The following is a 70,614-nucleotide window of genomic DNA, read 5'->3' as shown; positions in this document are numbered from 1 at the left end:
TACTAATTGAGTGACAGAAAAATACTTTTATCAAATAATCCCAGAAATACATAATTTAAAAATGATGAGCCAGGCACGGTGGCCCAGGCCTGTAATCCCAGCAACTCAGGAGGGTGAGGCAGGATTGCAAGTTCAAAGTCAGCCTCAGCAATTTAGCAAGGCCCTAGGTAACTTAGTGAGACCCTGTCTTAAAATAAAAAATAAAAAGGATTGGGGATGTTGCTCTGTGGTTAAGAACCCCTGGGTTTAATCCTCAGTACCAGAAAAAAAATAAAAATAAAAAAAGAGTGCATAGAAGAAAATTACAGTTCTCTAAGGACAAATAGAGGTAGAACCTAATGTAATCTCAGGATCAGAAGAGACTTCCCTGAGGAAGTGAAATTTGAACTGAGATGTGAAGAATAGACAGGTATTAGTGAAGCAAAGAAAAGGGAAAAAATATTCCAAACAGTGGGGACAGCATGTGCAAAGACCTTGAGACAGGAAAAAAACCTGGAATTACAACTGCAGCATGGCCCAATCTTATAAATCACATCAAAGAATTAATATTTACCCTAAAAGTCATGGGAAACCACTGAGGATTTAACTAGGAGAGTAATGTGATCGAATCTGTGTCTTCAAAAGGTCCAACACTGATTTTTTTATGTGTAGAACAGCCTAAAGGGAACAAGTCTAGGTAGAAAGGAGGCTATTATGGTAACCCAGGTGAGTCATGGTGATGATTTAAGTTATGGTAGGGAGAGAGGGATCAAATGAGTTCAAGAGATAGGTAAGGAGGGATAGTAATGGAGTGGATGTGCATGGAGAGAATAAAGGAGAGGTATCAGGAACAACTCCCAAATTTCTAATCTGTGCCACTGTGTGGTAAAGAGTCATCTACTAAAACATGCATCTGTGGTAGAGGTCATGTTCCCATGAGAATGGAGGAAGAGTGAGAGAGATTATGAATTTACTTTTATTCTCAATTGTGTTCCCTTTGAAACACCCAGGCAGAGGTATCATGAATACCCATTGGTATATTTGTCCAGAGCCCAGAAATGAGGTTTGGACAGAAGAAATAAGCTTGCTAATAAAAATCACAGCCATGCAAAAGGCTTAAACAGGCACTTCACAAAATAGATTATCCCAATGGCCAATAAGTATGTAAGGGCTCAACATCATTAGCCACTAGAGAAATGCAAATTAAAACCACAATAAGATACCATTTCACACTAGAATGGTTAAAATTTGCAAAAACTGACAACCCTAAATGTTGGCCAGGATGCAGAACACCAGAAATTGCATGTGTAACTGACAGGTAGAGTTGTACAACCACTTTGGGAAAATGGGTAAATAGTTTCTTCAAAAGTTCACCATATAGTTACCATACAACCTAACAACTTCACTCCTAGATATTTACCCAAAGGAAATAAAAGCATTCATCACACAAAGACCTGAAAAATTATGTTCATTGCAGGTATATTTATAATAACTCCCAAATAAAAGCAATTCAAATGCACATCATTTATGAATAGATGAACAAAATGCGGTAGAGTCATACAATAGAATACAATAGGAAACAAACCACAGACACATGTAACAACGTGGTGAGTGAAAGAAGTCAGATTGCAGGGATCCAGCTTGACACAACTACAGCCATCTTAGTCATAACCACAATTTTTCCTGTTAGATGATTCTGGCACACATCCCTACAGGACAAATAAAGTTGTTAAGATAGTTGACCGAGCATGTTATGCCAGTCACTTATGCTGGAACTCTTTGGTAAGTGACATTGGACATGTTAATAGTTTTTGAGAAATGACAGGCACCTTCCTGTTAACCATGAAAAGAAAATAAGGCTCAGAGAAGTGAAGAGAAGTGAAAATTTCCCCCAAATCACACAGCAACTGAATATTAAAGCCAGAACCCAACATCATCTGGGCATAAGGCCCATTCTTTTCAGTCCCTTCCATCAATTAGGTCTGTGCCTATGGCTGAGCATAGTGGCCACGCAGGAAGAAAGGTTCCCAACTCCTGTTTTTGAGGAAGAAAGCCTTTTGGGCTGGGTCTGAATCTAAAAAACTATGTGATGTATGAAGATGATGCTCCTCTTCCATCCCAATTACATAGGCTCTTAGTAGGGCATAAGAATCGCTGTGATGATGACTTTGCCCTGAGCCAGCCACCTTCTCTCCACCGGTTCTTATTGCATCCAACAGGACCACCAGCATGAAAATCAGTCAAGATTAGAGATTCTGCCTGGGTCCGCCAGACACCCAGAAGAGACTCACAGCTAAATAGATCTGCTTCAGAGGAAATAATTTGCCCTGCTGCTCCTGTCTGACATTGACATAGCCCTTTATACTTACCGACCCTGGAAGTATTAACTGAGGACATTCAAAACCCTTTCCCAGCCCTGTGTTCATCCCAGTCCCAGTTCTCATGATCTGATCTCTCCCTAGGACTGGTTCAACAGCCTGGTGATGGCTCCTCTGCCTCCTAGCCCACCCCACTTCTAACATTACCCCACTGCCGCAAGAGGGGCTTCACTACTTTCTTCAAAACATCTTCAGTGATTTCCCCATTGCCTATGCAATGCTTTGCAATATTCAGGCAGTAGTGGATCACGCAATCAATGGAATGGGTCATTAAAAAATATGAAATAGAATAGAAAAGAAAATATCAGAGTTCATCACTGAGGTGAGGTTATATATCACCTCTTCAAACTTTTTGTTTGAAACTGAACTTGTTTCAGTTAAATCTGCTCACTTTTACGTGTATGTGCATGTTTCTGCACTCATCAGGGGTGTAACCTGCAGTGCCCATCGTAGATCACAGGCAAAAAAGTGTTTGAAAGCTTAAAGAACGTTGCTATGATGGGACATCAGTTACCTTTCTTGCTTCTGGCTCTACCTGTACATACCCACATCCTCATTCGGGCCACACATCCACAGAGCATCCCTCCAATCCCCTTTTGTGCTTATGTAACCTTGCTCAGGGTACTTCCTCCTGCTTTGTCATTCCAGTCCTTTCTTTGCCTATTGCAATTCTATTTGACAAAACACCTTTGAAAAACCTCAACCTTCTCCCCAATCAGAGCTCATCACAGATTTCTCTTTGTTCCCAGAGAGTATTTGCATACACCTCTCTTTAGCATATTTTATTCTGCTTGAATAAAGGTTAATTTAAATGTCAGTTTCTCCCAGCTGCCTTGGGTGTTGGGCGTATGTCTAATTCATCTTTGTTTTCCTCTGCAACTAACACAGTGCCTGGCACAGTGGAATCACTAAGGAAGTGCGTCTTCAGTTGAACTGATCCTCCAACAGCCCTGTGAAGTGGGTATTATTTCAGTTTGCACAAAAGGAAATTGAGGCTCAGAGAGGTTAGATGACTTTCCAAAGGTTGCACAATTAATGTAGGAGAAGAAGAGTGAAGCACAACACGTCAATTGATTTTCCTGCACTGCAGTCGAGATCTCTGGATATTCTGGGTTTAAGGGGTGTGGGCCTCAGTGCAGACTCTCTAGTCACCATGAGTGAGAGAGACATCTGAACAGAGGGTTCACTCATACCTCACATACTGCAGTCCATGAACAAATTTCCATAGTGTTGGTTGAAGCTCCCTACAGGTCCCAATAGGCTCTAGAATGTGGGGTGGAGATGAGTTTTCCTGACAGCTCCTGGGCTTGCAGGAGAGGTTAGGAAACACAGATAGAGACGAACAGCAGAGGTAACACCAGGGATATGAAAAATACAGAAACAGGCAGAAACAAATACTGAAAGTGGTTGAGCAACCCAGAAAAATAAAGACAAAGGAGTGAGGAGAGAAGAGGGGAAACAGTAAAGAAAGACAGAGAATAGAGGAGGAAGACAGGCAGAGGACGCTGCTCCTCTGTGGGCTGGGTCTTCCTCCCTCTCTCTATGTATCTGGCACCTGTCAGGTCACTCTATATCCCTGCCTGGTTGGAAAGTGACCTACACTCTGCTGGGCAGACAGTGCCAGCTCCTTTCCCAGGCAGAAAGGTCTTGCCAGAGGATAGCTGGTGCATTGATGGTAGGACAGTGGGGCAGGAATTGAAGCCTCAGCTCCTGTCTCCCATTCTAGAGAGTTGAATAATCTTGGGGAAGCTTTCCCAGCAAGTCACTTTTCCCAACTCTGGACCAGAGTAAGGAGACCTCCTTTTTGGCTCCCAGATCTGGAATGAAATAGCAAAAGTGATCTTGGTCAAGCCTCTTGACTTCTCAGAACCTGGACATCCTTGTGTACACAATGAAGATGAAATGAGAGGTATATCCATGACTACTGGCCAATTGCTAGGTATAGCACCATTAGTCACTTCCCATACCTCAAGTAATTAGATGGATATAGTCAGTGTTATTTTATAGGGTGTAGGAATAGACTTATAGGATTGTATTTTCTCTAGCAAAAAAAAAAAATGTGTTAAGGAAAAGTATATTAGAAGCTGGACTCCCTAGAAATCTGCCAATCTTCCAGTCTCTTCTTCATTATCATAACCACCCCCAATATCTACAAATCTCTGTGGTTCATTTATTTTTTCTGTTAGTACTTAATGAGCACCTCTCATGACCTAGAATACTGGAGTAATAAAAACAGGCAAAAATGATAACAGAAGTATTGGAGGGTGGGAAAACAAAGAAAAAAAGAGGACTAAGGGAGGACCGGGGATGGGGTTGGAGGTGAGTTGTGGTTTTTTAAAATAGTGGCCAGAGAAGGACTCACTGAGATGGCAAAATTTAAGGAAAAAACTGAAGGAACACAAGAATGAGTCATGAGTTGATGTGCAGGAAGAACAGTCCTGGAAGAGGAAACAGCAAGAGCATAGGCTGGAAGGCAGATGCTTGTTGATGGATTTGAAGACCAGTTAAGGGCCAGAAAGGAAGGAGATGAAGTCAAGGAGTTGGGGGTGAGGCTCAGACTGGGAAGGGTTTGTAGGCTGTATTATTGCTGTGTGGCTATGCCAACAAATGACCATAAACTGAGCAGCTTCAAACAACACCCACTATCTCACAGATTCTTGCAGGTCAGAAGTCTGGGCACAGCTCAGCTGGGTCCTCTGTAAAGCCGAATTCAAGGTGTTGGCCAGGACTGGGTCTCATCCTGGGTTCGATGGAGGGAGGATCTGCTTCCAAGATCATGTGGAGCATTCGGTTCTTTGTAGGCTATTGGTTAGAAGGCCCTAGTTGCTTTTTGGATCCAACTTGGGATATCTCTTGGCTCCTTGCTGCGTGGCCCTCTCCATATGGCAGCATGCAGCATATCAGCCTGCTTCTTTAAAACTAGAGAGGAAGAGAGGCCCTAGCAAGATAGGTGTTATGCACTTATATCCATAAACATGTACATGTAATTACATGTATATATCACCTTTGCTGTATTTTATTGATTAAAAGCATATCATAGGAGCTGGGGTTGTAGCTCAGTGGTAGAGCACTTGCCTAGCATGTGTGAGGCACTGGGTTCAATTCTCAGCACCATATAAGTAAATAAAATAAAGATCCATTGACAACTAAAAGAAAAGAAAAGAAAAGAAAAAAAAAATCATTGGCTCTGCCCACACCAAAGGGAAGAGAATTATGTAATGATGTGAATACTGGAAGATGAGGACCAATGGGGTCACCTTAGAGTCTGTCACTACAGTCTGCTCTATGTCCCATTGCACAAGCAAAATACCTCTGCTTCCTCTCAAGATTCCCTGAAGCTCAAAGTCCAGATCTAAATCTGATTGAGATGTGGATGAGGTTCCTTTGGGTGCTCCTTTGATCTGCAAATTTAGAGATGCAAGTTACCTCCCCCATGTGCACAACATACAGTGGTGGAATAACAGTCAATGACATTCCTGTTCAGAAAGCAGGGACAAGGGAAATACAAAAAAAAAAAAAATTGCTGGTCCATAGTGTCTGAAATCTAGCTGGGCAAATGACAGTGTTCCCCGATTAGGTTTTAAGACCTGGGAATAATTTAATGTCTCTGAGCTCTGTCTTCTAGGCTTCTGCCCTCAGGAGCATCCTTTCTGTTTCATGAAAGATGCCATGCGTCTGCAGACAAATAGTTTTTGTCAGGTTCCTCTTGCCAGCAGTTTGGGGATTGATCAGCCTTCTTTCATTTTGCACATTGCTGTCCATTATAGTCCAAGCTGGTGGTGCTCTTGCTGAATTAGTGTTCTCAAAGACATTGTGCATCTCTGGATTTCAGATGGGTTCATTCCATTAGGCAAATGCCACACACACAGAGACCTTTCTGAGATAACCCCTCCTCTACCTCTGGCTGCTATGGAGATGAACCAGGGGTAACTCACTTAAGCTTCCTGGAGACCCTATGGTTTGATTAAGAGGTTCTGTGAGGCATATTGTTAATCTCTTAAGAGATTAAGGCCTTTGTGTGACTCAGTACTACTCTGATCCTTTGATCTTTGCTTGGTTTTAACAAAAGATTCTACAATCACGCCCTCTGCTTTTTTTTCTAGACCAGGACTTATCTCTATGTCAAACTCTTAGAAGCCATTTCTTATTTTTAGCATCCTTTGCCATGTGAGGAGACTGAGAATTTTCAAAATCATTGTCCTGATTTTTTTTCACAGTTTTTTTTTTTTTGTTTGGTTTTGGTTTTGGTACTGGGGATTGAACCCAAGGGCACTTTACCATTGAGTTACCCCCAATCCTTTTTATTTTTTATTTTCAGACAGGGTCTCACTAAATTACTAAGGGTCTAAGTTGGCCTCAAACTTGTACTCCCACACCCCCAGTCATTAGATTACAGGTATGTACCACTGCACCTGGTAATAGATTTTTTTGGAAACAATTTGAAAATTCAGTTTTCCCCTCATTTTATTTCTCCACTCTCACATTATACTATAGGTCATAAGAAGCAACCAGGCAACATCTTCGACACTGCTTGGGGCTCTCCTTAGCTATATGACCAATATGTCACTGGAGACAATTTCTAAGATTTTCGCTTCTATTTAACAAGGATTCCCTTCCTCTCACTTCTATTAGTAAAATCCTTATTCCCTTTGAGCCCTTTCTGGCAAGACCTCCAACTCCAGATTTCTATCAACAGTGTACTCAAGGCAATGGAGGTTTTTTCCTCTATGTTTCTCAAAATTCTTCCAGCGTTTGCCCTCCACATGATTCCAAAGAAACTCCTACACTGTAATGGCAACACCCTACTTCCAGGACTAAAAGTTGTATCAGTTGTCTAGCACTATACAATAAGTTTACCACAAACATAAAGTCTTAACACACCACACGATTATTATGTCAGTTTCTGCAGGTAAAGGAATCTGGGCACAGCTTAACTTGGTCCTCTACATGGCTTGAATAAAGATGTCCACGGAGAGAGAAAGTAGAATAGTGACTGCCAAGAACTGGGGGAAGGGATGATGGGAATGACTACAATGGGTACAGGGCTTCCTTCTGGTATATTGAAAATGTTTTGGAATTACATACTGATGATGGCTGCCAATTTTGTAAATCTACCGAAAACCATTGAATTGTATGCTTCAAAAGGGCAAATATATAGTCTGCAAATTATATCTCAATTAAAAACAGAAAGGTGTCCGCCAGAGCTGGGTTCTCATCTGGGGCCTGACTGGGGAAGGATCTGCTTCCAAGCTAACATGGTGGTGTTCAATTCCTTGCAGGCTGATGAAAGGCCCCAGTTTCTTGTTGGATATTAATGGAAGATAGCTTGGCTCTTGACTGCATGGCTCTTTCCATATGGCAGCATGCACACATCAGCCTGCTTTCTCAAAGCAGCAAGGACTTGCCTCTAGCAAGATGATATTGTAATTTAAAAATCTTATGTAACGTAATCACATGCATATGTAATCACATATGTCCTGCTACCTTTGCTGGTTTTTTTTTTTTTTTTTTTTATTATAACAAGTTCATTGGTTCTTCCCACAGATTAGCAAGGGTGTGAATACCAGGAGGTGACGGTCATAGGAATCACTTTAGACTCTATCTCTCACCACCTAAGCCATTTAAGGGACTAGGGTTTTACTCTGAGATGAGAGTTTTGAACTGAGGAGTCACATGATCTGACATGTTTTAAAAGGATGCCTCTGACTACCATGTTGAGAATAGATAGAAGAGGCAAGAGTGGAGGCAGAATACAGTTAGTAGGCTCCTACAAAAAATACAGATGGAGGATGAACCCTGGAGCTATTACTGGGCTAGCACATGTTCCCTTCCACTTCTTAGGGCTCCCTGGAACCTGAAAATCCAGGGAAATAAGGAGACTCCTCTTCCAGTGGACTTTAACACCCTTTCCCTCCAACTTCTTTCAGGTCCTGGCCTCCTCTGTCCTTGAGATCTTTTTAGTCCAACATTTCAGCCCACTGCAGCAGATGGCTCTTTGACAAAATATTTTTTAAGACTCTTCTGTGAGTATAGCATGATGTTAATACTAGAATACAAGGAGAAATAAGGTATAGTGTCTGTGCTAGAGAAATTTATGGCCCAATGACAGTGCATCAGTCAGTTTTCCATTGCTGTGGCAAATACCTGAGATAAGCAATATAGAAGGAAGAAAGCTTTGTTTTGGCTCATGTTTGCATTCCATGGTAACTTAGGGCCCCATTGCTTTGGGTCTGGGACTGCACAGAACATCATGGTGGCAATATGTGGCAGAAGAGACCTGTTTACCTCATGGCAGTCAGGAAGCAAAGAGAGAGAAAGGTCCCAATATCTCTTCAAGGGCGCACCCCTCCAACAATCTAACTTCCATTAAGACCCACCCTCTGAAGTTGCCACCATCTCCCAGTAGTGCTACAGGCCTTCAACACGTGGGACTTTGGACAATATTTAAGATCCAAATCATAACAGATGGTTGTGCTGCTCTAGGTGAGGCACTCTGCCAGTGTATGAATAAAGATGAGAAGGTTGAGGGAGCAGGGCAATGTTCAGGGGTGCAGATTAGGGGCATCTGAAGGCACTTAATCCTTGTGACATATATTAATAGGTCCATGATTTATCTCCATGAAACACATTTTAACATTGCCAGGCAGAGTTGTCTCTACACACCCTCCTTATCACCTGGGAAGCTCTGGGGACCTCCAAGGAGTGGAGGAGGACTATGCCTCTGCTGTTTAGTAACTTTGTAGACCCCTTCCTCCATCTGGATTTTTTGCAGTAGCCTACTAACTGGTCTCCTGCTCCTATTCTTGCTTTCTGTATGCCTTCTTCATTCTTCTCTTCTACTTGTAGCCAGAATCTCTCCCCAGTCTTTATGTCTAGAGGGGAGTTGTTTAATAAAAATACAACATGAGCAACCTGTATAATTGAACAATTTCAAGTAGCTGCATTACAATTTTAAGTGAATTTAAATTAATAATTTAACCCGTTATATCCAAAATATTGACATTTCAATGTGTAATCATAAAAATGGTTGATGAGGTATTGAAAAAAATCTTTTTTTTTTTTCACACTAAGTCCTAGAAGACTTTGTCTATTTTAAATTACAGCCATCTTGATGGGATTGCTAAATTTTTCTTATTGGAAATATGTGTTCTGTATTTTAGGTTTTAAATATTTATATTGAAAAAGTAGATTCACAAACTCAAATAGTTTCATACATTCTTAAAAGTTTTCCAACAACTAAATGGAGTGTCAGTATTAAATTTTATTTTTAAATTAGTTAAAATTATAGTAACAATTGAGATTCTCAGTTGTGTACATACACACTCCACATTCTAAGCACTCAACACCCACATGTGACTGGTGGCCTTAGAGATAGGACTCTTGTCTGGGCCCCAACTCCACCACTCAGCTCTGACTTTCTCCAGTCACCCCAATGTCACCTAGACCCTGCAGTCCTCACCTCTAAATGACCATCACTCACAGCTCATACAACTCCCACTTCCTCCTATCTAATCATCTCTATGCATAACCTCAGTGTACCAGAAAGGCAATTTGCATATCGATTACAACTGCTCTATTCAGATTCAAACTTTCAGGATGAGGAGGAATTCCTCCTGCAATCCAATGAGGTCTAAGGAAATTGGGGCTTGTATTCCCATCAACCTCTGGAGAGATAGGGGGCTTCCAGGGGCTTGGTGTATAAAATAGGGAATTTAGGCCACTTAGAAAGAAAACAAAGAGGATGCCAAAACATGGGTGGTAGCGTGGGTAACAGGGAGACTTACACACACAGTTTTGTGTTGCAATGACTTGGTGGTTAAATAAACACCTTAAGGGATTGTTTCACATTTTATACTTTTAAATTTTTATAATTTAAATTCTTTTCCCGAGGCTGGGCTTTTTTCTAGCTTTAGATCTCTAGCTAGAATTGGTTTGATTTGCATAATCCCACCTCTGAGATGAAGCCCTCCCCAGTGGGGCCAGCTCCTTGCCACTGGTAGCCAGAAAGGCTGTGGGAACATCTGCCTTCCCAGCCTGCCCACTTGGGGCAGCAACCGAGCTCTGACCTTCCCTTCCTGGGAATGAGCCCAGCTGCTGCTGCTCAGAGGCTGGGATAATCCACCCTGAGCTATGTCAAGGATTAGTCCTACTGCCCTGTGCCCAGCTCCCACACAAGTGGGATTTCAGGGCTGTGGACTCAGTTAAGAAGTGAGGGGTGAGGCGCCTGTAATACAGATCCAGGCAGGGTGGTAGGCGACAGCAATAGGTTACAGATTCCATGGAGTGTGATATGGTGTTTAGAGTATGGCGAGATGGATGCTGTCAACCTGCAACCCCAGCAAGACCCTAAATCTAAAAGCTGGAGAGATGAGAGCCTGAAGTCTAGTCTCTGCCTGGAAACACACACATATGCACACACAAATACATGCATGCATGCACAACTTTTCCCTTTCCCCCTTTCTCACACACAAGATCATTATGGCTTATACATTCTGGACATTTTTGCTTTTGTGGGGCCCTTGCTTCATTAAAAAAGTATTAAATTGTATTTTATGACTGTGTTGGTTTAGAATGAATATATGAATATTATATATAGGATATCTTTCATCCAAAGTTCTTTTTTTTTTTCTGCTGAGATTAATTAAAATCTTTTTGCTGGCCCTAGGTACTATGCCTACTCCGCCTGGTGGGTAAGTCAGCATGGCCTGCGGCCCTGCTTAGCTCCTCAGCCCCCTGCAGAGGAGGGCAGGAATGGGGAAGTAGTAGAATTGTAAAGACCTCAGGTGGATCATACTGAGCTCAGAGAGAGAGGTGCTGAAGCTCCTGACCCTTCCTCTAAAAGTAGTGTCCCTTTCTACCTGGGAGAGCAAGGTGCTGCCAAGGAGGATGTATTCATAACTTCTTAAAGTCCTTCTTGACCTTCTGATGCCACTGATTATAGGTAAGTCTAAGCAATTCTGCAAGAGGCCAGTTTTGGCTTGGGAAAGGAATGATTTTGTTTAAAACCCATGACCCTAGGTTCCACCATACTCTGGTTCAAGTGCAAACTCCTTTCTAGGACTCTTTTTGAAAACAGTATAATACAGTGGATAAGAGTGCTTACTAAGAGGTAGTAGGTCTGAAGTTGTGTGCCCAGGCATGTACCTATACTCCCTGCTACTCGGGAGGCCAAAGCAGAAGGATCTCTTGAGTCCAGGAGCTTGAAGCAGCCTGGGCGATTTAGTAGTACACCATTAAAAAATAAATAAATAAAGGTGGGTCTGACTTTGGACAAGTTCTTAAACTTCACAAAACCTCATTTTCCCCAACTGAAAGAGAATGATGTTAACATTTTCCTCACCAAACTTTTACTTTTATAAGTATTAAATATTGTGTATATACATATATTCTGTACACAATGAAGCTCTATAGAACTGTTAATAAATAGCCTTTTTTTTTTTTTTTTTTTTTTTTTGTGCAAAGATCTCCCACTTCTTCCCCTATACGGCAGGTAACCTGATACCACAGCAAATCTATGAAGCATGCAGCGTGGCATAGTATAAGAGCTCCAAAAATTAAGTATAGTATCGTAATCTGGTTCTCGTCTACCTCTCTATTCTCATCCCTACCCCGCTCTGCCTTTCAGCACCACCAAAGTGCTTACAGTCTTGTCTCCTTTCCACTTAACACCCATTCGTATACACACCTTCTCACCTTCTGATGACTGTAGCAGAAACTGGCTAGCGCCTCCTCCTGGATACACAGACTACATTTCCCAGCTTCCCTTGCATTTGGAGGTGGCCATCCGAACAAGCTGTAGCCAATGGAATAAGAACTAGAGTGATAGATGCTGCTTCCCAGCCTATTCCAGAAACCTCCCATATCCTCTGCTTCCTGCTCTTTCTGCTCCCACGGAACATAGCAATGTTAGGGCCCCATGTTAAAAGGACAGAGCCATAGATGGAAAGAACCTGGGTCCCTGACTTAGAGCAACAGAGAGCACACTACATTGATTTGGATGTTCTATTAGCGAGAAATAAACTTTCCTTTTACTTGGGCCTTTATCACTTAGTTTATTTATAATAATAACATGCTCTCTTGAGAGCCTTAGGCTCCCTTCCTCTGCCTCCATCAAAACACACATCACATTCTGATTAAGTATCTGTTCCCCAACTCATTTGAAGGCACAGGGCAAGCACTCAATAAACATGTGCTGAGAGAATAGTGATGAGGGAAATTGTTGTTTTCCTCATTCTGCAGCTGAAGAAAGGAAAAGGTATGTCAGGAGAACACAGTAGAAGTCTGTGACCTCCTGTTTCCATCATCAGTGGGGCATGGCTCTGTAGTCTCTGAGGTCTTTTCCAAGCTCCCACATTCTCTTATTCCACCCCACATCCAGAACAATCTCTGCAGGAGGATGCGAAGATATAAGACACAGCTGCCATTGGTGAAACAAGGAATTCATGAGGCTAACACTGACTAGAGCTACAGGTTCTTCTTACGCCCTGGCATCTCTGTTTGTTTTTGTTTTGTTTTCAGATTGAGATGAAATCTCATAAAATTTACCATTTTAAAGTGAAATAATCAATAGTATTTAGAGCATTCACAATGTTGTGCAACCAATATTGCTATGTACTTCCAAACATTTTCATTATTCCCAAATAAAACCTTATACCCATTAAATAGCCACTTCCAATTCTCTCAGTCCCTGGAAATGACCAATCTGCTTTCTCTTTATAGATTTACCTATTTTGGATATTTAGTGTAAGTGGAATTGTATAATATGTAGCCTGTTGTGTGTGGCTTCTTTCACTTAGCATAAAGGTTTTGAGGTTTAACCATGTTGGTGACATGTATCATTATTGCCTTCCTTCTTATAGCCCAGTAATATTTCATTATATATTTATACCATGATTTGTTTATCCAATAATCTTCTGAGGAACTCAGGCATTTTTTTTTTTTCTATTTTGAGTGTTGGGGATCAGATACAGGGCTTCTCACACATGCTAGGCAAGTACTCTACCACTGAGCTACACCCTCCATCATCATTTTAAATGCTTGAGATATATTAACTCATTTAATCCTCACAACAAAGACAGATACTGGATTTTTGTTGATCCCACATTTATAGAAGAGGAAACTGACACACAAGTAACAAGCACAAATAACCTTCAGCTATTAAGCTGAATAATTGCAATAGTCTAGTTCCAGAGGTCTTGCTTGTAACCATTATGCCCTGCTGCCTCTCAGAGACCCCTCCCCCCAGATAGCATATTACGGGGGCTAACTATCAAGATGACAGTACTGTGGATTCATAGGAAGGGGAGATCCCTTGGGCTGAGTCCCCAAGGAGGTTTCTTGGAGGAGTAGGACTATGTAAGGTTTAACTCCCAGTATGAGGATGATGTAACTAACTCCCCCTGGACACAGGGTATTTAATGAAACTGGTTCTGGTGCTAGTGATGAGGTCAGCCCAAGGCACCTGAAGCAGAAATTTCTTGCCTTTGCCTGCACATTACAATGTTCTCTGGGCAGAGTTCTAGACTGAATTTTTTTCAAATGCATTAGAAACCTGAGCAAGAGAAGCTGGCTGTATCATCTGGCTGCATCCTTTTGTCTGTTTAGAGGGTGAGACATTTCCCTTCTTTCTCCAGGCATCTTTGGAAAACTTCCCAAGAAGTAAAGAATTTCAGTAGAATTTACTGTTGGAGAGGAAAGTGGTCTCCAGGAAAGGGGAGCCTGTTCCAAGAACGATGAAACAAGAGCTAGAAGATGGGGTAGTAAAGGACTTTTATTGTGTTTTTGTTCTTTCCAGTTTTATTTCTGTAGATGGGAGGCTCAGGACACTTTGCTCAACTCTATTCATGCCTCCTTGAGGAATTTCTGGAATCAACACTCATGGATCATAAGGAATCCAAGAGGCTGAAAAATAGTAGCAAGCCTCGGCAAGACTGCTAAGGAGCATCCCTGCAACCTGTCACCTCCAAGTCCAAGGATATGTGGAACCTCTATATCCACACATTACACTCAGCTTTTCTTTGTCTTGACTAAATTCAAAGATTCTCATTGCAGCTTGTGGGGTTAAATACCTTTGCAATGCAGCTCCTGGAAATGTTTAAGGTTACATCTGGGCTGAGTCTGTCAGTCAACTTTTGTGAAGTTGAGGGTAGGTGGTCTGGAGGATGAACTGGCATGACTGGTTTAGTTTCAGCACAGGGTGCTGTCTAGAGCACTTTTGTGAGAAGACACAGCCAAGCTTGACATATGATGCAAAGTGAGTGTGTGTGTGTGTGTGTGTGTGTGTGTTTAGACAGACATTCTGGAGCACATACACATTTCCTTTCATGTTCAAATAAACTTTATACATTATAAACACTTTGACATACTTTCTCTGAAGCAATCAAAAGGAGGCAGGGCAAACATTCTTAATCCCAGTTTACAATTGGGGTAACTGAGGCCCTATTAAGTGACCTACCCAAGGTCACATGAAGAATGAGTGACAGAGCATCCAAGCCTGTGTACTCTCCTCCATGACAGGTATGGCTTCTCTGTGGCATGGTTGGTCCCTGTGCACAGCACATTTCCCCTTCATTGATATGTCTTGAGAATCTTAAGCCACTCAGCTATTGCTCAGGTGGTTGAGGAGGAAACATGTTTGTAGTTTGTATTAGTCAAGGTAGCAGATGATTGGGCTCCTGATGAGGGCTCCCTTCCTAGTTTGCAGCCAGCTGTCTTCATTCTGTCCTCACATGGTGGGGTGGGGACAAAGGGAACGTGCTATTCTTACTAAATCCATCATGAAAGCCTGTAATGAGACAAGGAAATAATAGGAATTGCTATAGTTGTGTGTTATGTAGTAATAATAAGCTGTATTTGCCTGGACTTGTAAAACTAAAGTCATAAAAGGCACCTGGTGACAAACTTGCTGTGTGGCAGGATGACACTCCTGAACAATGCCAACATGAACCTTTATCTATGATTTGAGTGGTGGCTCCTAGTATAGTTGTGTTCTGGTCTTTATCAATGAAGACCAGAGCATGACTGGGCTGAAAATCACTACTTAAACCCCTGGACTTTTGGAGCAAACTGTCAGCAGCACCATGACCAGAGGACTCCACTTTGCCCTGTCTCTTGACTGTCCCGGCTGCTGTCCACACTATTGCTGATCAACCATTGTCACTGAGGCCAGACAACTGACCACCTCTCCCGTGGTGGCGACTGCCATCCAACTCTGACTTATTGGACACCCGAGGACCTCCAAAGACATCTGAGGAGCTGAGGGAGGCTACGGCTGAGAAGAATCCCCTTGGTCTTGCTGACTGACTTCTTGGCTAAGAGATGTTGCATTCAGTAAGTCCATGAGGATTGGACTCTAGGTGAACAAGGGAGTGAATCTTCAATGTATTTGTGACCTGCTATAATTAGGAATGTTAAGTTGAGTGTGCATTGCATGAATAAAATCCACTTGTTGGAACCAAACTTGACTCCTCTCTTACTCACTGCTCGGGACAAAGCCCTACCTTCATGACCTCATCTAGCCCTAATTACCTCCCATCTCCAAATTCTGTGACACTGGGGCTTAGGGACACAACCATTCAGTCTACAATATAAGTGCAGACCTATCTCTTTCTCATTCCTGATGACAGCCATTGAGACAGCAGAATGTTCTTATTGCCACTCAATCTGTGTCCCAGAAGAGAGGGTAGGGAAGGAGAACAAAACTGAGAGAGTAGGAGTATTAAGAAGAGTAGTGTTGTCAGTGAAGTGGTGCATGCCTGTAATTCCAGTCACTCGGGAGGCTGAGGCAGGAGGATCCCAAGTTTGAGGCCAGCCTCGGAAACTTAGTGAGACCCTGTCTTAAAATAAAAAAAAAAACGGGGGGGGGGGGGGGGGTTTGAGGATGTAGCTCAGTGGTAGAATGTCCCTAGGTTCAAACCCCAGTACAAAAAAAAAAAAAGGGGGGGGGGGTTGTCAGATTTAGTAAACAGAAATATAAAATGCCAACTTTATTTTGAATTTCAGATTAAACAATAAATAATTTTTAGAATAAGTATAAATAATAAACAGATTTTAGCATAAGTATATCCCAAACTCATCATGGGACATACTTATACTAAAAATTATTCACTGTTTATCTGGATTCAAACTGGGCATCCTGTATTTCTATCTGGTTAACCTAAAAGCAAAGGGACAAAAATTTTCAAGTTAAGTCCTCGGATTCTAGGGGGACTACTGCAGGCCTGAAGCTCCCTCTTATATGTCTAACTTAAAAAACAAAACAAACCACCAAACAAAACTTTCTTCCTTCCATTTCCCCGCTCCTTCCTTCCTTCTTTTGTCCAACTTTAAAATATATGTAACATAAAATTTACCACTCTAAACTTTTTCCTCCTTCCCGTTCCCTCCCCTCCCCCTCCCTCTCCCCCTCCCCTCACCCCCTCCTCTTCCAGCGCTGCACCCAGGGCCTTAGGCAAATTAAGCACACGCTTTAACACCGAGTTATATCCTCAGCCCCTTATAATTTTTAACTGTACAGCTGAGTGGCACTGAGTGCATTCCCACTGTTGCATTGCAACTGTCACCAACAATCATCTCCGAAACTTTTTCATCATCCCAAACTGAAACTGCATCCATTAACCACTAACTGCACATCTCCCTCCTTTCTTATCCGTGGTAATCACTATTCTCTGTCTATGAATTTGACTGGTGTAGGTACTTCATATAAGTCAAATCAGATAATATCTGTCCTTTTGTGCCTGGCTTCTATATTTAATTTTAAAACGGGTTTGGGAACTAAGTGTTCCCACGAGGAAAATCAGGGTGCGCTACAAGATTGGTTAAAGCAGTCAAGTATGCACGGTTGGAGGTGAGGGGACGGTTCCCGGGTCTGCGCCGGGTGTCCCGCACCAGGGCACAGAGGAGGCCTGCCGGCGCTCTGAACAGAAGCTATGCTTGCGGCGCGGACGACTGGAAGCTGGCAGCGGAGGTGGATTCCGCGCTGGGCCGCGCCACCGCCAGCCCGGGAGTGCGGCGGGAAGGAGGAGCTGGGGCGTGCGTCCGACGGCGCTAGGACCCCGCGGCGCGGGCCGAGCGGAAGGGAAGCGCGGCGGGCGGCGGTCGCGGCGGCGCGCAGGTGAGGGGGCCGTGGGCTCGCCGGCGGGCGCGGGCGACGGGGCGGAGGAGGGGACAGGAGGGAGTGGAGGAGGCTGCCGGAGGGCTGGGGGAGCGGGCGGAAGTCCAACACCGCTGAGCCCGCGGCCCTGCGTGAGGCGAGGGCGAGCGAGCGGCGCCGGAACCACAGGCCCCGCGCTGGGCTCAGGGCCGCCCTCGGGGCGTTTTGGCCCTCCCGGGACGTGCGCCGCGACCCGGGCCCGGCCCGGCCACGTCCTGCCCTTGTTGGAGGCGGAGGCCCGCAATGGACCGGGACCTGGACCCGGTGGGGCTCCGCTGCCTCCGGCCCGCCCGCCCTGTGACCCTCACGCGCCGGCCAGGCGGCCGGGTGCTGGGAACAAGCAGCGCGGAACCGTGACGCAGCCCTGGCGCTGTGCGGGCCCTTTAGTTGGCCCCATTCAGTTTGGACCGCGCCTGTTTCCCCATCGCCTTCTGCAGAGCTGTTTAACCTAGGGGACAGATCCTCGGAGGGGATGGTTTGCCGGACCGGTTCCGTGCGCTTCCGAAATTATAAACCGCAATATGAAAGGCATGGGGCGTGGGTTCCTTTTGCTGGGGGAGTCCTCGATCTTTCTCAGACTCTCTAGGGTAGTGCGATCCAATGGAAATATTAGGCGATACGCGACAAATATATGCATTTTTTGATTTGTCAATTTAAAAAATTTGAAGAATATCTTGAACATGTCATAGAAAATACTGTTATTAAAGCATATTTATGTGTTTATGGAATGTATTTAAAAAAACGAGTAAGCAGGAAATATCAAAGGCCTAGCATGAATTGCAGTCATCCATTATGGAACTGAGGACTTAATACAAGAAAATAATACCTAATACAAGAAAATGCTTTTGGTAAATTTTTCACCTTTTGTTTTTCAACCAAACCCCCTATGTCTTAGCTCTTTATTGTGTTTTCCCACATTATCCGTCATCTTTTTAAAATGGGCATCACAGACTTTTGCCAATGAACCTCTTTGTACCTGGGTTTTCTCATATGTATAAGTCAACATTATCACATAACTCCAAAACGTATTGTGAAGTTATACAATTGAAATGATTCAAAGTGACCTGCAAGTGTTTGTCACACAGAGGGGCTCAGCCTCCCTAAAGTCAAAACTATATCGGGGTTTACATAGGACAAAATATCAAAGTAACGTATTTTCAAGTGTTTTGTACTGGGAGTTGAGCCCAGGGGCACTTTACCACTGAGCTACATCTTGTCCTTTTTATTTTTTTTGAAACAGTGTCTTGCCAAGTTGCTTAAGGGTCTTCCTTAATTTGTTGAGGCTGGCCTTGAACTTGGGATCCTCCTGCTTCAGCCTCCTTAGTTGTTGGGATTACAGGTGTGTGCCACGTATGCCTGACAAGATAGTGTTTTAATTAGCACCAACACAATCTTGAAACTCTTAAGATTTGTATTTTTATATAAAACAATAAAATGTACTGATAAGTAACAAAAGTTCTGCATTCTGACAACATAGGTTCAAGTCTGGGCTTCATCATAAGCTAGCATTTTGATGTTGGAAAAAATGTTATTTGGTCTGTCCAACTTCATTTCCTTATCTAAAATTGGTGATAATGATACATTCACCAATACTAATAAATAATTCTTTAAGAGATAGACTGTTCTAAAGTATATAGGTATTATTAGCTAAAAGTAGTAGTAATTATTCAGTGTTATTCATTAATATTAGTAATAATATTGCATATGAAAATACTATCTAGTGAAATAGTAAAGATTATCTTCATAATAAATGGGATGGACTCAAACTAAAAAGCTTTTTCTCAGCAAAGGATACAATCAAGAATGTGAAGAGAGAGCCTGTAGAGTGGGAGAAAATCTTTTCCACATGCACTTCAGATAGAGCACTTATCTCCCAAATTTATAAAGCACTTACAAAACTTTACAACAAAAATACAAAGAACCCAATCAATAAATGGGCCAAGGAACTGGACAGACACTTTACAGAAGAAGACACATAGGCAATTAATAAATATATGAAAAAGTGTTCATTTCTAATAATTAGAGAACTGCAAATTAAAACAACTAAGATTTTATCTTACTCCAATTAGAATGGCTTTTATCAAGAACACAAACAATAATAGATGTTGGCATGGATGTGGGGAAAAAGGCACACTTTTACGTTGCTGATGGAGTTGCAAATTAGTGCAGCCACTCCGGAAAGCAGTATGGAGAATCCTAAGAAAACTTGGAATTGACCCACCTTTTGACCCAGTTATTCCACTCCTCGGTTTATACCCAAAGGACCTAAAATCAGCAGACTACAGTTACACAGCCACATCATTGTTTATAGCAGGTCAGTTCACAATAGCTAGATTGTGGAACCAACCTAGATGCCCTTCAACAGATGAATGGATAAAGAAACTGGTGTATATACACAATGGAATACTATTCAGCCATAAAGAATTATGGCATTTGCAAATAAATGGATGGAATTGGAGAATATCATGCTAAGTGAAATAAGCCAAGCCCAAAAAACCAAAGGCCAAATGTTTTCCCTGATAAGTGGAGGATGATATATAATGGGGGTGGGGGTGGAGAATGAGAGAATAATGGGAGAACTTTAGAGTATGTAGAAGAAAATGAGAGGGAGGGGGGTATGAAAAATGGTGGAATGAGACAGACATCGTTACCCTATGTACATGTATGATTACACAAATGGTATGAATCTACATTGTGTACAACCATAGAAATGAGATTATGTACCCCATTTGTGTACTATGAATCAAAATGCAGTCTGTAAAAAATTAAAAGCTAAATAAAAATTTAAAAAAAGATTATCTTCATGGTAAGATTTAATAGGTACCAGATATAGGAGGAAGAGACAATAAAATGAAAATATTATGATTTTGGTGCTTAGGCCAGAATTCATTCAAGGGTGTCTCTTTCTTGAAAAAGAGGAAAAGAGACTGACTTCTTTAGATTTACAGGACTCAGAGGAAGGAAGGAAGGAAGATACTAACTACATGTGATTTAAAAAATTTTTTTCAAAAACATTTTATTGCTGCATTCTCATTATACTTAATGATTATCCATTGTGATATGTTCATACATGCACATAGCATAAATTAGTCTGTTTCATTCCCCCTTACCTATCTTTTTCCTCTCTTTCTCACTGCCAATCCTATTTCTCTACTTGTCTTACTTCTATTTTCATGAGGCCCCTTTTCTTTCCTTTTTCCTCTCTAGTTCTGCATATGAGAGAAAGCATAACCCTGAGTCTAGCTTGTCTCACTTAGCATGATGTTTTCTAGTTCCATCCATTTTCCTGTGAATACCATAATTTTGCTCTTCTTTATGACTGAGTAATAGTCCATTGTATATGTATACCACATTTTCTTTTAACTAATGTTCATCTGTTGATGGATACCTAAGTTGGATCCACAATTTGGCTGTTGTGAATTGTGCTGCTGTAAATGGGTATGCGTGTATTGCTGTAGTATGCTGACTGCAAAGTTGGGTCATATGGTGGTTCCATTCCTAGTCTTTTGAGGAACCTCCATACTGATTTCCGTAGTGGGTTGTGGTAATTTACAGTCCCACTGACAGCGTATAAATGTTCCTTTTCTCCTGTATCCTTGACAGCATTTATTTTTTGTATTCTTAACAAACGTTGTTCTCACTGGACTGAGATGAGATCTCAGTGTAGTTTTAATTTGTATTTTCTTGATTGATAAAGATGTTGAACATTTTTTTCATGTATTTGTTTGCCATTTGTGTTTCTTTTGAGAAGTGTCTGTTTAGTTCATTTGGCCATTGATTGGGGTTTTGGGTTTTATTTTGGTTTTTGTAGTTAAGTTTTTGAGTTCTTGAGTTCTTTATGTAGTCTGGATGTTAATTCTCTGTCTGAAGAGTAGCTGGCAAAGATTTTCCCCCATTCTGTAGGCTCTTTCTTCATGCTTTTTGTTTCCTTTGCCATGCAGAAGCTTTCTAAATTGATACCATCCCTTTTATTAACTCGACTTTATTTCTTGAGCTTTGGAAGGCCTGTTGAGGAAGTCATTGCTTGTATATTGGAGTGTTGACCCTGCATTTTCTTCTTCTTCTTTTTTTTTTTTTTTTTTAATATTTTTTAGTTGTCAGTGGACCTTTATTTTGTTTACATGCAGTGTTAAGAATTGAACCCAGTGCCTCATCGCATGCTCCAGTGGTGACCCTGCATTTTCTTCTAGCAGTTGCAAAGTTTCTGGTCTAATTCCTAGGTCTTTGGTCCACTTTGGTTTGACTTTTGTGTAGGTGAGAGATAGGGATCGTTTCATATCCATTTTTTTAAAGTAAAAAGAAACAAGTTAAATTAGTAGTATATATTATTTAACCCAGTTAATGTAACATGTGGTCATTTTAGTATATAACCAATATAAAAATTAAGGCACTATTTCACATTCTTTTTTCCTACTAAGTCTTTGAATTTTGGTGTGCATTGTATACTTACAGTACATCTCAGTTTGGACTAGCTGCATTTCATCTGTTCAGTGACTGCTTGTAGCTGTTGGCGGCCACCATATTGAACAGCATCCATCCAACTTCTAGCCATGGTATTCAGTGTTATTCACAAACTGGCCTCTTTTTATTATTTCTTTTCTTGTTATTTCCCCAAAGATGGTTATAGTCTCACCACACAAAACCACTTATCAAACTCCTAGACGCCATTGGTTAAGCTGTTCCTTCTACCTAGAATGTTCCATGTACCCTCTCTGGGCCTTGGTAGAGAGGTACAGATTCTGATAAGAGGCTTTTCTGGACTCCTCTAACCCCGGAAGGGATTTATTACTTCTTAGCTCTTTATTCATAGCTGGATTAGAGTGCTTATTGCAGGGGGTTTAGTTGTTTTGGGGGCTATCTCTCTGTGTAGTGTCTTTTTCATCGTTGTTGTGATCATGGCCTGTACTTAATAGCTGATGAGTAGATGTTTGCAGACAGAATGAGTAAACAACTAACCAGCTGTATTCACTCTCTTAATTCTCCAACGGATGTGATATTTCCTTAGTAGATATGTGCCTGTACTACCCTCTTGCACGTGTTTGTGGGCAATCACATACACATCCAGATGTGGTAACTAATGAGGAATTCATCTCAAGACCTACACAAAAATTATCTTCTCTTTTTCCCTGCCTCTTGATTTTACAGATAGGAGAACTGAGGCATAAAAGTAAGTTAGGATGGCCAGCTGATATGTGTCAGTATCAATACAAAGAAAGAGAGGCGAGGAGAGTTCTTGAAAGAGGTGTGGTGGTCTCAGAGGATTGTGTCCCTTAGGTGGTTGGGGATCAACTGACTCCACTTGGTTGCTTGCTAAGAGGGAAGGGAAGTGGGGAGTGAGAAGTAACTCCTGGGTCCCGATGAGTATTCAAGGCAGATTCAGGTCTAGGAAGCTGAGAATGTCTTTCCTGGAAGCACCAAGGAGGAGCTCATTGCTGGAGAAAAGTTGAAGAGCAAAATGATCATCTCAGATCAGGAAAAAATACTGGCCTACAGAGGATAGGAGAGAACCAGTAAGGCAAAAGGAAGAGCTCAGGAATACAGTAGGTGGAGCCAAGAAGTTGGCTCCTGTTGGTACAAAGACTTCTCGGAGAGCGGTACCAGTTCTCAGTCTATAGAAAGGAGAAGGGGAAAAAAATCAGAGATTCAGAGAAGGCAAGCAACTTAGGCTTGATCACATAGCGCTTTAAGCACAAATGAAGCCTTCTAGCCCTTTCTGCCATACTTACCCACCCCACTCACACCTCTGTTGCAACCAAGGGCCCCAGTGTGGTGCCTAAGAGAGCAGGTCTGGGGCGCAGTGCCAGGCCTGATTAATGTCTTCCTCACCGTCTTCCAGAGTGGGGCTGTGATTAAGCCTATTTATAGGGGCCTGGTGCCTTAATATTCTGCCTGGCGTGTCTCTTGCCAATCAAATCAGTGCCGTCTGCAGTGTGATTGCTGCTTTAGTGGCACCAGGGAGCGGAGTTAATTAAACCCAATATAAATAGACTCTGCCCTCGCCTTGCAATTCGAAGGCGTGTTTTTCCTTCCTGTCCTCCACCCCCACATGCACCTCCTTCTGATCCCCTTAGTGCTGGCCTGGGTGAGCTGAGCATGGGCACTCCTATACCTAGAGTCACTAGCCTGGAGTTCCTCGGGGGCCAAAGTGGGAAGAACCCAAGTGTCCACATTCTTTCTGCTTTACCAGAGTTGGGTACCATTTGACAGTCGAGTCCAGTGATTCCTCCCCCTTCCCTCCCCCTGCTTCCAGGCTCTGTGTTTCTCTGCAGCCAGGGTTTCTTATGTTTATCCAAGAGTGGGAGGTGGAACTGAGATAATGTGTGGAAAGGATGCTTAGCAGGGTACCAAGTACCTTGGAGGAGGTCATGAAATGTCACACTGTTTCTGAACTGTTGTCCCTGGTCCTGGCTTTTTCCTCCCTCATTCACTCAGCAGTCATCAGCAGAATTCCATCTCCATGGAGCCCAGGCCTTTCACCAGATGTTCTCCACCCTTCCCCCTCCCTGCTCTTACACAGGCTGAACCTCCATATCACCTTGCCCTGTGGTGTTGGGTGTGGGTGAGCATGGGCCTGATGCTCTGGTTCCCACCCACAGGCACCATGACTCCCATGAGGACCCAGCATTCCTTGGTGGGTCAGACCTACTCAGTGCCTCTCATCCAGCCTGACCTTCGGCGAGAGGAAGCCATTCAACAGGTGGCAGATGCCCTGCAGTACCTACAGAAAGTCTCTGGAGATATCTTTAGCAGGTGGGTACGTCTACTCTCCCCTGCCCCTGCCCTGTCTCATACAGGGCTGCCCCCCACCCCCCAGTCCTGGGCGTCTTCTCTCCAATGTCAAGGATACACACTCCAGGAGCAGTCCCTGTAGTGATTCTGGGTCCTAGGCCGGGCACTACTGGCTTCCTGGTGTGGAAGGGGCTTAAGGTAGGAGCCCAGCTTGAAAGCTTTTCTCCTAAGTGCTCGAGAGCTCAGCACCTACTGTCCCATGTGGCCCCTGGGTTTCCTGTAGATACCACAGGTCCCACTGGTAGTTCTGTACATCCTCCCACCCAGGGGCCCTATTCAGTTTTTCATGTTGCTAGCAAATATGTACTCAGCATTCTGATGTTCGAAGCACTATGCTCATCTATAGAGTCAGCAGTGAGTAAGCTAGTGCCACTGTCCAACTAGAGTGTATACTCTGGGAGGAGGGACACTTAAATACAGTCATGCCTCCCTTAAGGACAACAGGTTGTGTTCTGAGGAATGTGTTGCCAGATGATCTCTTGGTCGTGTGAACATAGTGTAGTGCACTAGGTGGGGTAAGTCAGTCTGTCCACAAGGCCTGTTCATATCAAGTCACACTGTAAACATGATGCAGATGAAGCTGCTGCTGGTGTAACCTGCACACTGTTTACAGTAAACTTTTATAGGTAGAAGGAATACACTCTGAAATAACAGTGAAAAGCATAGTATGGTAAATACAAGTCTGGGAACAGTTGTTGATTATCATTATAGAGTGTTTTGTACTATACATGTTTGTATGTGCTGTACTTTTGTACAACTTGCCACATGCTAGGTTTCTTTACACCAGCATCACCTCAAACATGAGCATAGTGTGTTGTGCTTTGGCAGTGACATACTATGACATTACTAGGTGACAGGAATTTTTCAGCTCCATTTTGGGACCACCATTAAATCTGTGGTCCTTTATTGTCTGAAACACCATTATCTACTGTATAACTGTAATCAGTTACACAATTAGTTAATTACATTTGTAATTTTTAAAATAATATTTACTTAGCATTAGTCAGGCACTAAGTGCACTCATTTAGTGCTTGGTATACTTGAGGTTCTGTTATCTCCCTTTTATTGGAAACTGAGGCACAGAAAGGCTAAGAAACTTGGCCAAGTGACAAAGCCAGGGTTCAAACTCAGGGACTGGGTAGCTTCAGCTTCTGTGGGATTATTATCGTTTGTGTGCAGCTTGTAATGGGTGGCCTGGCTTGGTCTCCAGGGATCAGGAAAGATGTGAGGAAATAACATTTATGGTAAAATCTGGGGGTGGGAGGTTAGGTCAGGAAGCAGAACAGAAAGAAAGAAGGATATGAGGGGAAACCCTGAAGTGGGAAGGTCTTGAAAAGAAGCTGGCATAGCTAGAGCAGGGAGAGGCTGGTGAGATGGGCAGGGCTTTTTGGGTCATTAGTGGTTTTGAACTTGTGTTAATCAGCTTTCCATTAGTGTGACAAAAATACCTGAGATAATCAACATAAAGGAAGAAAAGTTCAAGGCTTCAGAGGTTTCAGTCTATGGTCACTTGGCCACTTTGCTTTGGGCCTGTGGGGAGGTGGTACATCATGGCAGAATGTGTGACAGAACAGTTGTTAATCTCTTGGTGCCAAGAGGCAAAGAGTGAGAGAGACAGGAAGGAGGCTGGGACCAAATATTTCCTTAGGAGCACAACACAGGCCCTAACTTCCTTCCTTTAGGCCCTACCTTTAAAGTTTCCAATACTTTCCAATAATGTCACAGGCTGGGGCAAGCCTTCAACATATGCCTTTGGGGGGACACTTTCAAACCATAGTAGAGCTGGGAGAGCTGCAGCTTTCTGAATCTTTAGCACTTATCCAACACAGACCCTGGGCTGCACTGATTTTTCATTCATTGTTTTTTTTTTTTTTAATTTTAATTAAAAATCATAAATTTACATAGGGCAATGTTGTTTGATTCATTCTGTTATTTTTTTCCCTTCCCCCCCCCACCCCTCTTTTCCCTCTATACAGTCCTTTCTTCCTCCATTCTTACCACCCTCCTTATCCCTAACCCTAAACCTAACCCTAACCCTAACACTAACCCCTCCTACCCCCCCTTATATGTCCTCATCCGCTTATCAGCGAGATCATTCGTCCTTTAGTTTTTTGAGATTGGCTTATCTCACTTAGCATGATATCCTCCAATTTCATCCATTTGCCTGCAAATGCCATAATATTGTCATTCTTCATGGCGGAGTAATATTCCATTGTATATATATGCCACAGTTTCTTTATCCATTCATCAACTGAAGGGCATCTAGGTTGGTTCCACAATCTGGCTATAGTGAATTGAGCAGCTATGAACATTGATGTGGCTGTATCTCTGTAGTATGCTGATTTTAAGTCCTTTGGGTATAGGCCAAGCAGCGGGATAGCTGGGTCAAATGGTGGTTCCATTCCAAGCTTTCTGAGGAATCTCCATACTGCTTTCCAGAGTGGCTGCACTAATTTGCATCATTCATTGTTTATTTAACATGATTGAATGGTGGGCTGGGGATATAGCTCAGTGGTAGAACACTTACCTAGCATGTGTGAGTTCATGGGTTCAATCCCTTGTATCAAAAAACAAAATAAAAAATATAAATGATTACAGCAATGGAGTTTGCTCCTTCCAAAGGCCCCAGGTTTTATACAGAACACAGATCTTGTTTTGGGTTTTAAGTCATCTTAGCTTTCTGCCTGGGTGCCCCCACTATGCTTCACATGGGAGGACCTTTTCTTTCACTGTGCCTGACTTCCTGACCCAGGTTCCTTCATGGTCCAAGTCATCCTGCACCCCACCCCCAGTTGTATGCCAGACCTGGAACCCCTAACCCCTTCCTTGTGTAGTCTCCTTTTCCTTCAACAATTCAAAGTCAGCCTCTTCCTGGAAGCCCTCCCCAGTCGGGGAGGAAATGTTGTCTCCAGCTGAACTTGGTGTAAACCCCAGTTCCTCTCAGCTCTTCTGCCCAAACTCACCTGCCTGCTCCAAGACTGTTCACAATGTGACTTTACAGGGGCAGGGTACCAATGTGGTTAAGGGGGTCACCTTTGGAGCAGAATGCCTCTGCTCAAATCAGGCTTCTCCATTTGCTTGCTCTGTAACCTTGGGCATGTTACTTAACCCCTCCAAGCCGCAGTGTTCTCATCTGTAAAATTATGCTGATAATGGTATCTTCCTGGTAGAATTGTTGTCAAGATTAAATGAATTAAAGCACATGAAGGGAGAAGCAGTGAATGTTAGCTCTTATCTGTTAATATCAATTTTGTGATGCCATTCATCAAGCTACTGTCAGTAGTTATAGAAAATGTTAGATGCCTTCTTTGTGCTTATTTTTATGCTAAATATGCCGAAGGGACACATAAGTAAGAGGTCTTTAAGAACCATCAACCCCAGACAATGGCTATTCCATGCCCAGAGCTTGGTATGGGTGCCAGAACCAATCCCTAGAAATCAACACATCTCCTCACCAGAATTGTGACTGTTAGGCTCGCCCTTCTGGAAGAAGAGTGTTGGATTTTGGGCGTATCTTCCTCCTCCATCCTGGTATTTGGCACCTTGTAGATAGTTACATTGTCAGCTTGGCAGGGGAGTGTGGAGTTGGTTGAGCATAGGTGCAGGCCCTCCATGTGGCAGGGATGACCCTGGGAGGGTAGGATGCCTCTCAGAGACCTGGAGCTGAGTCTAGGCTCTATCTCAACCAGGTTCAGTTCACCGCATCAACCCCCATCATATAGTAAATGTACAGGACATGTTGTCCTCAAGGAGCTTGGAGTCTAGAATAGGAAAGCAAAGGGTTGGCTGTTGATTAAGTGCCTGCTGTGGACTGTGGGGCTTCCAGGGATCTAGAGAAGGGAAACAGAAGATTAGTGGCACATCTCTCAATTAGAACTCCCCGAACCAGCTTAAACAAAAATCAGGAGAGCAGGCTTCAGAGTTGAATAGCTTCAGTGGTGGCATCAGGACCTGGTTTTGCTTTCATTCCTCTTCAGCTTAGGTTGGCTGCATTCCCAGATAAGTCTTTCTCCAGTGGTGGCAAGGAGACAACTGGTGGGGCCAGAGCTTGTACACTCAGGTCAGAGCTTGTACACTCAGAAAAGAATGCTCCCCACTGTGCCAGCACTTCCTCCAGATGTAACTCTTGCCTCTGTGGCCTGGCTTGATTCTTATGTCTTCCAGAATCAATTACTGGAGCCATAACACACTGATTGACTCAGACCTAAGTTGCATGCTTTTCCCTGAGGCACAGGGACTGAGCTTTGGGGAGTGAGATTCCTCAAAGGAAATGGGGCTGTTACTTGCATAAGGAGGAAATAGATGCTAGAGAGGAAAATGACAGGCCCAGTCCAGTGGCAGGAAAGCCCCAGTAGAGGGGCAGGAAGAGTCATAAAGAGGGTTATGGTTAGGGAGGTGGGCGTACAGGTCATCTGGTGGAGTCTAGAAATGGGGACCACAGGCTTAGAGAGAGGCTTGAATGGGCCTGGAATAGTGTGTCATGGACTCTGGGAGAATTCAGCTTTTGTGCTGGGAGTGCAGACATTGCTGCCTGCCCCACACTTTGAGCTCCATTATTACAGAACAATGTGTAAAGAGTTGGCTTTCTGTGTGTTTGTGGGCCTCTGGATCATGCATCCTTGGGAGCTTTGCCTCACGTTTCTGTATGTCCTCTGTGTGCTGCAGGAACACTTCCTGGGAGGAGTGGGAGTGAGTAGGGTTGTGAGTGAAAAGTTGGGATCAGGAAGGTATGGTCGGTTGGTGGGGGTTCTTGCAGCAGGACAGAACTTTATGTTTGATTTAGGAGTCCTAGGGAGCCATGCAAGGTCCTTGAGCTGGGAAGTGATGGGACAGATCTTTGGGAAGGTTTTTTGGGCAGCTGTCACAGAGTAGACAAGAAGGGTCAGGGTGGATTCTAGGGCCACCTTGGAAACTGTTCTCGAGGTCAGGGCATGACAAGGATGAAGTTGTCCAGTGTAGGTGCAGGGAGAGCTGGAGTAGAGACATTTCAAAGGAAGTAGTGACAGGGTTTGATAGCAGGCTGGGGACAGAAAATGCAAGAAAGGAAGGAGTCAGTGTGGATTTGGGGTGGGGGTGGGGAGTGTGGACCCCTGTCTTCATCCACCTGCCCCTATCCTGCAGCAGTTCATAGGCTGGGGAGGTGGAGATGTGAACCCTAGCATAGAACTCACCCTTAAACATGCTCCACCTGCTTGGAAACCTCTTGCCTTGAAGAGCTAGTAGGTGCAGGAGGGACTCTCGCCACTCCACTGCCCCCATCTCAGGCCCAGGCACAGCCCCTGGCCTCAGCAGAACCTGGGCTTGTTGTGGAGGTGGGTGAGTTCATGGCAAATTAGCATTCCAAGCTGGCCTCCTTCTGCTCTGCCAGTAGCCGCAGTGGGGAGCCATGCGGAGACTGGAGGGAATGACAGCACTTCTCAGGCTCTCTCCAGCCATGCCCTGCAGCTCCTCCGCTCTTCCCTCTGCCCATCTTCACCTGGAAAAGCCAGCCCCAAAATATCTGCCCAGGGATGTCACCTACTTCACATGACTTAGATGACGTGGGGAGGAGGATGTGGACAAATGCTGTTGTGGACATGGAGATGGTATCCTCTGCTATTCCTGCCAGCTCCAGCCCAGAAGCAGCAGCCCTGTGTAGCTCCTTCCTCCTGGGAAGGGGTCCATTTTCTCCACCAAGCTTTTCCCCTAACCCTTTCTTCCTTCTCGCCTTCCCTCTCTCCTCCTTTTCAGCATCCCATCCTTTCCTCTTGTCCTCACTTCCTCTGTGCTCCCCCTCCTTCTTGGCACCTGGTGGCCCCCAAGGTTACAAAGCACTCAATCAGCTGCCTGAATAATTAGCAGATCATTCTTAATTATCCCAGATTGTGGAGGAGACTCAGGTGGGAGCCCAGGCTCAGCCCTGCTTCCCCGGGGCTGGGAAGAGGTAGGGGAGGGGCAGCTGCTCCAGTGGCTGTGGGTGCTCCTTCACAGCAGCCTCTAGGGCCTGCCTTGAGGAGTGTGACAGGCCATAGCAGTTGGGGGGCCTGCCTGGCTTCATGGAAATATTGCCCTAGGGGACAGGGGTAGTCTTTGGACGTGGGGACAGGCAGTTCAGGTACTGTCTTGCCCTCCCACTCTCACAAGGGAGGGGAGAACAGTCCCTGGGTGCCTCCTTTAGAGCCTCACTCTTCAGCCAGAGGAACTGCATGCCCTGACACTTGTCCTGTGAGGTGTTCTCTTGCAAAGAGCCTCTTTCCTCTGCCTGGAGTTCCCTTCTTCATTTCTGCTCCAGACTGCTGCTTCCAAGAAACTTCCCCAACCCCAGCCCCTTCCACCATGCAGGAGTGTGCACTTTCCTGTGAGTGCTGCTAGAGCCTCATCTCCCAGCCTGTGTGATCCAAGTACTGGAGGTGTGTCAGCTGGCACAGGAGCGCCGTCCAGGAGCACAGTCATTCCAGATATACAAGTTATGATTCAAACTTTTTGGCCAAAGAAGCCGAGCCACGATACCAATAAGTGACTTGCCCAAGGTCACTCTGCTTCTAAACAGAGCTCAGGTCCATGGGACATTGTTATCAATGTCCTTTTCTTTTCTCCCTAATAGACCTGAATCACCTTGAGGGGGGATATCGTGTCATCTGATTTGTCTCTCCCCACAGACCCCAGCCCTGTATTTTACAAATGGAATACCCTCAAGTTGTTTGTTGAACAGTGAGGGGTGGGGAGGGAAAGAAAAGAGAGGGGGATGTTTGGAGACACCATCCTCCAGAGCTGGTGGAGGAAGATGAACTAGTCATGAGGCCCAAGTGCTGGTTCCATTTCCATCCCTAGCAGAGGCAGCCTTCTCTGCTAGTGCCTGGGTACACGGGCTGTAGGTTCAGCTATGAGCTTGGAAACCGAACTGCCTTAAGTAAGCTACCAAGCCAGGAGGATCTAGACCAGGAATGGCACACATTGCCCTCACACCACTGTTCCACCTCTGGCATTTTGGTGTGCACTGTTAATCAGCATCCCAGCCCCAGTGTGACCTAACAGCCCTTCCTAACTCAGCCTTCCAGACCATCACTGCCATTTAACTGAGAGGGTAAGCAAATGGTAAGCTCTTTCTCATCCTGGGTCTGTATTCTCCCTCAGTGGCATGGTGTATGACTTTAAGAGATGAAGACTATCTGGGGGCTTCACTTAGACCTATAGGTTCTTGGATGAGAAAAGAACCCCAGACATTGTGTCTTCCATCTCCACCCTGGGGTAGTGTTGCTTGGTGCATATCTGACAGGCAGTCATCCAGCTGGAATTCCATGGTCCTGCAAAGCCATGTGGCTCTTCAACAGAAAGTTCTATGTAGAACCAAAATCTGCTTCCTTATAACCCCACTCACTGGTCCTAAAGCAGCCTTCTAAGTCTAATCACTTTCCCACCTAACAGCTCTTTTTTGAGATTTTTTTTTATATTTGAAGGGAATTATCTTCTCAAAGTCATCTCATCTTCAGCCAGAACATCCTTCAGTTGTCTTCCTGTGACATGAGTTTCTCACTCATCACCTTCCTTTGGACATTTGTTCATTTGTCACGTTCTCTTTACCACTTGTAATATGTCAGGCTCTGCCCCAGATGCTAAAGACAATGAAGAACACAGACTGTGTAGTCTAGATGGGAGTTCAGAGCCCAGTTTGAAGGGGACACCGCGGTGGGTGAGACTGGGGCTGGTATGAAGCAACTGTCCTTAATCTAGGGCTCTGCTTTCTCCTGTGCCTCCAAGAAGGGTATATGTTCCCTGCTTGTTGAAAGAGCAGGGGAGGGTAGGAGAGGGATCACTGAGATCTCACTCACTTTCTAAGCTGCTTAATGTGCTTTTAGCTCCTATTGAGCATTTAGTGAACTAAAACCTCCAGGTCTTTCTTCCCTGAACTGCTGCTAAACCAAGTTCCCTCTGCCTTCTATATTTGTGCTCTTGATTTTTTAGAACTAAATGCTGGGCTTCACATTTATTCTTTGTAAGTGGGATCTTGTTGATTGCAGTCCATCCTCTGGCCTTTCAAGATGGGAGTCCTGATGCCACTGTGCCTCTTGACCTGCCTCTATGTGATGTGCCAGTTTTCTAATCAAGTGTCAAATGAATGAGACAGGGCCCTGCCACAGACCTGTGTGCAAGGCCAAGTTCGGTCTCTTCTTTTTTGTGCTTTTTGGGTACTGCTGTTCATCTGGCTGTGATCTTTCTTCTGTGTCCTCTCCTTAAGCCCCCATAGCTTCATCTTGTCCACTGGATTTGGTTAGAAACTGAAAATCCTTGATGACTTAAGATGGCACCATTTTGAAGGTTTTCCCCTGGTACCCCAGTCTAACAACCTTGTCAAAGAAAGAAATGTGATGAATTTTCTTTTTTGACACACACTAGCCCCTAGGACTTGCCTCTTTCTTCTTTAAGTGCTTACAGACCCTCTCTTTAATAACACATTCCAGAAATTTGCCAGGCCTCTTCGAGGAGCTTTATGTTGACAGCCCTGAGAAATCAGTCCTCCTGTCTTTGATGACAGAATCAGAACAGAGTAGCCATTGTCCTTCTCCCATTTTCATGTCCTTCCTGCTGTCCCTGTGAACTCTGAGTGGAGCTGTTAGCTAACCCCTAGGACTGCTTCAGCAGAATATGGCTGTGTAGGGGACTGGAGGGAGGTTAAACATCTCCTGTTTGAGCACTCACTCATCGTAGCAGATGAAGACTTCCTTGCAGGAGAAGATGGACCCACTGGTTCAGATGGTTCTGCTTCTCCCACTGGAAGGAGACAGCTTCTTTCCCTCTCTTTCTGTTCTGCTACCATCCATATACCTGTCAAGGGGACCTAAGCAACTTTGGGACCTGTGCATATCCCAGCTGCCCCCCACTCCACCACCTCACCAAGCCCTGTGCCTTGGTTTTTACCAGATTCCTGACTGTTTCATCTTTTAGGGAAATCCTGATATTCCTTGGTCACAGACCCCTCTGCCTCTTCCTACCTTTCCCATGAACTAAACTTGGCCTCTGCTTCCTCATTCCCTATGCTTCAGACATGTGCTTTCTGTCATGGGGCAGTTGCTCACGGGACCACTGTGAATGTGGACTGTGGGTGGGGGCTGGTGTTGTTGGAGGTAGGGGAGCTGGAGGAGTGACTGGGAGGATACGGTGGCACATGAATCAGAGGTAACTTCAAAGGGTGCAAACATTGCTATGGCCCAACAGTACGGAAACACCAAGTGAGGTTCACACATATTGAGTGTGAGGTACGTGGGTCTCTGTCATGTAAGAACCATAGAGTAAGTGTCTCCAGATGCCAGGCACTGTTTTAGGCGCTTAAAGTAGAGCAAGGAACACACCAAGGCCTGACTTCTAGAGCACACACAGGCAAGTGATGTATGGTATCCAGAGGTGCTGTGGGGACAAGTATAGCAGGCTGGGGGCAGAAAGTACAGGTGCATTTCAAGATTCTGTGGGCAGTGAGGGGACTCATGGTGGGGGGGGCTATGAAGTGAAGGAGCCAGCCATGTACACATCTATAGAAGTGGCATGCTGATGCAAAGGCTGTGAGAGGAGAATGTGTTTGACATATCAGGGAATAGCCGGGTAGTTGGTGCATGAAGCCCACCCCACATCCAGGGGAGGATGGAACAAGTGAGCATCCTGGCCACCTAGAGTCTTGTAAGCCATAATTAGGACTCAGGATTTACTTCTGTGAGTCACTGGACATGTGTAGGGGCAATTCCGCAACAGGCCTGGAGTTTGAACATAGGTGATGGCCCATAGAACCAGACTTGCCCTTTACTGAGACTTACCCAACTCTAGTTTCCTCCTCAGCAGAGGCCAATAGTGTGTTGACATGATGTGACCATAAGGGCTAGGTGTAAATGCTCTGCCAACTGCAATAACTGTATACATATGTGTAGGTAATCATAATGGTCTCTCCATACACCCTTGCTTGAGACTATGAATTGGAGGCAGGGACCGTGTCCCTTCATATAGTATGTGCAGGTGCCACCTAGGGGCCAGGTGGCTTCCCCTCCTTATCCAGGGCTCCAAAGAATTCAGTCCCATTAATGTCTAGACCCCTCAGGCAGGATAATCATGAACAGGACAAGATCAGCTCTGATGGTCAGGTGACACTGTTTGGAGAATCCATGTGCAGGATCGGGCAAAGTCATAGGTCTGCTATTGGCAACAGGAGCTGCAAGGCTGGGAGTAACCCCAGCCTCTCTGATCTTTTCTGTGGAAGGATCTCCCAGCGAGTGGAGCTGAGCCGGAGCCAGCTACAGGCCATTGGGGAGAGGGTCTCCTTGGCACAGGCCAAGATCGAGAAGATCAAAGGCAGCAAGAAGGCCATCAAGGTAGCTGGTGGGGCCCTGTGTCCTGTGGCTGGTGTGCAGTCCCTCCATCTCCATGTGCCCCGGCTGTCCCATCATATTTCACACTTTCCTCCTGCCCAGGGGTCACCTCCCCATGCTCACTGGAGCCAACCCCAGGCTCTCTGGAGCTTCTCAGGTACCTTAGGCTTGTTCCTGTTCCCACAGGTGTTCTCCAGTGCCAAGTACCCAGCCCCAGAGCGTCTGCAGGAATATGGCTCCATCTTTACTGGTGCACAAGACCCTGGGCTGCAGAGACGGCCTCGACACAGGATCCAAAGCAAGCACCGCCCCTTGGATGAGCGGGCCCTGCAGGTCTGGTGGCCACATTCATCATGCCTGAAGGCCATTAATGATGATGGAGGAGCTGAGGGTCCCCATAAGCATCTGTACCTCAAGAGGATTCTAAGTGGGATAGAGGTGGGGGTCAACTTAGCTTGGTGCTGAAACCAACCATCCATCTCTCTGTCACTCCCCCTTACCCTAGGAGAAGCTGAAATACTTCCCTGTCTGTGTGAACACCAAGCCAGAGCCAGAGGATGAAGCTGAGGAAGGGCTTGGGGGTCTTCCCAGCAACATCAGCTCTGTCAGCTCCTTGCTGCTCTTCAACACCACTGAGAACCTGTATGACCAGAAGGCTGGGCTGCAGAGATGTGGGTGGGAGGGAGGGCGGCCTGGCTTAGTAAGGGTTCCTGGGGCGTGGTTCTAGTGCAGCAGTCGAGAGCTGACCAGTTTGGTTTATAAGGCCTGAGGACCCACAGCAGACTGCATACTGTGATGCCTTGGGAGAGGTGGTCAGGAACTTGGGCCTGTGTGATGCCACCCTACCCAACCCTATAGGTATAAGAAGTATGTCTTCCTGGACCCCCTGGCTGGTGCTGTAACAAAGACCCATGTGATGCTGGGGGCAGAGACGGAGGAGAAGCTGTTTGATGCCCCTCTGTCCATCAGCAAGAGAGAGCAGCTGGAGCAGCAGGTAGAGATGGAGGTGGTGTGGGTGGGTGGGGTCTGTCAGCCCTGCCTGGGTGCTTCTCTAGGGGAGGGCTGTACTGTGCTTTTTACCCACCTAGCTATGTGGCATCTGCATTGGGTCACACTGGCCTCCTCAAGTTCTCACTGTAGGCCCCTGTGCTCCCAGGTAGCTGTCAGCCCTCATGAATCCCCACCCAATCCCACAGGTTCCAGAGAACTACTTCTATGTGCCAGACCTGGGCCAAGTACCTGAGATTGATGTGCCGTCCTACCTGCCTGACCTGCCCGGCATTGCTGATGACCTCACGTATAGTGCTGACTTGGGCCCAGGCATTGCCCCCTCTGCGCCTGGTGCCATTCCCGAACTGCCCACATTCCACACAGAGGTTGCTGAGCCTTTCAAAGCAGGTGAGCTGGGAGCTAGGGTGGGAGTTGGCCCAGGGAGCTCCCCCATTCAGCCTCCTTTACCCCAGGCACTCACACTTTCATTCCAGACCTAGAGGATGGGGTGCTCACAGCGCCCCCGCCCCCACCACCGCCTCCGCCACCACCCCCAGCTCCTGTGGTGCTGGCCACTGCCCCTCCACCCCCTCCTTCACCCCAGACAGTGGTCTCCACCAGCCAAGGCACCAGGGAGGACGACAGCAGCAGCAGTGCACCTCCTTCAGGTAGGGGTGGTGCTGGGTGGGGCTCATAGTCCCTGGGAGGCAACTTCAACACAACAGTTTCTGGATCTCTGAAAGATTAAGCAGTCATAAATCCTAGATTTACAGGATAGTTCTCATTTCAAATATTTTATTCCAATAGATTCCTAAGAGTGGTTTTCAAACTGTAGAGCTTTGGAATCTTCAGGAAAAGTGGAGCTGTGTCCCCAACTCCCAGTTAAACCAGTGGAAAAAATTCTACTAAAAAAATTGAAAATACAGAACTTATTTTAATATTGTATCTCCCAGTCTATTTCCAGCCTCCAGAAGGAGAACAAAAATCCTTTGTTGGCTCATGCATCAAGTTGGGATACTTATCAGCATGTCAGTGACTCATAGGGCCCACATTTGCAGGGTGGCATATAAATGAGTTGGTGGAGAGGGATCAGGGATACCTGGACACAAGACTCCTGAGCTTGTTGGCTGCAGAAGTTCAGGCCCTGCACAGTCCCAGAAGCCCCTGCTTCACCACCTGGCTCCCTGTTAGGAGAGGAGGTGCCCTCCCTCATAGCCGGGCTCTGGAGGCTGTCCCCATCCAGCCCTGCTTGAGCAGCCTTTTCCCCTTGTGCCCATCCCTACTTCCCAGCTCCAGTCCAGGGAGCTCCCAAGGAAGTGGTTGACCCCTCCAGTGGCCGGGCCACTCTGCTGGAGTCCATCCGCCAAGCTGGGGGCATCGGCAAGGCCAAGCTGCGCAGTGTTAAAGAGCGCAAGCTGGAGAAGAAAAAACAGAAGGAGCAGGAACAAGGTAAGGGGACCCTTGGCCCACTGCAGGAGAGCTCCAAGCAAAAGGTTACCTGCCCCTCCATCTCCACCAGAGTCCCACACACTGTTCTGCCCACCACAGCAGGCTAGCACCCGAGCCACACCACCCCAAGCTTTTCCTTCGGGTATTCCCTAGAAACCCCAGTGGATATCCTCATCTGGGCCAGGCACACCTAGTAGAACCTTCCTCTCCAAGCTCACAAAACCACTAGTCTTTGCCAAGAGTTGTTAAAAGAGGTGGTCAGGGGCCTAAAATATTTTGGGGACCTAGGGGTTAGCTTGGTCCTCTTTATGCAGCAGGCTTGTCTGCTGTGAATTCCAATCTGGCATTATGCACTACCTGGGCATAAAGCAGCAGGGTCCTGGCACTCAGCAGTCCTGGGTTTATGTCCCAGTTCTGCTTCTGACCTGCCTGGTGACCACAGGCAAATTGCCTAACCACTCTGGGCCAAGTCCTCTTTGTGAGAAAACATTAACCACTTTATTAGTGCCACTGCAGGATCCAGATAGACCAAGGCTCCAGCAATCTGTGATGAATGTGTGGCTGGGGAGTGTTGTCTGGGTGTAGTGAACAAACCAAGAGTATGAGGCTGAACCTGGAGATGTCCTACTTGACTCCTTCGTACTCCCTCACCATGGCTTCCTCATTGCAGTAAGAGCCACAAGCCAGGGTGGGGACCTGATGTCAGATCTCTTCAACAAGCTGGTCATGAGGCGCAAAGGTAGGAGGCAGGTGCCATGCCTTCCATCCTTGGGATATTTTTGCATGTATTCCTGTCTCTTTCTTCCTGTTCATAAGTCTCCAAGGGCTGGGTGAACTACTGCCCTGACCAACCTCTATAACTAGTCTTTTCCTTCCCAGGTATCTCCGGGAAGGGACCTGGGACTGGGGCCAGCGAGGGACCAGGAGGAGCCTTTGCCCGAATGTCAGACTCCATCCCACCTCTGCCACCCCCACAGCAGCCACCAGGAGAGGAGGATGAGGATGACTGGGAGTCTTAAGGGGCTTGTCCCTCTCTAAACCCTGACTTGGGCTGTTGCCTCCTTGGAAACATCCAAAAGCAGCTCCTGGGCCTGCCACCCTTTTAATCCCTGCTGTCTGAAGATAGCTGGGATGGGGGACAATCCCAGGTCTGTACCTGAATCCCCTGCTTGCTCACGTGACTGCCTTACCTACCCCTTTACCAGGGTGCTCTGCTCTTCCCTAAAGATCTTTTAAGGGAAAACAACGATGTGAATCAATAAAGAAGGGTAATACAAGAATGGAGCACAAGCCAGCAGTATACTTTTAATAAAGGTACCATAGTCGTGCAGGACATAGCTCTGTCCTTTGAACCTGTCCCCTACCCTGGTGATCTCCAGGTGATGGGGCAGGATATCCAACGTTACTGAGGCCCCTTTCTCCAGGTTGGGGGTGTTGGGAGCAGGGGCAGCTGTTGCAGAGAAAGGGAGATTTTCCACAGGGGTTGGGGGAATGTCTCAATGACACAGTGTTTCTAAAAATAGTCACGCTGAGAGCCTAATGGCCCTTGGCATGATGATCCAAGGTGTCTTAGAGTTTGCTCAAGTGCTGAGAGGGAGGGAGGTGCTGCTGACTTAAAGGCAGAACTGGAGGCAAGCCAGGGAGATAAAACCCTTGCAGAGGCTGAGGAACAGGTGAGGGATCAGGGCTTGCAGCTGGGAAGTGAGGCTGCTGAGGAAGGGAGCTGGACGTGGGATTAGCTGAGAAGGTAAAAGGGCAGAGGCAGGATGGGCCTCACCTCTGAGAAGGTGGTGGCTGCCACACACAGCCTTCTGCAAAGGCTGGGCAGGAAGCTGACCCTGGGTTGTGCCCAAGTGTGGACAGGATGATCTACTATTTCTTCAGGATGAACAAACCTGCTTCTGGCTTTTCTAGGTAAGCCTAGATCCTGACAGCCCCAGTCAGCTGGTTTGAATCCACAATTCTACACCTGGGTTTCACCATAGGCCCAAGACTGAGGCCAAGTGGGTGGGGTACAGAAAAAGCCTGGTGCCAGGCAGTGGTGCAGGCAGCCATCAGGAAGGGCCTGACTTTTCCCGATGAAACTGTGGAGACAGAAAAAGGCAGTGAAAAACTACATCTCAGGGAGAGGCCCTCTGGGGAAGGAAAAGACAGGTCTGACCTTCCGCATAGCAGCAAAAGCAGGGCCAAAAGTGGCTTTGACCTCCACCCGGTCTCGGATCCAGGCTGGCAGCTTCGCCAGGGTTGAGGGGCGGGCATACCGCTGATCCAGAAGCACTATGCTGGCAAAGTCCCTCTGGTGCCTGATGGCCCTGCCTGGGTGGGCACAAAGGTTATGGCTGTAAAACCTGCCTCCTAGACAGTAGTGCCATGTCCACTATGTCACCCTCTTTTCCTCACCCCTTCAATGAGAGAGAGGGCAGGTAAAATTCCTCCTTCCTGTTAGACTGTTCTCCATCCATCCATCTGCCCTGTCTGCCTTGAAGGCCAGGAGCAGTCCTGGGCTTACCTATGGATTGGTTGACGGCCTTCATACACAGATTCTCCACCAAAGCCTTCCCTGGGGGGACCTGACCTGGGGTCCTAGGCTAGAAAGGATAAGAGACAGTCAGTCATTTCTCACCTCCTGCCTCATGGTCTAGCTCTTCTCAAGAAAAGGCTCTGGAGCAAAACCAGGAGGTTCCATGAACCTAAACCAGCAGCTGGCCTAACAGGTGATCTCATGGAGAAAATCAAGAGTGGGCAGATTCATCCCAAACCTTTGGAGTGGCCAGCAAACATCAGCACAGTGAAAAGTTGCACCCTAGGGCCTTGCTATATCAGCCGTAGGGGTGACATAGCTCTTCTCCAACCCTCTCATCCTCTAGAATACTGGAGGTACTTACAAGGGTCTGATCCAAGTAGGCCATCTTCTCTTGTAGCTCTGGAGACCTGATGTTGGGGTAGGGCATGCCCACCATCACCACACACCTGGTAGAGACATGAGTCAAGCCCTCCCTCACACCTTGTCAACTGCTGTCTTCAGTAGCTTGCACTGCCCCACCTAAAACCTACCATCTGGAAAGGGTATTCTCAGGCAAAAGATCCAGCCCAGGCCAATGAAATGGACCCTGATAAAGTTATGGTCTGCCTCACCTCCACAGGGCCAAATCCAGGGATATATCCTTCACCCCCCCAAACACACAATGGACATTGAAGAGTCAGCCTGGATGCATCAGATCACAGGCAGGGGCCAGTACCTCGGTCCCAGTAGAGAAGAGGATCACTACCTACCGACCCAGGTCATCAGAGAAGTTGATCCCTTCACTCATCTTTCCTCCGACCACAGAGAGAAGCAGGGCACCTGTCACTGTGCCTCCCACATGGCCACATCTCTGAAGAAGAAACCCAGCCCAGAGCGGCTAAGCCAAAGCTGGATGCCTCCCAACAACACCCAGCTGCCAGGCCCACTTGGTCTCTGGACCCAGTCTCAAAAGTTACACTTCTCACCGTGATGCACTTAGAATATGCCATCAGCACCTGCTCTACCTGGCTTGCTCTTTTGGGTTCCTGGAATATCTGGAGAAAGAAGAGAATGTCTCCCAGCAAAAGGTTTTGGAGGGCTGGGTCTCTGGTCTGCTTGAGACCCTGGGTTTTGTGACCTGGGGATAGGAGGACCACACTGAATAAAGCTTTGGGGAACCCGCTGGGCCAGTAGTCAGGGACCAGAAGATGTGGGGCTGAGAACTAGGAGAAGCCAAATTATCCTGATTTGACAGCAAGCAGAACCCAGGTGGAGCTCTGGGTGGCACTATCCTAACAGGGGGAAGGGTCCAGCAGAAGGGCTACTCACCTTTTTCCTAACAGCCAGGCGGGCCAGCAGACCACTCTTGTCCCAGTGGGCGTGGACCTGGCGTTGGTACTCATAGGAGGGGAAAAAACAGATCACCCCTCCAGGGACCACATTACACAGGTTACAGAGAATGCGGCCTGTCTCGTCCATCTATGGAAGGCAGACAAGGAGCCCCCCATGGAGCAGGCCTGCAGTGACACCCACAAAAGAGTTGCTAACCTTGGGGTTCAAACATGAGGATGCCCAGGGAGGATGATGGCCAACTGGCTCCCTGAGTGGAATGTGCCACCTTCCTACCAAACATGCCCAACTGCTTCTGGTGATTGTCAACTTTTTTGGCACATGTCCTAGTGCCAGCACCCTAGAGATACAATATACTGTTGGTTCCCAAATTGCGATGGGTACCCTCCATTACAAGTCAGGCACTGGACATCCCAAGCATGCCACTGGAGATGTGCCCAAGACCTGCACCCCTAGCCCGGGGCAGGGGCCCACATAAGCAAGGGACCACAGAACCAAAGGAAATGAAGAGTGTTCTCACACACTCCACACTAAAGGGATACATGGAGGTCATAAGAAAATTAACTTACTAGCCTAATGGGTAGGGGATAGCTCAAACTTTCCTTGATAAACATCTACAGATCCTAGTCATTCTATGCCAATTGTGATGGTCACCAACTTTCCTGGTGCCAGGACTAGTCAGGGCTACCCACCCAAGAGCTCTCTCCCCTGCCCTAAGGGGGCTGTGGGAAACCTGCTGCTGTCACTCACCATCTGAGGCAGCTCTCTTTTCTGGTATGTGAATTCCAACTGCTGGTTGGAGGGCCCGCTGCAGATGATGAGGGGCAGGATGTTGTCTGGAGGGATCACGTGGCCTGATGAGACCCAGGGAGGGGATGAGAACCTGGCACAGATTCTTCTGCCAGGCAAAGTCCAGGGAGGGTATTCTCCCAACCTGTCTCCCAGACTAGGAATAGTAATTTAGAATATACCCACTCACCCACTACCACAATAAGAGTGGGCAATGGTGGGGCACAGAGTATAAGGAAAGGGGAAGTATGCTGGAGAATAAGCCAGTGAAGGGCAAGGCCCCTATCCTGGGGTCTCCTTAGCCCTGGGCCTTACATGCAGCAAAACCAAGGCTACTGGGACCAGAGTGTGGGTGCCTGGTTTATCCTACCCAGACATGGATCCTTACCACAGGAAAACTCCACTACTCGCTCAGCTTCCACCCCAGCACATGCCAGCAGCTGCTCACGAAAGTCAGACACCTGCAGGTCACAATGTCAAGGCTTTGTGACCTCCCAGAAGTCTGGGGAAAAGGAACCTCAGGCCTTGGCCTGGAAGGCTGTGGGGTGAGGGTAGAGCCCTGGTGTAGAAGGCAGAGAAGTCTGGACCAGGAGGCAGCTAGTGTGTAAGACAGAAATAGGACCTGAAAGAAGGTGGATGCTACATGAGCAAAGAAAACAACCGTTAATGACATCCAGTGTTGGCAGCCTCATTAGACAATTTGTGGGAATAGCAAAGCAAATTTGGCCAATTTGGCATACAGATTCTCTCAACCCTAGCTGTGCACTGAAAAGACAACACCAGAGGGAATTCAAAAAATTAAAAAATCCAAGTGCCAGGTTCTAGCTCAAACTATGGAATAAGAACCTCCAGGATTTGCACCTATCCAATTGGCAAAAATCCAAGAGCTTAACCACTCTATGGAGAAATGGGCATTCTTAAACCTTGCTGGTAGGATACAGAAGAGTTTCAACCCTTGGGCAGAGGAATCTGACAGTATTTAGCAAGTGAGATGCAGTTTTTAACCTGGCATTCCATATCTAGGAGTCTACCCTGAAGATACAGCCCATAAATACCAATTAACATGCACATGAGAATCTTTCTTGGGAAGTTATTTGCCCATAAGAGACTGGCTGAACGAGTTGTGCGATATCTACTAAGGCATGACCAGGGACTGCCAGGACACACAGGTAAGAAACAACTATCTCAATGCCTTTGATGTGATTTAAAAAGGAAACAATGTATATATACAATATATAACATATAATAATATATATAATAAGCATATATATATATATATGCTTATTTTTGCAAACAAAGCAAAAACATCCCAAATAACAATGAAAAGATAAAGCACTAGCTATTGAAAATGATTACCTATGGGGGTGAGGAACCAGTTGGTAAGGAACAGGATTGAGGGCTGGGGTTGTGCTCAGTGGTAGGGTGCTTGCCTAGCATGTGTGAGGCATGGGGTTCGTTTCTCAGCATCGCATATAAGAAATAAAATAAAGGTCCATCAACAACTAAAACAATATTTTTTTAAGAAAGGGATGGGAATGATACTTTCCTATAGTTTTAACTTTTGAAACATACGGATGTTTATATACTTTAAGAACAGAATTAAGTCAAAATGAAAAAGCAAACTCTGAAGTTGAAAACAAACTGAAACAAAAACAACACAAAAACAAAAATAGCCCAGTGACCTGGCAGACTATAAGCAAGCACACAGAGAAAAGCCTGATTTCAAATGACTTTATATTCTTAGAGTGTAAAAATTTTTAAAAATGAAACTTGGATCAGTTAGTAGTAGCAATATAATTTTGAAACTTTTAAGTATATTGTGGGATTAAGCAAATAATTAGTTATATTAATGAGAAACCAAATGTTCACTCAGCAACAAATGTCATAATTATACATTTACTCTACCATGCTCCAGCTGTCTTGGAAGAAAGAGTCATAAGGTCATATAAATTGATTCTTTGATTTTGATTAGAAACACCATTACAGACTCCTGCTTCTGAAAGCACATTTCCTAGGTCTGTCTGCTGAAGCACCAGGGGTCACCCTAATACCCAGATTTCTATATACTGCCCCCCACTGAAAGAAACCATTTACCCTGGAGAAATGAAATGACCCAGATGTGGAGCCAGGCGAGCATAAAGTCAGTCTGGGACATTTTGTTATGCCAGAAATAAAGAAGGCATTGGAAGACTATGGGGGGGTCCTGTCAAAGGACAGAGGTGGCAGGAGGGGCTCCACCAATCAAATTTGAAATGATTTGAGCATCAAACACAATGACTACAAACTTTAATACATGGGATGAATAAAAATCTATGAATCTAGTCACAAAAAGGAAAAAGAGTGAAAAGGAAGTCCATAGGGGTGATTCTAGCAGGGACCTGAGGCCAGGAACCACTGCCTAAGGCTCTGAGCAGCCAGCTGGCCAGTGAGTGCTCTTCAGGGAGTGAGGCTAAGGAAATAATCCCTGTGCAGAGATCCAGTTGTATTTACCACGGTACTATTTAGAACAGAGAAAAACTAGGAAGAGCCTCAGTGTCTAACAAAACAGGAGTGGTTATGTGAAACAGAACACATTCATATAACTGTGATCCAGTGCAGCTAGAATATGATGGAATAAATCTATACTTGCTGACAAAGAAAAATGTTTGTGATATTTTGTTGCTGAGTGAAAAAGCAATTACTAGCAGCATGTAGAAATTATGCCAATTTTTGTTTTTAAAATATGTATATGCATATAAACATTATGTGTAAAAGACTATTACAATGATATATGCCAACACAATTCTTCCATTAGTGAAATTATGATCTATTTTTCCCCCATTTTTGCTTCTCTGCTTTCTACAATGCAAATATACTTTTCTTAAAAAAAAAAAAAAAAAAAAAAACATGTAACTTGAATTTATGAGAGCAGGCTGATACCTCTGTGGTGGGTGCAGAAAGGGAATGGTAAGGAGGCTCCGGAGAGTTCCCATACTGCAGAAAGCTAAAGAAACCAGAGGTGCCACCACCCACACCTGGGGCCCAGACAGGACGGCAGTACAGCAGTGCCACCTAGTGGACGCTGGTGGGGAGTGTGGAGATCCTTGTGTGGAGAGGTCCAGGGGACTGAGAGGAAAGAGGCTTGGTGGTGCATCTTTCCCCAGTCCCATCCCAATACCTGGGCACTGGAGGCTGGGGTTGGTGTCCTTACCGGCTGCATGGTGCCACCTGCAATGACCACTGCCCGGCATTCCTTCACCACCTGGGCAAAGTGCACAGCTGGATTCAGGAGCAAGAATTTGAGGCTACTCTGACTGAGGCTGCCTGAAAGACACACAGGGGGAGGAGGTTGGGGACAGCCTGAGCACAAGGATCTTGGGTTGAGTCCATGAGCTCGCTCTTTCTCTTTAATAAAAACAAACCTCATTTCACCTCCAGCACAACCCTCTGAAGTAGACAGTACTACTGTCTTCCTTCCCACATTTCCAATTTCCAAAAGGAAACTGAAGTGCAGAGAAACCAGTCAACGGCATGCAGGTAACAGAACCAAGACTCAAACCCAGCCCACCTAACCTTAACACTGGGCCATAGGGTTCTCCAGCAATGCTGCCTGTGAGGATCCAGCACCTCTGCATCCTGGCTCCCTGGGGCCCCTGCTTGCCCCAAGTCATGGGAAGCCAGACATCACCACGCCTCCTCATTCTAAGTCAGACAGGTGCAGGATGTCCAGTCCCTGGCTTGACTCTCTGGCTGCATTAGGTTTTCTCCCTCTTGGGAAGTGAGGTAAGCAGCTAATCACCTTGGCGGCTCAGGATGACCCTGCCATCATGGTTGGCAGTAGTGAGAGCTGCAAGGAAGCCTTCGATGTTCATCAGTGGGGAAGTGGATCTCGGGGCCTTGGCCTCATCCTCCTCCACAGGGGCCACAGGAGCTGTATAGAGTAGTACAGGGAGGAGGCACCCTGAAGTCAGGTCCACCTTTTTGCCCTAAGTCTGTAGCTGGCTCTTCCCTCCCAAACTCCTAACTCACCCTCCGTGACCCCAGGTTGTAGGCTCTTTAGGAAATGCTGAAACCCAGCCAGTTTGGGCTGCTCCCGGGAAGATGGGAAGACTGCTCCATAGCGTTCTGTAAAGCCAAAGAGCTGGATAGGGAGGAAAGAGGGTGATGGAGGAATGAGAAGCAGTATGAGTGGGAGACACCACAGCCTACGAACCACCCCCTCCCTAAATAGTTCACACCAAGGAGAAGGAAGACAGAGATACGTCTGAGGGCAGAAGAGGGAAGCAGTGAGGCCGCAGGCAGGGGTGCTGCTGGCTTCCTCTGGGCCAGTAAAGGGAGTTACCTTCCTGCTGACCATACTCTTCTTGCAGTAACGCTGCACCTGCAAAACCAACATCAATGGCAGGCATGTGTCAGAAAGAAGCGAGCTGTAATCTAACTGTGAGAAATCAATCACCCTCCACCACCAACACAAAGCTTCCCACAAGTGGGGGCTCTGCCAAATCAGATACAACCTTCTCACCAACTTCTCAATGGCTCTGATCTAAGGGTGATCCATAGAAGTTATGTGTCCCTTGCTTTCCTCCCAAGTAGTGTCATGTAAGTTGGGCCTTAAAGAATGTAGATTCATCTGGGCATGGTGGTGTACACCTGTAATGCCAGTGACTTGGGAGGCTGAAGTAGAAGGATCACAAGTTCAAATCCAGCCTCAGCAACTTAGTGAGGCCCTAATCAATTTACTGAGACCCTGTCTCAAAAAATAAAAAGGACAGGGGTCCTGGCTCAGTGGCTAAGTACCCCTAAGTTCAGTCCCCAGTACCAAAATGTAAAAAGTAAAAAAAAAAAAAAAAAAATACTATGAGCAAAGGCACAAAGAAGTGAAGCCTGGGGCTCATTCCAGGCAAGAAGCCGAGCATAGTGGCACATGGTTATAATCCCAGCAACTTGGGGAGGCTGAGGCAGGAGGATCCCAAGTTCAAAGCTAGCCTCAGCAACTTAGTGAGGCCCTAAGCAACTCAGACTCTGTCTCAAAATAAAAAGGGCTGAGGATGTGACTCAGTGGTAAAGCATCCCTGGGTTCAGTCCCTGATGCAAAGAGAAAAAATTAATTCTACAAAAAGTGATACCCTAGCCAGGTATGGTTGTCCACATCTGTAACCCCAGAGGAGGCTGAGGCAGGAAGATCATAAGCTCAAGAACAGTCTGGCACTAAAGGAGATCCTGTCTCAAAATAATTTTTAAAAGGGCTCAGTGGTAGAGCCTAGAGTGTGTGAGATCGTGGGTTTAAATTTCCAGTACTACAAAAAGAAAAAAGTAAAAAAATAGTGACATCTTTAGTTAAGATACACTCAAGTGTACTTTGTAAAGTAAAAGAAAAAAAGGGGAAGAGAACAGAAGCAAGGTGGCCAGGAAGAAAGCAGGAGCAAACAGAGCCTCCATGAAAGTCACAGCAGTGGGAGGAAAAGTTGGGATAACTCCAGAGTTATTTATGCAGCTTGGCAACTATTTAGCTGTAGGACACAAAGGGAAGAAAAGTATCAAGGATGACTCAGATTTCCAGAGTGTTTCATGGGATAACGGCATTGATAGTGACCAAAAGGGGTTAATTGGGGAAAGCAGGGCAGGAAGGGAAGGTCTCAGGTAGTACAGGTGGCTTCAAACGTGGGCTTCTCCACTCAGCACTGATGCACTGGGGTGAGGCCTGTGCTCCTCATTCCCCTGAGCAACCTCCCTGAGCCTGTTTCCTTTGTTTTCAAATGGCAACAGCTCTCTACCTGGGAGTCAGACCCCAGAACACAGCCCAGTATGTAGTAAGTACTCTGTCCATGAAGGCAGTGATGGTTATCAATTTGTAATCCCTAGGCTATAATTCAAGCGACCCATCAGGGAGAGTGCTGGACATTCAAGACTGGAGTAGAAAACGTCTGTGGCTGTGAGCAAACCCAAGACTGCAGCTGGGAGTTGACAGGTCAAGCAGCGCCAGCCACATTCTCACCCTGCTCAGCCCTAGCAGATGGAACCAGGACCATGCTCCCTAAATCAGCTCCCTGTGTCTGTCCAAAAGCCCAGGGGAAAGACTGAGTCTGAAGAGAGATGGAAAGGGGTGGGGAGGACATGGGAGCCTCCATTTGTTACTGTGTGGTACAAAGAAGAGTGTCTCTTCTCACCAAGCCAGAAACCCCAGGAACCTAGACTGTTTGATTCCTGTTGATACGTTGCTTTAAGGGTTAAGTAATTGCATGTATGTGTGTGTTGGAACCTCAGACTGTAGACTGCTTGAGTACAGAGGGATTTGCTTTCTATTTCTCCCATAGTCTTCATGCAATGTCTACTCACAGGTGGTGATAAGGACACCTGATGTGCTAACAAACAGTGGGGGTCTTTACCTTGAACAGGTTAATGTTGTCCACCTGGCTCTGAAAGAGGAAGTCATTGATGGTTTTCAGCTCTGTCCCTAAAAACAGACAAATGAAGGGTTCTGGGAACCTGCCCTGAAGCTTCTAGCTTTCGGTCTCAGATTGAAGCCCAGAAGGGGCTCAGATTCCTCTGGGCCCTATGAGAGCAACTCTCACCTGTTTGCGAGAGGCTCTGTGTATTGGGATTTTGCTTAATGTTCCCTGAAAAAAAAGAAAATGCAAACAGGTCAGGATAGTAATCCTCTGCACCCCATTTCCCTGTCTTCTCATTCTACACTGTATCTACTAAAAAGAACACCCATATTCAAACAGATTTTTATTTGTCTTTGGTTATTTATAGCATGCAAAAAACCCACAGAGAGGGCAGAAGTTCTACAAAGCTCACACTTCTGCCCAAGGAACACAAAGCCTTCAAAGTTCATTCTTTTTACACCTCCTCCAGGAGGCAGCCAGCGTAGGCACCCCATGTGTACAGGGCACAGGAACAAGCAGGAGCTGCCCTCGGCCACATGGTACTATGGCAAAGGCAGATATGGAACCTAAGAGCAACATGGGATAAGATCCCTCCAGAAAACCCCGATGGGTTTCTAGAACTTTACTTTCTACATAAACCTTTAAAGGTACTGCCAACCAATAAAGGAAAGGGTCCCAGCACAAAACAGTACAAGCAGCATGGGCCTGGAACCAGAAAGCTCACTCACTGGGCTCCTCAACCATAGGCAGGTCCTGATTTGAGCTTTACTCATCTATAAACACCTGGGCTACTCTCCTCACAGGGGCAAATGAAATCGTGTATGTATACATGTTCTGAAAACACCCCAGAATAGTAACTATGGCACAAGATGTCATATATTTGTAGTATAATGTATTATTACACCCATAGAGTCTGGCAAAATAGAAGGACACAGAACATGGGCAAATGAATGAGGATTCTAAAAAACAGATATAAAGTCAGACAACTAAAATTAAGTCAGAAAGAATGAGAATTTCCTAAATCAATGACCCAGACAATTCTGAAGGGCACAGAAGATCTACACATCCTAACTGGCATCCAAGGAAAAAGACCAACAAGTTTTGCAGGCAAGGGGTGAGCCTGGGGAAGGTGCTCTCCTACCTCCCAGCACAGCCACAAACTTCTCCAGCAAATACAGGATCTGCTTAATGTACATCAGGTTCTTGGCCTTCAAACGCTTCCTGAGAAGAAATCAACAGACATTACATGGCCATGCTCAGAAAGCTGTTCCCTCTACCTGCCCCCAGCTGCAGCCTTGCTGTCTGCTGCCTCTCAAACTGGGCCATAAACTATAAATCCTCCCTCAGAAAAAATGCTGGCCAAGGCCCAAGGCCCTCAGAGCCAGCCTTCCTGTTCCACATAGCCTAGGTCTTGTGAAGGACACACCACGATGGACTCAGGACCTGAGCAGCAAGCCGATGCCCCCTCTGAGCCCAAGCTAGAGTCACACTCTTCTTGGACCTGGGGGCCACTGAGATTGCACAGAATTTTCCCTTCTACTTTACAGGGTAAGTGTCTCACCCATATCTTTCCATATACTGGAACAACTGGGAATGGGCCTGGCAGAGCTGGGGAGAGAACACAGACAACGGTGTGAAGGCGAACCAGGCAGACCAGGCTTTGGCCAAGAGCTGAGATCAGGCCTAGAAAATGCCTGCCAGCACACACAGGAAGGTCAAGAGGATGGGGCACACAGTATAATGCTCAGGCAGAGACATGGTTTGAGCCCCTGGGCTGAGGGAGCTGAAAGAGAGGGAAAAGGAAGTTCTGCTTCATGTCTGCTTTGGGCCTGGACAAAACAAAAGGCAGAATCCCTCAAGCAACGAATCTCCCTGATGGTTTTTACTGTGCTGGGAAAAGACTTGTAGTCTACTAAAAGTGAAGTTCCAGGTAACCACTGCATCCTGGCCTAAGGTCAACCCAGGCATTGGTGAACAGAGTTGGTAGATGCCGAGTGGGTTTCATGGTCACAAAAACCAGTGATCAAATCCTGGCTCCCATTTGTAAAATGTATGATCCTACGCACAACTGCTTACCCCTCTCTGAATCTGCAAGCACCCAAAGTAAACTTCCCAGTAAACTTACCATCCCACTGTAGGGTCCACACAAAGAGAAGAGATACCTGGCGTAGGGCATGAAACATGAGAGTAGCTTGCAGAGATCAATTAAATGCCCTCAGAGCAACATCAACAATAGTAAGATCTGACAGTTTGAGTCCTGCTTCCCTCATGCCACCATCCCAGCTAAGTGAGAATGTTAGCAGCTTCCTGAGCTGGAGGGACTCAGGATGACACAGGCAGGTGAAGAGCAATGAAACAAGCCACGCGGCTGGAGCTGGGTCCCCACAGTCTCATGGAAAGTCAGTCAGCCTCTGACAAGGCCAGTACTTTGGCTCAGTGCACCCTCTGCCCAACCCCAAAGCCCAAGAAATTCCAGGTCTAGGTATTTATAGAGGAATGACCTATGTGTCTCTGTCCTCTGGCAGGTCAAGGTAGAGAGAGGCCAACCCACCTGGGAACCGCTGACCTCTGCACTGTGGATGCCTGTGATGGTATCAATCAAGTTGTGTGCCTCATCAATGATGACCACCTGGCCCTGCAGTCGGATGCCAGCAGCCTCCCGGGTGGCCGCATGCAGCAGCATTGGATAGGGCAGCACCACTAGCTGCAGGGAAAAGTGGCCACCAATGAACTTGCCAAGCCCACCTAAGTCCTGATGTGATCTGTTCAAGTCTGAACCATGTATAGGGATGTTCAAGTGAGAAATTTACAGCAGAGCAGTGTTTATAGCAACACACCTTTTCTCAGGGGTTTGATGTGGGATGTCAAGTATATAAAAGAGTAAAACTGGAGCTGATCTGACTCTGAACTGAATTGAAGGAGGGGAGTGAACTCCTGCTGCTGAGCCTCATCTTAGCCCCTGAGGTAGTCCCTAAGGCCCTCATGGCTTCTCTCCTAGTTTCCCAGGAATGCATTTTTCCTGGCTTCGATCTGGTATCCTACAATAATGCCAACTGGCCCTGAAGCTCAAAGTCACCAAGGCTCCAAGGGCCTCCTCTGTTCTGGGAGAAAATGGCTATGTGCCATTAGAATGCTGCATGACCCTGAGTCTAGCCATAATGGGGGGGCATCCTCCCAAACTAAAGGGGAACAAGGAACTCCCTCGTGGCCTGGAGCTCCATTTAGAGCCATGAACAACCTCCCACCCCTCCAGAGTGCTCACCTGGGCTGCAGGGATAGCAAACCGGCTCCCAAAATAAGGGCAGGCCCGAGCCTCCTTCCCAAGGGTCACCAGCTGCTCCATGTCCTTCACCTCCACCAGGATCTCATCCCGGAGAAACTGCATCTGCTCGTGGTTGTAGAAGGGGCAGGCAGCCTGGGTCTCCTGCCGCCTCTTCTTTGGCTTGTCTTCCTCAGTTCTGTTTTTCTTCTCTGTAAGTGGTACAGGTGCAGGGAAACAAAGACAGGAAGAACAACAACTATCTCAGGAGTCAAGGGCATGTCTGGTGATGTTGAGACCCATTCCCACCAGGTGGGGACTATAAGACCCTTCCAAGTGGTCTCATTAGAACACTCTGAAATTGTACGTTATGTTCTCTGTAAAGAACCTGCAAAATTTTTTCCAAAGACTAAAATTTGATAGTGACCCAGGAAAGAACTCTTTCCCAAAAAGGGGGCCTTAGGAGGGAACCAGGGCCTGCTCTGCCATTGTTTCCATTGAAGACAGTTTTCATCCCCATGTCCCTAGTCCAACCCCATCACAGCCCTTCTGTCACTTCCACCCTGCTCTCTGCTCCCAGCACTGCCCCAGGCCACATACAGTCCCAGTGCCTACCCTGTTTGCTTTTCTGCATTTCCATGCAGCGGTCATTGATAAGCTGCACAGAACCCAGGTTTTTCACATCTTCATTCACACAAAGGTTCTACAAGACAGGAATAAAGAAAAGCTGAAGAAATGGTGTGGGCTTTCATGTTTTTTGACATGAAAGCAACCAGGGGACCTGCCCTGTCGGCCTCTCCCCTCCCATCAAGGGGTGGTAAGGCCAGGGGGGTGCTGTGCTCCCACTGCGCAAGCTAGCCTCAGCTCCATCCACTTTCTATGCCTAGATGATAAAGGCACAGAGATGGAAGCAGAATGGCACGTGGGCTGGGACAACTGCCTCTACTCACCTGCCGGGAGCCGAGGGAGACAAGCCGGGTTTCCTTGCCAAAGGGACTCTTCTGTACTTCGTGCACAAATTGGGCCAGCTGGGAGTGTGTCCGACTGCAGTAATAAATCTGGCCAGAGGAAAAGGGGACTTCAAAGAGGGGACTGACATCCAAGTACATTCTCTGCACATGGAGGGATGCCATGGCTTTAAAGCCTCTGGGGACAGGGAGAGTGGCTGTAAAGCACACCTGAGGCAAGACAATGTCATCCACCATCAGATCGCATCTGATGAAGGGCTCAGAGACTGCACACACCACCTCAAGTTCTAGTTTAAGGGAATGCCCACAGAGGCCACTACTCCCATCACTCATGCCCAGCTTCTAATCCAACCGCTTCGAAGAGCTTGTAATCTTAGGAAAGCGGGTTTCCCCAGTGCTAATTCTTAACATGGGAAAGTTCCCTCAATCTTTTGGGGAGAGCATGTTGGGGGAAGACTGTTCCCACGCATGCCCCTGGAGGAAAAGGGAGAGGCAGTGGTTGAGCTAGATACCTTCTTTCTACTCTGGGATTTAGCAAAGTGAGGAGAGGAAATAGAGAAACAGGTGGGAAGATATGTACTTTCATAGAAGTCTTGAACGAAATCAAGTATTTCTAAATTTAAGAAGTGTCACAGCCATATCTCACTGCTCTCCATGCAAACAGAAATAAAATCAAGAAAAGAAACACACCAGAGGAGAGTCGAAGGGTAATGGTTCTTCCCTGTAAACCCCCCACCTATACCACTGCCCACTGGAGACAAAGCGTTGGAGCCCTTGACCCAGAAGAGGTGTGCTCTGAGGCAACATGCCCAGGCCCTGGGAGCCATGCCCCACTAGGGGCCCAGCCCACACTGTTGCTGAGCAATGAAAGGCCAATCTTTGGGTCTGGGGAGACATGAAACCTGTGGGTTGAGTTTCTTCATCAAAAGGAAGGCTAAGAAGCAGCTGAAGTGACTTCCTGTGTTCTCACCAGAGATGCAGAGCCCTTGACTCAGGCCCACACACAGAGTACACGAGGACTCAGGGTCTTACCTTAGTTATATGCTCTTCCTCCAGGTCATCCTCGTCCTCATCCACTCTGTGAGAGCAAGAGAACACAGAATAGTCTTCCCTCAGCAAACTCAGGTCAACCACAAAACATCTACCCATTCTGGATCACCGGTAAGAAGGATGCAGCCCCTTTCCTCAGAAGCCCAAAGCTGCAGTGTGAGCTCTGAGCCTGAAAGGCAACACAGAGCAACAGCTAGCAACCAGCCTTTGCCAAAGCTGCAGGTATTCCTAAGCTCAGGACACCCAGGCAAGCTCCAGGCCCAGCTTCCACTGCCACTCAGTCTGTGGAACCCAGGGAAATGTGGAGAGAACAGAAGAAGGGGCATCAGGTCCCCAAACCTATGTTGCAAGTTGGAGGGTGGAAAACTATACTCCTCTCAGTTTTCCAAGAGAACTTTGCTTTTTATCACCTCACGGATTTTGGACAAGCTGTCCTCTTAGCCTGGTATGCTCTCTCCCTCACTGTGCCAGCTCCTGGTTCATGGTAAGATCTCAGCATCGACATGGTCTTTCCTTCCTTGACGACTTGTAGTGGGTCTGCTGCCCTGACATACCCCTTGGCAACCTGCACCTGTTCGCTGTGACTTCTTACTCAAAGTCACATACGGCTGGTCTGTCTCCCATCATGTGTACAGGGCAGCAAAAGGGTCTATTGTTTCTGATGAGTGTCAGGGCCCTGCTTGGAGCCTGGCAGCAGTAAGAAATTCAAAGACATTTCCTGGGTGAAGTCATAACTGACCAACTGAATGAGCGAAAGAAGTTGTCACTTGTGACCAGACAAACCTCTGCTCTTCTCAGTGCCTCAGAGTTCCCTTCCCAAAAATGAATGAAAAGCCCACTAGCACTGAGGGTAGGAGAGAAAATTTAGCCAACATTATCAGTTGAGGTTACTTAACAGAAAATGCTCTTACAGACTCACACTATCTACTGGAGCATCATATGGAATAGAAATGCTTTTGTTCACCCTGAAATGAAGTTTTTTTTTAAAAAAGCAGAAATGCAATTGCCTTGGGCCACTAGAAAAGTTATTTACAAGGTTGGCTTCTCGGTCAGTAAACAACTGTTGTCAGTTTTATCTCAAAGGCTTGGCTTTAAAGCATTCATCATGAGTTGGACAAGGTCAGCTGGACCTAGGTAAGTGAAGGACATGTAAAGAAATGCAGAGCAAAAGTTTTGTACAAGGAATCTGTCATGTCCTGAGAGGCTCATGTCTCTCTGGAAACGCCAGGGTGTCAAAAGCCGGGGAAGCTAATCTGCCCAGACCCTGAGGATCACTTTGTTCTTCTAATATTCACAAACACCACTCAACTCTTTACCTTGTCCCCAAGGGACTTCAGGGAAGTAGAAGCTACAAAGCCACATTTGGGAAGGCTTTATGGGGCACTCATGACCCTCTCCATCACCCTCAGGGAGGGGCCAAGGTGTAGTTCTCATCCTTGTCCTGAACTCTGCTGGATGCAGGTCCCAGCACCTCCTCCCCACCACCGGAGATGTCATCGTCCTCCTTCCCTCAAGAGTCAGGGGAAGAGCTGTAGTGCAGGAGGGAAAATCAGAAGGAACCTTTCAGAGGATGACTATGCTTATGAGGAAGAAATGTATACTAATCTTCTAGAAAGTTTCAGGCAGAAACAGGAAGTGTACTCTCCCAGTCCTACTCAGCGACTCTGGGGGCCAGATTCATGATCTTGGCTGTCACCAGGAGGACTGTAGGTGTAATGGCCAATACATACTGGAGTTTAGGTCAGGAGTCTTAGGCATTTTTGGTAGGTGATGGGGCGGGGGTGTGTGTGTGTGTGTGTGTGTGTCTCTAGGCCTTCTGCCAATGGAATGAAAAATCACAGACCCTCTCCTACCAGTAAAATGCATCACCACACACTGGAAATAATTAAATGAAGGCTATAAATCCTCTCTAGCCCACACACAGACCCTGACGTTTTAGCATTTCTGATTTTCTCAGATGGAATTATATTATAGGACTGAAACTAGCCACTGTCTGCTCACTCAGTTCAACTAACCTGTCCAGAGTGCAGCTAGCTGCAGCCAAACACCATGGGTTCTGGGAGTGAAAAATTTAAAAGCCCAGGCTCCTGCCCTGCAGCTCACAGTCCAGTCACAGAAAGGAAGATAAACCAGTAGACCCAAACAGAGCAGGTTCCTGAGAAAAACACAGCAAGGGGCTGACACCCGAGATCACTTAGACAACTGAGCAGGGCCTGAAAGGGAGTGAAGGCATTTGCCAAGGGAGGAGAGGACAATTATGAGAGAAAAGCATGAGCAAATCCTCAGACAGGAGAGGCCCTGTACACTTAAGAAGTCAGAGCAGCAATAGGTGCAATGGTGCACACCTGTAATCCCCGAGGCTTGGAAGATGAGGCAGAAGGATCCCAAGTTCCAGGCAAGCCTCAGTAACTTAAGTGAGACCATGTCTCACAATTAATAATGAAGCGGGTGCCCCTGGATTCCATCCCCAGTACCAAAAAACAGAAAAGTCAGCAGGGCACCTGCATCATCCCTGGTCCCCGCTTTCCTCCTCAGACTTTGCTCTGGAACCTGAACCTTCTTTCTGTTCCTGTTTACAGCCCCTGCACACTCAGGTCTCTGTCTAGAACACTCTCCTCCCAGGACTTTGCAGGGTTCCTTCTTAACATGTCAGCTCCTCCGAGGGCCTTTCCCAACTTTGTCCCCAGAAGGTGCAACCCTACATTCTCCCCACTTTGCCATTTCATTTTCCTTGTAGGCAAAAGTGCTCGTTTCAAGAAGTGCTGCTGTTTGCCATGGCTGCTTGTTCCCCGCAAAGAGAAGCAAGTCCTCCTTAAGCAGGCACACATCTGACCCTTCCCACCTGAGCTCCTAAAGATTCAACCCTTCTAGGCCACCAACATGGAAGTCTGTCCATTTCCTCTAAAGGCTGTGAGAGGTCCCACACTCTACTGACACTGTGGTCACTGTGTCTGTCTGGAGTGTAACTCTAAGCTGCAGCATCTGGGGAAGGCTGCACCTTGAGCACATTCTCAAAGGGCACTAGTGGAATTAAACTGGGGGTGAGAAAAGAGGATCTCAGGATCCTCTGTGTGGCCTGGAAGTGGCCTAGTTGTTCTCTTCAGGGTCTTCTGGTGCTCCTAGCAGGTGACTAATGAAGTAGAAACCTATGCATCTGGACCAAGAGAAGCCTTAAGGTGAAAACAAAAACTCAAGCTAGGGATTCCTTGGGTTGGGTCATGAACTCCACACTGTGCCATCTGGCAGTTGAAAGCATGGGATCTAGAGCCTGGCTGTCTGTGTTCACATCCCAGCCCTTGTACCGATTTAGTCTGTGGCCTCTGCCAAGGCACAGCACCTGGATGGGTCACAGTTCCAATTACTGCCATCATCATTGAGCTGCTGTGACATAAACTGAGTCAATACACAAGAGGCCAGTGATAGGCAAAGAGTAAGAGTCAACTATCACTGGACCCTGAGAAGGTCCCTGGTTTAGGCAAAAGGGGCAGGTAGCTGACATTCCCTCTCATCAGATGCTTCACAAGTGTCTCTAGCATGAGAAAAGAACTGCCTCCCCAGGAGCCCCCAGTGGCTGTAGGTGGTGGAATGAGGAAGCAGCTGTCTTACCCACAGGCTGTTCTTTTCTCCTCATCACTCTCATATTCTGCAAGAACCAGCTCCTCCTCCCCAGATTCCAGCTGCTCTAGTTGCTCTGCCTCTGTTCCTGCTGCCAGCATCTCCTTGCTGAGGCGGAGGAGACTGTCTGTCTCTTCTTCTTCCTGTCTCTGTGTAGGATTAGCAATGGGAAGAGGAAGAAGACTCAGCACCGGGACCCCACCTCCTGAAGGAGTCAGCCTGTAGTGTGGCTGTCACCAAGGACAAAACACCCAGGAAGTGCTATTAACACAGACCTCACTGCTTGACTGGAGAAGTTCATTCCCAGACTCTATGTCTCAACCACTCAAGCTGCCCAAATACTGGGTGAGGAAAATCTGGCCAGTCAGGAAAGAGAGGAGTCTGAAGCCCTGGTCACTCACTCGAGCCTCCAGGCAGTGTGATCTGCCTGGACATGATGGTGGGACAACACTCACCAAGCGCTTGGCTGCATACTTGAGCTGTGCATTGTGGCGGGTCTGCTGCAGGCGCTCTTCCCGCTTCTTCCTCCTGATCTGCTCCTCCTAGAGAGGGAAGCAATCATAAAGGATACCCCTTCGGGAGGCCCCCACAAGGCCTTTCCTAGAAAGCCCTCACTACACACTCAACCTCTGCAGGTCTGGCCTCATTACTCAGTGGAGGAAGTCTATCTTCCCTCCTGAAACCACACCAGTTGTCAAATTCATTCCATAATTGAGTTTGCAGCCCCACCCCTCCAAACCGTGTTGTCAAGAGCAACAGTTAGGATCCTTTCCCAGGTGAGTAATGACTGAAGAAGGCCTCGATATCGGCTCAAACAGGAAAGAGGCAGCACCAATGACTCAAGAAAACTGACAGAGGGCTTAGAGGCAATGCAAAGGTGAAGGACAGGGGTACCTAAATCTCAGAAGTGGCCCAAAACAATGGCTGAGGCCCATTTCCTTGATTACTGCTGCTCCTCGCTACCCCAGACCTCACCTTCAGTCGCTCCACCAGGTCCCTTTCTTCTTTCTTCTGCACAAACTGGGTGACCCAGTCTGGTTCTCCGGCAGGCCTCAGGGTGTCAGGGGGCTCTTGGCAGGAAGATGAGGGAAATGGGGGCCGGTCCTTCCCACTACCTAAGGGATCATCTCCAGGTTCCAGGAGAAGTGCCTCTTCTTGCCGTTTCTTCTGCTCAAAGTCACGAAGCCAGGAGAGGGCCCCACAAATGAGACTTAAGGACTTTCCCTACAGGAAGAAAAATGACCTTCAGAAACAGAGAGCAAAACATAAACCTTCCCAAATGGCTTTCCCCATTTTAGTATGGGCGTCAATGCAACTCTGGCTTTAAAAATTAAGATGAAACAGACCACGCAGGAGAGGAAAGGAAGATAAGCCATAGAATAGCCAATAAAAAAAGGAAGAGAAGAAATAAAAAATTGGGCCCAAGAAACAGGAAAGAACTTCATTTTAATTTCACTGTTGCAAAAAGAATTTAAAGTGGTTTATCAGGTTATATATAAATACAGCATGTTAACATAATTAGACAGTGGTAGGAGAAATTATATAATAGCCCCCCAAAAGAAATATAGCCAAAAAATTCATAGCATGAAATCTCATATACTTGCCAGGGAGAGAGACACTTGACTGTTTCAATGGAAGTGATATGCAGATACGAAATGATCAGTCACATGAGTACCAGTGGTTTTTTTGGTTGTTGTTGTTAGTTTTGTTTTGTTCTGAAAGCAAGCCAATTGCTCTAGAAAATCTATTCTTATTTATTTTTGGTACTGGGGATTGAACCCAGGAAAGCATTACCACTGAGATACAACCCCAGCCCTTTTTAAATTTTGAGACTGTCTCACTAAATTGTTGAGGCTGGTTTTGTACTTGCAGTCCTCCTGCTTCAGCCTCCCAAGTTGCTGGGATTACAGGCAAGTGCCACCAAACTCAGATTTCTGGTTTTGATTTTCCCAAAAGTCCTTGTTCTGGGTTGAACTGTATCTCCTCAAAACTCCCATGGTAAAATCCTAACCACAGTGTCTCAGAATATGGCCTTATTTGGAAATAGGATCACTGTAGATGCAATTAGTTACTATGAGGTATTAGGATGGCCCCTAATCCTTTATAAGGACTGGCACCCTTATGAAAAAGGGGGGAAAATAGATGCAGAGAAGCACAGAAGTCAGGCAGTATGAGCAGACACAGGGAGGTGGTGGCCACCTACAAGCCAAGGAAAGAAGCCTGGATGGATCCTTCTGTCAGGGCCCTCAAAAGGAACCAACCCTGCTGATGCCTGGAGGTCAGAATTTAAGTCAGTTCTGTTGTGTAAGTCCCCCAGTCTGTGGGACTTTGTTATGGAGCCCGAAGAAAATGACCCAATTCTTTTAGAGAGGAGACTGCAGTGAGCCCCACAGGCTGCTACTTATAGGGTCCAGAGGGTGGTTTGGTTTCAGGTGAGTCTCTGGAGAGCCTTCTGTCTAGGCAGTCGGCATTCAGAGCTTGCTTAACTCAAAGGGATCTGAGCATTCAGGGTAGGTTTCCAGACCTGCTCCAGTTGAGTGCACTGCAGTGACACAGCACATGTGCAACGGGAAGCAGCCAGCAGAGAGGGTATGGCTTTGGATACCACCTCAGGCTGCCTGGGTCATATTCCAGCTCCTCTGCTTACCAGTTCTGGGATTCTGGGCTGACCTCTCAAGGGTCATTTCCATATATGCAAAAAAAAAAAAAAAACAAAAAGGAACAGCAATAGTAATATCTTCCTTGTACAAGCATTCAATTGGTTAACACACATAAAAGTAATACTTGGGCAGGATCCAAACAATAAAACAATACCTGGTACATGATAACTGAATTGGACTTGGCTATTTTTTGCTATTATTAAGTAATAATAATAAATTTATCACTCTGCTGAGATGGAGACTATCAGCTTTCATCAAATCTTGAAAGGCCCTATGCCAGAATGACACTTCTGATTAGTGGATGGATCACACTGCTTTAGAAAAGCCTCATATACCATTTCTGTCAGCTTTTGATAGAAACTAAATGGCAGAGTTCCAGGCAGCACTCCCTAGCAGAACCCAGGGCAGCTCTTCTGTGTTACCTGTGAGATGAGGAGCCATGGGCTTTACCTGTCACTGGGCTCAGGAAGGCAAGATGTATCACCCTCCCCCATAATAATGACCCGGGGACAGATACCTAGTTATAGAGCCTGTACCCTCCACCTGAAAGTGAGCCGAGGGAATGAGTATTCTCTAACACAAAGACTACCATGTAACTGAGGCCCCACAATTCTATATCCTATAATAAAATACAGAAAAATCCACAAAAATTGCAGATTGAGAGGGCTGGGGTGGAGCTCACTGCTAGAGCACACTGGGTCTCATCCCCAAACCCACAAAGAGACAAAAAAAGAAAGAAAGAAAGAAAAAAAAAATTGTAGATTGGAACCTATTAAAAGGCTATATAACCAAATGTTCACCTCAGTAATGAAATAAACTTAGTAAAGTACTCACACAATACCTAGCTTTGAGCAATGTCATTTTAAGTGGTACCTACCATCCTAACAGTTACAAAATTTATGTCAAGTAAATCCATTTATTTAACCACTTGCTGGTTTTAAGAGTGCTAGACTTGGGGCTGAACATGCAGAGATACAGAACCCTCTAGTCAGTGACGGTGGGAAAGCTGTGCACTGGACACATGGCAGGTAAAAACAAAACTCCATTTGTCCATTCGGGGTGTGATGTCAAGCATCTGCAGGTTGTGGGGTGTGACTTCGAAGATATCAGAACATAAAGGGCAACTGAGTCATAAGGGTAGGTTCACAGAGGGAGTGCCCCCACAAGACAGGGACACAGAACTGAGGCACCAACACATTAGGGTTGAGCAGAGGAAGGGGATACAGGAAGTGAGCAGAAGACAGTGATGGAAAGATCTGAGAGGGAGGAAGAGATGGGCCTTCAGGTTAAACAAAGTAGAATCCATTCCACTCTCCCAAGTTCTTTTCCAAAACATACTAAAACTGCGTCAAAGTCATAAAAGAGATTTACACCCACAAAAACAAAGAAAATGAAGAAGGGAAAATAACCAACTCTAGAAGAGATGGAAAGAAAGGAGAAATGAAACTGACTTAGCAGAGTGAGGACCCTAAAGTCCAAGGGTCTCCACGTCAGCTTCAGAAAGACCCTGAAGCTAACAGGGCCACAGCTGGCACTGAAGGCAAAGAGATGACCTGATATGCTTCTCCAAAAAAGCTGGGGAGACCAGAGGGGAGTAGGGAGGGCGAACTGACCAGACTGAGCAGGGCGATGGGGAAATGATCACACCTGAAGCCACTCCCCAGAGCCCTTCAGGAGACTTTAAAGGAGCCTTCCCAAAGAAACTGAATGGCTCCAGGGGAAATCCCAGATTTACCCAAACCTCAAAGCCCCAACAGAGTGGCACAGCCCACCAGACCACAGGCCGGCCAGCTATAGACCCCTTGGACCAGCCTGTTGGCACCTGTCCTTAAACAGTAAAAGAAGGCCAACAAGGATCAACCCATGAGAGGAAAGCCTCCACAAGAACGAAGAACCCACAATGAGAGGAAGAACAGCAAACAAACAAAAGGAGACAATGTGGCAGGGGAATAAAACCTTCAAATACTAGTAAAATGGATATCCTCAGAAAGGCACTGTTTTCATAAAGTGCAAATAGAATGCTGTTTTTAAAAATCAGAGAAGTTCTTAAGGAATAAAGATATAGTGGAAGAAATAAAGATATAGTGGAAGGAATAAGGATATAAGATATAAGGAATAAAGATATAGTGGAAGAAATAACTGAATAGAAAAACTGGGTAATAAAAATCAAAGAAATTGCCAGAAAATAGAATTTAAAGCAAAAACAAATCAAAATTATAACAAACCAGGTGTGGAAGGAGATAGGCAATTAGAAGAAAGTACAGGTTTAACCAGGAGGTCCAAAACGCAGTGAATGGGGGCACCATGAAGCAAGCATAGGAAGATCATCATCAAATATAAGAACACGTCTCAGAACTGGAAGGTGGGAGCCCCCGGAATAAAGAGTCCTTCAAGCACCCAGCAGAAAGAATCCAGCACACTCATCAGGCCCCCAACATGAGATTTCAGACCACAAAGAACAGAGAAAATATCCTGAAAACTTTGGAAACAGGGATAGGATCAGGTCTCAAAAAACTGAAACGTCCATTCTCACTGGACTTTGCAATAGCAACCACGGAAACTTGAGCACATGATTATGAGGGGAAATTATTTTCAAGCTAGAATTATAAATCCAACCAAACTATTAACAGTAATCAAGTGAAAAGATAGAATAAATGCACCTCAGACCACCAAGTGTGAAATACTTCTCTTCTATACAACACTTCTCAGGAATGTGCTCTACCGAAACCATGAAGTTCACCAAGGTTTGAAACCCCAAAACAGGAAAGTACAACACAGAAAAGATAAGGAAAACATACACACAACATAGAAGGAATCCCCAAAACATTATGCTAGTTGAGTGAAAGAAGCCAGACAAACAAGTAGTCTACATGGTTCCATTTTAATGAAATTCTAGAGAGAAAAAACTAGTCTATAAAGACAAAAAGAGGATCAATGACCACCTGAGGCTCGTGGTGGGGGGGCAATGGAGCTGTGGGAGGTGAAGCAACTGCAATGACATGCCAAGAAACTCCCCTCCTGCCTTGTCTCACGGAAATGTTTTGCTTCTTGATTGTGGTGGGGTTACACAGGTGTTTACACCTGTCAAAACTTAGAACTTTCAGACTTCAAAGTGCTAACTTTCATTATCTGTCAATTATACTCAAAGCTGATTTTTTAAAAAGGAGGAAGGGAAATCCTAGAACTTCCCTAGGAAAAGCTATGAAGTTGGTCTAAGGAGCCACTAATTCAGATTAGAGGAAAAGGTTGGGGCCTGGAGAAGGCAGTCTCCCAGGGTAAAACCGCACCTGAAAAGTGCTGCACCTGAATTGCGTCTGCACAGAGCTCACATGCTGAATCCTGGCCTCAGGAGACTGCACTGCAGATGGGGCCTTTAAGGATGTGATTAGGGTTAAATGATGGGGGATCTTACAAAAACGGTGTCCTTAGAAAAGAGGACACCTAAGATCTCTCTCACCCCAATGTGAGGACACAGTGAGAAGGCAGCTGTCCACACGCCAAGAAGAAGCCCTCTCTAAACCCCAAATCCCGTCCAAACCTTCATCCTTGATATTGTAGCCTTCAGAACCGAAAGAATATATAATTCTGTTGTTTAAGTCACCCCATCACTTCATGCCATGGTAGTGTGAACAGACTTAAGAGTAATATTCTGACAGGTCACTGGATGGTGTAGGAAGAACTGGTATAGGCATATTAAAAATAAAACAAACATAAAAAATCATTAACTCTAGAAAATAAAATTCACACACACACACACACACATACACACACACAAAACCATGATCATAATATACTACTCGACTCAGGAAAGACTAAAACCCAGAACTATACTGGAAAGACAAGGACACAGAGGAAAAAGGAATGGTTAAATGTCATCCTACCTATCATAACAGGAAGGCATTAATGACAAAAAGTAATACATCAAGATATGGCAGCATAAGTTAAGAACAACTTAAGAAACAGGCTACATAAGTATGTTTCTTAAGAATCATTAGAAGAACTGAAAGTGCCTGCCCAAGTAACTGATAAACCTGACTTTTTAAATGACATGTATTATTATTTGATTAAATGTTTTTCAAGGAGTTCACTTTGGCAGTGCTGGGAATTGAACCCAGGGGCACTCCATCACAGAGGTCCACCCCATGCCTTATTTTGAGACAGGGTCTCACCAAGTTGCTGAGACTGGTCTTGAACTTGAGATCCTCCTGCCTCAGCCTCCCAAGCTGCTGGGATTACAGGCATGTACCTGGCTCTTTTTCAATTATTTTAAACAAAACAAAAAAAGGAGGATATATAGCTTTGGGCATAAGTGGAAGGTAAGTGCTAACAAGACTATTTAAAAAACCATGTACACCATCTTCATGCCCCACTCTGTTCACTGGCAGCCCTATTCTTCCCCAGTCACTGCATGAAAAGAACAAAATGGAATAACAGAGCCTACTGGTCGACTCTCTTCCTGTCCAGGAGACCTGTGTACCATCAGCAAGTGAGAGACAAAGGATGAGTCACTTTTTTTCATTCATTCAACACACACATACTGAGCCTCCTATGGGCCAACTCTGCCAAGCCCAAATAAATGACAGGGACACAGTGATGAGGACCACAGGTCCCTTCCTCCCGCTCACAGCCTAGTTGGAGAATCTTCACATCAAAATATTAACTTTACTATCACATGGTGCTTGTGATAAAAGTCAATACATAATGTGAAGGAGAGAAGCTGGGAACGGTTGGCCACAGCCCTGTTCACTTTCAACAGCCAACCTTTAATAAATCTTCCCCTCTGGGTCAGGATGGAAAAACTTAGGTCCGGGACCTTGGTTGGATCCCTCCAGCACTCAGTACAGCCTAGTTCCTGAAAACCAGAACCATTTGTTTAATCTGTGAAAAATCCAGAGTCATTTTCATGTTCCTCAACATTGAAGCAGTGAGGTACCAGAAAAATCTGGAAAATCGAAGTGTTATGGGTGAAGGTTCTATCATTTAAATTCTGACTGCTGAGTGTTTTTCAGAATGTGGAGCTGTGTTTAATAATTTAATAGATGAAGTGACTATTACTCAGATATATAACTGAGCGATTGATTGCTTTGCCTAACTTCAAATCGTGAAAATCTCTGCAGAGGCAGGCAGTAAAGCAAGTCGGGTTCCCTCCAAGTTGTGTTAATCATGCTCCTTCACCACTCATACTCACTGTGCCTGTTGGACTCTCAAATATCCCAATCTTGCCAGCTTCCAAAACCTGGTACAGTTCTGTCATGAAAGCCTTCTGGATGGGATAGGGTGGGAAGGGAAAAGGGAAATGGATGCCTTCCTGAGTTCTATTAGTCATGGTTCTAAGGAGAAAAAAAAAAGAAAAAGAAATGTGGTCATTCTCCCATGAGTGAAGAAATGGTTTGAAAGCTATAGAGGCACCATACTACATAGCCACCAAATTTGTCACAGAATTTCTCCTTGGTTTGTACTTTTTTTTGCAAGCAAAGACCGTGTTCTTTCTGCCATGTCTATATCCACAAGATGCAATACCAGAATCTTGCAAAACATGTAGCAACCTTGATCAGAAATGACTACAGCAGAATACAACCTAAGAAAGCCCCTAAAGCAAATCCCCCTGCAATTTCACTGCTGCTTGGATACCCTTCTGATGCCTCGGTGGAAGGCTGACAGCTTTCCTCTTGAAAACGAGCATCACCAGTATCAAGGCTGTTGCTTGTGGTTCCTTTTCTGCAGCATCCTTCTTCCACGCCTCTGCAACGCAATACTGGCATGCCAAAGCTGCGCCCCCTTCTGTTGAGAAGACCTGTAAAACCATGGCACAGGCAGAGAGTTACCAGTACAGCTTGTTTAAAAGGCACAAGTTAACATACACAGCACTATTTTACAGGCAGCGTGCATCTGCTTATTTCATCCCAGCCCTCCATTTCTAGTACAAACCACAGCTGCTCCCTACTACTGTTTCTGGCCTCAAGAAACAAGAACTTGCTGTTTGGTTCAGACTGGGAAAGCTCTATTCACAGCCACTGAGCTCTAGTTGGACCACATTCCCAACCTTAAGACCACAACATTTATCTTTCCTTGACAAGCTAAGGTTTCAAGAAACTTCTCTGCTCCATATTTATTTCATCTTTGTTCTCCTCAAACTAATTTTCTGAGAGATAGCTTTAAATACCCATTCTTCCTTTGATTGCCATTTGGAGGAATGACTGCACCACCCTGGTTTTCACACCTCTCTTTTTAGAAGTCACTTCTCTAAGATATCTGGAAGGTTTCTCTTCTAAAAACAAACATTAATAAGTCTAAACACCATTTAATTAATAAGTATAAAACCCATCTTTACTACACTGGCCTCAGTAAGACCAGTGATAGTGTCAATAAATTTATGAGAGGAAAGGTAGTTGCTAAGATGTTCTCTTATGATGTTCTCTTAGTTAAAATGACTACCCACATGTAGGGATTACTATAAGAGGAGTAAGTCAAAAACAAAACAAAGCAAAATAACACAAAGCAACCAAAGCAAAAACTAGGAAAATTCAGAAACAAAAGGGAAATATACAACTGAAAATTCATTAAAACATAAAGGAAAGGGAAGAAATGTAGCTAATAAATTTTGAGCCATGTGTTAAATACTCCTCAGACCCTTTAACTTTTATTATTTCATTTAATCTGTACAAGACTATGAGGGTACACCTGTTGGACACTAATGCTTACAGAAATTAAATAATTGTTGGCTGTGGGTGTGCTCGCCTTGCAGGCAAAGGCTCTGGGTTCAATCTCTAGAACCACCAAAAAAGAAAAAGAAAAAATTAAATAACTGTTCAAAATCACAGTTAATAGGAAAATCACAGCTCTGAACCCAGGTCCATATGGCTCTGCTTCAAATTGACCTGGCTACAAGAGATAACTAGCATAAACAAAAGGGAGATTCACTGAAAAATATATTGAGAAACTGAGAATTGAGACTATCTGGGAAAACCAGGAGCAGAGGCCATTTGTTGGCAGATAGGACTTCCACCAGATGAGCTAGTATTTTAGGACAGCTCCAGGACCTTCACCAACAATAAGCACCTGGATTATCATTGCCTCACTCAGCCAGATGCCGGATGGAGCCAGTCTGCCTTCCTCAGCTTACTTGTATTTCTGCTTACCAAAACCTTAGCCTAAGTGAGGCCTCTTCAGCCCCCCTCTACCTTTTAGCTTCAGCTCCCACTGCCAAGGAAAAATTCTTTTCATGTTTCTTAATTCTAAATCGCAAGGGGAAAATCAGATTAGTACTCTCTCTTCTTTTAAGAGAGATCACTGGTCAGCACACAAATTGGTCAGGGACCAAACCTGACATAACCAGCTTGGGCCATCCAACTCCTATGTCCCCTGCTTGGGCATGGTGAGTCATTATTTAGAACTCAGCCCACTTTCTCTCTCCCTACTTGGCCATCTCATGCCCCTCACTCCCACCCCTCCAACATACACTGCCTTGGTGTTTTGGGTTTTTTTGGTACCAGGGATTGAACCCAGGGGCACTTAACCAATGAGCCACATCCCCAGTTCTTTTTTATATCTTATTTTGACACAGGATCTTGCTGACTTGCTTAGGGCCTTGCTAAATTCCTGAGGCTAGCTTTGAACTCGAGATCCTCCTGCTTCAGCCTCCCAAACTCTTGGGATTACAGTGTGTGCCACCATGCCCAGACACTGCCTTGTTCTAAGTAGTCCTTTTATCGCATTATCTTGTATTTAATTTCTTCGGCTTTTAGTATTATCTGAACTTACTTACTGTTCTTCCCCACTGGATTATATGCTACTTAAGAGGAACCTTGTCTATTTTGCTCTTCCCTTCCCCCAGAACTCAAAATGGGGGCCTTCAGCAACTTGCAGGAATTCAATAAAATTATGATTAAATAAGTAGCCAGTTAGATGTGGAGACTGTAGGCAAAGGTTTATGTTCATCAGAAGTATGAGTAGACAGGTCCCATAACTTGAATATCTAGTCCAAGGGCGAGTTCTTTAATGGTTTCAAACTATTTTCATATAACCTCATGACAACCTGGTATAAGTACTTTTCTTGGCTCTACTTTATAGACAAAAAAACTGGGACACAGAAAAGTTAAATGAGCGGCTCAAGTTCACTTGGCAGATAGTTGAACTCAGGAGCTGAACTCCTTCTGCCAAACCTCAAGCCCTTGAGCTTTGTATTTCCTAACTCCTCCTCCTACCCAAATAAGTAGGAAGAAAAAGAAAGACTAGGTTATCAAACTTTAGAATGGCAACATGAAACAACACAGAACAAAAGTGATCATTATTTCACTTCCCTGTGGGTGGTAATTATGGATCTCATTATTCCAAAAGCAGCACAGGTTAATCATCGTTAAAGAACAGTTTAGATAAATCTGAGAATAATGGATTCACTAAGCACTACCGAGGACATCTGTTATCACTTTTTCAGACCTTTCAGGTGGGCTGGGGGTGGGGTACAACCATGATCCGCCACCCAAGCTCTCCTTGGAATTTCCCACCAGTGCTAAGACAAACACCAGCCCAGTAAATCTAATACTCATTAAGAGAGGTTAACATTTGTGAAAGCACTTCAGGTACACATTAGTTCTGAGTGTGTTCATTTCTTCATCTTCAATTATCTCTCATTCTTTACTTATTTACTGAGTATAAATTATTGCTACAGACTAAACTGTTTCCACCACCATCAAATTCATGTGTTGCAGGCCTAATTCTTAACATGACTGCATTTGTAGGTGAAATTTTTAGGAGTTAATTAAGATTAAATAAAGCCCAAAGGATAGGGTCCCAATCTGGTAGGACTTGTGGCCTCAAAGAGAAAAAAGGGCCATCTCTCTTCACCAAGTAAGGATGCAGCAAGGTTATCCTATGCAAGCGGGAAGAGCCCTCACCAGAAACTGGCCAACAAATTCACTTTGGACTCCAGCCTTGTGGCACTGGTGGCCCAATGACTTGGGAGAAGGCTGAAGCAGGAGGATCAAGGGTTCAAGGTCAACCTCAGTAACTGAGCAAAACCCTGTTAGGGACCTTGACTCAGTGACAGCGTGCCCCTGAGTTCAAAAGTGGGGTGGGGGAAAAATAATGTTGTCTAAGCCACCCAGTGTATGGTATTTTCCTATGGCAGCCTGAACCATGTTCCATGTACTATTATTCTATACTATTGTTGTGCTCCTAAATGCTTTAACTTCACACACTTGCAAAGCACCACAGCCTCGAGAAAAAAAGCTTGTCTGCACCTGCTGTTTGGCTTTTTTTTTTTTTTTTTTGGGTGCTGGGGATCGAACCCAGGGCCTCGTGCTTACAAGGCAAGCACTCTACCAACTGAGCTATCTACCCAGCCCCTTGCACCTACTGTTAATTCAGAACTACATCATGTCACTGAGCTGCAAGGCTCCCACCGCTGGGGGGATTGCGTGGTCCGCCCTACACACATTCTCACTTCGCTCTGGTATCCTCTCCCCTCCCATTTCCATCCTCGGGGTTCTGACATTAGGTGGGATCCAGCCGGCTATTTTTTTTTTTTTTTTTTAATTCTGTTAGTATTCACTTCTACTTGTATGACACTTTCGCCCACAATTTGTCAACTACATTTATCCCAGCCCTCTTTATTGGACCCTACTCCACCCGGAGTCCCAAAATGGCAATAGCAAAGTTCTACAGCATAGGTTCTGGGGTCCGATTGTAAAGTTTGGGATCCCAGCCCTATCCTTGCTTAAAATAGTATCTCTAAATCTCAGTTTCCTCATAGTAAAAGAGGCAACGGCGTACACTTAGTGTAGCGACCATAAACTATGAAAAGCAGTACCGCTGCGCCAAATCAAACACATTATCCTTTATCACTCCTACAACTGAACTAAATGTGACGCCCTCAACACATGCCTCTTACCCTCGCATTGGTTTCTCGCCCAACAAACACTGCATCCGCCCCCCCCCCCCCGCTTCCGGATTATTTCCCGCGCCCCTCCCCGACAGAAGACGCGCTGCTGCACCACGGCCCGACACTAAGCCCCAAAGCGACCATTTCTCAACTCCTCTCCTCTCGTTTTTAGTCTGTCACCGTTCAACATTACGCTCACCTTCTCAGCAGGGCTACGTCAACGAGGCAAGGCCGGCGAGGAACCAGAGAAGCCAGTTGTTGAATTTGAATCGCCGCTCTGCTGAGTCTTGATCAATGCCTGCAGGGAGAGAAGCGAGTCGTGTTGCCACGCCCCCGCACCACTGCGCCTGCGCACTCCTGAGCGCGCGCGCAAAACTGGAGGGACCTAGGTTTCTGGTATGGCGCTTGCGCGGTGACAAGAGCGTGAGAATGATTTCTGCGCCTGGCTGGACAAGCGTTGATATCTTTGAAGATGATTAGAACATGAAATTCAGTAGGGGTCTGGTTGGAGAAGGCTCTAAACAGATAGCTAAAACCTTTAGGCTTCCTACTATAAGCAATTTTTGTCACTGGAGTGTTTGGAAGAGAGGAGTGAAATGGAAAAAGCAATGTCTTGGAGATATTCAGCCAGAAGCAACATGAAGGATGGTTTGCAGGGAGAAAGACCAGAAGCAGGCAAACAGTTGGGTTGCATAGTAAACCATACAATCTTATGGAAACTTGGACCTCAAGAGTGACATCAAGAACAGGGAAGATCAAGACAGTTAATACTTGGCTGTAGACCTGGACTGTTCCTTCTCTCCTCCCCTCACTCCCTTTTATTAAGAGAGCTATAATTCTAGCATTAGATCCTGGGCTTTGTCTCAAGAGTAAAATCAGAAGTTACCCTCTGGGGACCACCAATGAATTTCTTATTAAAGAGCTTGAAATGATGCCATTCATTAAATTAATTCAAAAACTTTCTTAAACTCCTCTCAAAAATCAAGGTCAGAAAGAAAAATGTACAAATATACTTTGTATAGCTCCACAGTGAGAACTATTTAAATCCATCATGTATTGATCTTTGCATTTACTGCTAGTAGCTAGTAATCTCTGACCTAAATAATGT

General features: G+C 45.8%; 2 protein-coding genes across 8 annotated transcripts; one reads left to right on the top strand and one right to left on the bottom strand.

The window, feature by feature from the left end:
• Positions 1–17,316: 17,316 nt before the first annotated feature.
• WASHC1 (WASH complex subunit 1) lies at positions 17,317–38,344 on the top strand. 3 transcript variants are annotated; one of them, XM_079141983.1, is made up of 11 exons: positions 17,317–17,469; positions 24,105–24,258; positions 34,517–34,628; positions 34,812–34,958; positions 35,131–35,267; positions 35,484–35,619; positions 35,822–36,023; positions 36,110–36,283; positions 36,906–37,064; positions 37,735–37,803; positions 37,944–38,344. In XM_079141983.1, exons 2-11 carry the CDS (start codon positions 24,110–24,112, stop codon positions 38,081–38,083), a joined length of 1,425 nt encoding a protein of 474 aa, XP_078998109.1. In that variant the 5' UTR covers positions 17,317–17,469; positions 24,105–24,109; the 3' UTR covers positions 38,084–38,344. The 3 variants fall into 3 exon arrangements, with proteins under 3 accessions (XP_078998109.1, XP_078998107.1, XP_078998108.1); XM_079141981.1 differs by having other exon boundaries at positions 17,333–17,469; positions 24,105–24,262; XM_079141982.1 differs by lacking the exons at positions 37,735–37,803; positions 37,944–38,344 and adding an exon at positions 37,570–37,717 and having other exon boundaries at positions 17,339–17,469.
• On the bottom strand, positions 38,345–69,838 carry DDX11 (DEAD/H-box helicase 11). 5 transcript variants are annotated; one of them, XM_079141980.1, is made up of 28 exons: positions 69,706–69,838; positions 65,258–65,420; positions 64,815–64,956; positions 57,942–58,190; positions 57,422–57,508; positions 56,958–57,115; positions 53,334–53,379; positions 52,284–52,391; positions 51,949–52,036; positions 51,337–51,545; positions 50,626–50,778; positions 49,636–49,682; positions 49,216–49,295; positions 48,258–48,302; positions 48,072–48,139; positions 46,028–46,066; positions 45,715–45,826; positions 45,485–45,616; positions 44,897–45,009; positions 42,095–42,167; positions 41,668–41,771; positions 40,897–41,046; positions 40,554–40,622; positions 40,338–40,438; positions 39,950–40,034; positions 39,574–39,647; positions 39,226–39,380; positions 38,345–39,148 (listed from the first exon to the last, which is right to left on the bottom strand). In XM_079141980.1, exons 2-28 carry the CDS (start codon positions 65,386–65,388, stop codon positions 38,985–38,987), a joined length of 2,982 nt encoding a protein of 993 aa, XP_078998106.1. In that variant the 5' UTR covers positions 65,389–65,420; positions 69,706–69,838; the 3' UTR covers positions 38,345–38,984. The 5 variants fall into 5 exon arrangements, 4 of the variants coding, with proteins under 4 accessions (XP_078998106.1, XP_078998104.1, XP_078998103.1 ...); XM_079141978.1 differs by having other exon boundaries at positions 38,977–39,148; positions 39,574–39,652; XM_079141977.1 differs by having other exon boundaries at positions 39,014–39,380; positions 39,574–39,652.
• Between the last annotated feature and the right edge of the window lie 776 nt (positions 69,839–70,614).

Source organism: Sciurus vulgaris, assembly GCF_902686455.1.
Source record: "Sciurus vulgaris genome assembly, chromosome: 5".
Classification (NCBI taxonomy): domain Eukaryota; kingdom Metazoa; phylum Chordata; class Mammalia; order Rodentia; family Sciuridae; genus Sciurus; species Sciurus vulgaris.
Note: the sequence above shows the minus strand (reverse complement) of the source record. Positions and strands in the feature narration are given on the sequence as shown.

Bases quoted from the DNA above. Each gene is read 5' to 3' on its own strand.
- DDX11 (XM_079141980.1), bottom strand. From the start codon at position 65,388: ATGCCAGTATTGCGTTGCAGAGGCGTGGAAGAAGGATGCTGCAGAAAA. The intron at 45,617-45,714 runs GTGAGTTAGGAG...TACTCTATACAG, and splicing joins ACAACCTGGGGTCACGGAGG to CTCCTGTGGCCCCTGTGGAG. The intron at 39,648-39,949 runs GTAAGTACCTCC...TTTCTAGCCTAG, and splicing joins CCTACTTGGATCAGACCCTT to GACCCCAGGTCAGGTCCCCC.
- WASHC1 (XM_079141983.1), top strand. From the start codon at position 24,110: ATGACTCCCATGAGGACCCAGCATTCCTTGGTGGGTCAGACCTACTCA. The intron at 34,629-34,811 runs GTAGCTGGTGGG...CTGTTCCCACAG, and splicing joins GCAGCAAGAAGGCCATCAAG to GTGTTCTCCAGTGCCAAGTA. The intron at 36,284-36,905 runs GTAGGGGTGGTG...CCTACTTCCCAG, and splicing joins CAGCAGTGCACCTCCTTCAG to CTCCAGTCCAGGGAGCTCCC.